This window comes from Strongylocentrotus purpuratus, unplaced genomic scaffold, assembly GCF_000002235.5.
Source record: "Strongylocentrotus purpuratus isolate Spur 01 unplaced genomic scaffold, Spur_5.0 spur5_scaffold_9, whole genome shotgun sequence".
NCBI lineage: Eukaryota > Metazoa > Echinodermata > Echinoidea > Camarodonta > Strongylocentrotidae > Strongylocentrotus > Strongylocentrotus purpuratus.
In genome coordinates, this window is record NW_022145615.1 from 27,780,852 (window position 1) to 27,852,940 (window position 72,089).

A 72,089-nucleotide genomic window follows, 5' to 3' on the forward strand; every position below is an offset into this window, starting at 1 on the left:
CCTCAAGGTCATGTGGTATGATTTAATTGTTCTAGATTTATTTTACTTTTGTAGGTATTACAATTTCATGGTAGTGCTCATAAGCACTCAATTTGATGCTGCCCTGGAATCGAATACAAAGTTTATTCGAAATAATTTAGCTAATGTTAATTTGGTATTGTTCTACATGATGAAAACGAATGTAAATTTCATAGTAAGTTCAGTTTGCCTCTGCTAAATACATGTTTTATCTTTACTCTGAACGCCAATTGCACATAAATGATGTTGTACTTTAAATAGTGACACGATACACATTACATATAGTGTTAATAATCTATTCTTTACGATTCAATGTAATGGAACATTGCCAAGTTGATTGTCTTGATTGGGTTAGTCATCGGTTGATATAGAAAAACAGAACATTGTGTCTTGATCGTTGTTTGGCAATTGAATTGAATTCAATTGAATTTATTTTGTTTCAATGTATTTATTGTCCAATGTACGTTCAACATAGATATTTGTTTCAATCACATGTTAAAACAAGGCTCAAAGAACCAAATAAAGAATATGATACAAAACATTGATCCATTTTTATGATGGCAAAATAATAATCATACATAATATTAATTTCCGTTTGGTTATTGGTTGCTTCGTTTCCTTATTTTACATAATTTAGTTGGCTGTATGTAAGTTCATAAATACAAATTATTTACCACGATACACACACTCAGAAAATTAAGCGTTTAAGCTTAATTGAAGTATATCGGAATAAATGTGATAACGAGAAAATAAAAATACTAAATTATATGGGTAAATGATGAACGTGTTTATGATTATGACAGACTACCAAATCATTTCCTTAAATTGTCCATTAAACTTGTTTCCAGAATTTTAAGAATGTATAAACGAGGTATAGATACTTATTCAAGTATAGTATAAACGTTGATTTCGAACAGGTCGGTTACCGTGAACAAAAAGAACTATCCTAGAAGGTCATTTCAATTAAACATGACATGCATACATCATTATTTAGGTCATGGTGTAGATAAATTTATTGCCACACCTTTATAACTACTTCCACTAAATGGTCATTTTACTCTTCCATTTAAAGGAAATTTTACAACAAAATTTGATATTAAAAAAAAGGCAGAAAGCTGCATAATGAAACGCGTTATATTTGGTTACATATGCCCCGATTGAATAAGGATTTCTCTGGTTTTTTGGACGAACCTCTTTTTTACATTCTTCCCCAAGATCCTGCTTTACGCCAGTGATTCTTCCTGCATGTGGAATATTTATTGTCCAGTTTTACTTGATCCCCTATTCTACAACCTGCAAACCAAACATTAGAAGCAAATAAGTAACAATGTGAACTATCGAAACCGGGATCGAAACATAAAACAAACTTAAAATCGTTCTATACACATGGAAGGATCTAATTTTTTGTAGGAAATACATTCTTTGCTGCGCTTTTCCCGTTGTTACCTTACATTCTTCTGTCCACGATAATTTGCCATCTATGACTGTACCTGGGTAGGTATATTGTTCCACAAGGTTAATATCTACACGATTTATTTGAATTAGTTCAATACAAGATGCCCTTGCCTTTCTAAAATCAATGTCATCTCTTTCGTTTTGGGGGCATTTGACTGTAGGAAGTTCTCAGTACACCATGTTGACAAAATGTGTCAACTCATTTCAATAATTCTCTTCTACTCGGTTTATTAGCCCAATCAATACTGTGTATTCTGCCTATTAGACGGCTACATCATCATTGACTGATTTCCAATCATGTGTATATAATAAGAAAAGGAATGTTGACAAAACACAACCTTGAGGAGAACCGGTATTCAGAATAATTTGATGGGAGAATTCATTTTGTACTTTCATTTTTTCATATTGGAAAGAAAGTCCCTGAACCATACAAACAATAGCGGCTTTGCATATTAAAAGGTTCTCTATATTTATTACGCAAACTATAATTTGCCAATTACGCTTAATACAGAAGGAAGAAAGGGATGCATGAATAATCTCAACTGAGGCCAGAGCGACCGGTCTATAGTCATTTGAATGAGTTGCTCTCGGAGTTTTGACAACTGGAATTACGATCGCTGACTTCCAGCAGTTTGGAACGTCTTTCTCATCTAGAGAATGTTGTAATATAATTCATAACGGGGACTGCCAGTTGCCAGGCACAGGTCTCAACTATGTGCCGCATACAAATATATAAACATTTAATATCAAACCAAAGCTTGATTTGTAAATGCGTATTGTTTAATTTGGGAAATTTAGAGAAATTGGACAATAATGATAATAGGCCTTTTTAAGGAGTTTAAGGTGGCACAAAGTTTCTTATGATATAAGATGTTTTCTTTATAGACACGTCTTAGTTTAGAATCTCCATTCCGCCTTCCAATTATCATATATCCACATGTTTATGTGTGATTAGCATTTACGATTTCATTATCAACATAATAAAGAATTACGAAAAGGCACACTCGAAAGAAGCAATCAGTTATGCTTTACGCGAAACAAAACACTCAAGGAATCGGTTTCATAACACACTTGATTATAAATATCTTTAAGATAACATACAATTTCTGTGTCATTGTTAAACAATTATGGCTAAGGAGTTTCCGTCATGAGTTTTAAAAAGTATTCCAAATCAAAATGAGAGGAGAGGTATAATGTGTATGAAAATAATAATTGCAATTAATATCAGGCTGTATTCTGCATGTGACGTAATTATTATTGTTTACGAGCGCTTTATAAAAGATATCTAAGAAATGGGCAAACAACTAATACACAAAGAAGGTCGGAGCAACCAATAATATAATTGAGAAAACAGTTGAAATGTATAATCACAGTACATATATTCAGGGTAACGTGTAAAGACAACATTTATGGGAATGTTAGGGTTGGAAACAAAAAGGATCATATTTTTAAGGCGATGCGTGCGCGCGTGTTGGTGTGTGTTCAGGGGGGAGGTGTGATAAGAGTAAGATAATGATAAGGGTGGTGATGATAAAGATAATAATACTAATGATAATAATAATGATAATAATGATAATAATACTAATAGTAATAAAAATAAGATTGATAATAATAATAATGATAATAACAACGAAGATGATGATAATGCCAATAAGAACGAAAACAATCATAACAACAATAATAATGATGATAATGATAATGATAACAATAATGATAAGAATAATAATTTCTACTGAGCTATTATCTAAACGATGCTATTTAAGGTGTTATCTGAACAAAACTAAAAAAGATGTCTATATACATATGATTGATTTACGTTCTCTGAGCTATGTTTCAAAAGAAATATACAAAAAGGAACAAATAATATCTTACAAACTTCAATATGTTATCGTTTATTTTGTGAAATATTGTTTGACCTCTAAAAAAAAATCATTTTCTTAGAGAAAATCATAGTTCTTCTTAAAGCTTACGTTTACAACTGTGGTCATTTTATTCCGGACACCCACACATATTTCCTAACATGCATTAACTTCTTCTAGAACGTCAATAATATTTCCACTGATTGTTTACTTTAGTTCAAACTTGCTCGATGGCGCGAATAAGTCTCCACTTCAACCATGTGGGTGATTATTGCATATTGTACTATTTCTTATATTATAGCGAATATAGATCTTATATAGAATAAAACGTCGCTTGAAATGGTTTGGCCATGTTTTACGCATGCCGCATCACCGCCTACCATACCAAGCATTCTAAAATGACTTTAATGGACGCAGACCACGGGGACGCCCTCCAAAGAGATGGAAGGACCAGGTTCAATGCGATGTGGGATTATCCACACAAGAGGCAGAGCAACGAGCCCAGGACAGATCAGACTGGAGCATGATTTCTCGCAGGGGAGCAAGGGGACACACCGTCCTATGCACCTGAGTCAAGTAAGTCAAGAATAAGAACAGACCTCATCAATACGTACAAATATTTTGAATGATTATTTTATAGCTCCAGCACAATATTAATTTACTGGCCCAAACAAGGAATTAAGAGGGCATTCCATTAGAAGTATATCAAAGACGTTCCAGAACACAGCTGGTTGGCCACTTTTATTCCAAGAGAGTGGTCCAACATTGGAGTTGTGTCTGCACCTACAGTGGCGACTTTAAGGAGCCACTTGAGAGCCTTTCCCTTTGGAATAGAGGGCTAAATCCACCAAGAATACCTAGCTAGTAAGTAAGCACGGTAGCAACGACTTTCAAAAAATCGACCTAGAGCAAGTTTGATAACCTAGTGCGTCACCTATCGAAATGTGTGAATATGACAAGGACATTTTACGAAAATAGTTCCAATTGTGTTTAATATTTTAGTTGTTGTATGTTGTTCGTACTATTTATCATATTATTCTTACTATTAGCTTACGTAACTGTATTTCTTTGCAGGTTCCTGGTTAGGAGTCAGCAGGAGCATGCGTTGCATTATGGTATTCGGCATTGCCATAAACAAAAGAAGGTTGGTGTGGAAGGAAATGATACCATCTCTGGGCTATTCTCCTGGGAATCTACCCTTTTGTCCACAGTCCACAGGTCTCCACGGACAACGCAACGTGGACCATTAAAACATAATCCGGAAAGCATTACGCATACATGTACCTACTTAAACATTTAAAAATCTTACTTCTAATACCTTCTGTAGGAAGAAATTTCTGTATGTATATACCCGCTACAAAAAGCTTTATTTCATTCAAACCTACAATCATGATAGAACTTGAATATCTTTGTTTACGGACTTGCCAGTAGCAAGTAAGGGATTTATACTGTATATAACAAAATGGTTTGACTCTTCTACTTGCTTTCTTGTGCGTTTTGTTGAAGAAAGAAATATTAAAGGAATTCTTTAAGTCTCGTTCATCTAAGTAGCAGGTGTGTAAAAATGTACATCGAACTTTGGTAAACTCAAGAGAAGGTTCATTTACAAGCCAAGTTTATGATAATCTCTTTGTTACGATGACTTGAATTCTCTCACACCCCTTGTGCGCACGCCTCGTCATTGAGTCATTAGAAATGGACAAAGTTTACTTGCGATACTATATTCTTTCATGGAAGTCTATTGTCAATGCCTTTGATATATAGTTATTGAGAATTTTTTCTTCTTCTTCTTCTTGCATTTAATAAATGTTTGAAGTTAGCAAACATCTGAGTTTTCAAGTAATTTTTAAGACAAATGCCTTATACACATCACGCACATTTTGCATGAGAAATGGTGCTTTGGACATGTGAACTAGAAGTTAGCAGGCTATTTAAATAATTGAGGCTATCAGTGGATTGTAACAAGGTCCTGTGAAAGCTTAGATACATGGGATCCTTTTAAACAATAACACAATGAAGCACGAAGCAAAATTTAAATTTTGAAAGAATATAAGATCAAAGTAGCACATACGTATGGCCTGAACCACATTCGGTGCAGTAGTCCAAACTTGGTACACGGATATTTTGACAACACTTTACAAAACAAATCTGGTGCTCAGTCTTCCGAGGCAGAAAGATTGTGAAGAGGGTATCCATAAGACAGAAAACAAGTTACTCTTTACCATGAAATACATTTCAAGGTCAGATCGATTATTTTTCAATCTTTAGCTACCAGAGTTGGGTATACTTTTTTGTGTTGATACGCACTGTATAATGGCCTAGGAATAATGCACTTCACATTTTTGTATCTTATAACTCACGGTGATCACAGATGCTATATTTCGTCCACGCCCGCCATTTATTTATTGAAAAGTGAACAAAGAAAATATTTTACCCACAAAATATGCCATGGTAAACTTTAGTGTTTACAGCGTCATATGACATTGTAAACGAGCTTTTAAGAACAATCAAAAAATTCATTCTCTTTGAATTTCTATAACCTTCCCTGCATGGTTATAAAAAATACATTTTAAGTGCCTCTTTTCAACTAAAAAAGAATTTGTAACCGAAAATTGACCTCGTTTAGCTTCATAAATCGTACAGTTCAATATTTTAACGTGGAGAAAAAGTATTGTGCGGGTTTTCTACTCATTAACTAATGTAACATGAAGCTCCCTTTACACAAGGTCATCCTATCCAACAAATAACGCTGAAGCAAAATAAAAACTGTTTAAAATGTAAACGAATGGCGGGAGGGGCAGAAACATAAGTGCACGCTACTTCATATATGTTAAAGAGGAGACCTTTATTGGTAATGTATGTGTCAGATTTTCGGTTGCAATTTATGTAAGATTCAGGCCTTATTTTTCATATAAGAGTCAAGAATACAGTAATCATTTGGAGGTCATGAAATAATAAGTTATACTGCTTCAATATGTTTATGTGCAGGGACTTTTTAAAGACTTGCCACTAATTGACTTTAAAATTTGTCATATTTCTGAGAAACGTTCCGAATCATTGAAAAATATAATCATTATTATTATACTTATTATTACTATCATTGCTTTTATTAGTGAGACTGCAAACATGAAAATAATAATAATAACCTAGGTTTCTATAGCGCATTTCATCTTCGAAGAAAATACCAATGCGCTTTACAATATTAATACAACAAAATTACACATAACTACTAATTCATGAACTAAAGAAATATCAAAATAAGGACAAGATTAATAATAATCAATCATTATAAACATCAATTACAGAGAAAAGGTAATCAAGGCAAATTATGTAAAAGTACAGTAATGTGATTAAATTGATGAATACAATAATACAGTTTAAATGACATTAGAAAGCGTTTTTAAACAAGTACGTTTTCAGTTGAGATTGAAAGAAAGTTAAGTCTGTGATGGTTCGGAAGGTAGTGGGGAGAGAGTTCCAGAGATGCAAAGCTGCAGATGAGAATATTCTGGATCCGTATGACTTGGTCCTGTCTTTCGTGGATTCAATGAGGTGTTGAGATGCAGATGCACTTCCCTGCCATTGTTGTAAATTATGATGAGTATCCCAACTAAAGTCGTCTTGGACAGCATATATAAACTAGCACCTCCCGGACAACTGCCCCCTACAAATACCGCTAGGACAATTCCCTCACAGCTACTACTACGACAATCCCGACAGTGAACTCCTGGAAAATACACCTCAGGTTATTAGACTTGTTTACTAATGTTTTTAAATCAATGCATGTTTCTCCCAAAACTCATGTTCAATAAATTATTCACCTACTATACATAATGGCATCTCTGTAGTATATAGTTGGAATCCACTTTGCATATATTAACTATTGCTATGTCCAGCAAGGCTCTGTCAAGCTTTTGACTTTATATAAGAGGAATCTTTTCTTCAAAAAGTATGTCTAATTTACTTAACAGGTGTATCAACACCTACTTAGCTTTCCGAGATTAAATATGGTTAAGGGGACAGACAATTTATTTAGAAGTTATTGCGTTGGGGGAGGGGGGGGGGGGGTTGAGGAAGAGGGGGTTTGTCCTCGTGGTAGTTGTCCGGTAGATATTTGTCAGCGTAATTGTCACTGCAAACAATTAAAAAACATTGACAATCAAAGAATTTTTATACAACAAACTGGATTCACAACAGTGGAAACGAAGATAGACAAACGCAAGGAAAGAGGACCTGTGTTGGCAGGGAGATAGTGATAGTGACAGACAGGAGAGAGAGAGAGAGAGAGAGAGAGAGAGAGAGAACAAAACAAACAAAAACAAATAATATCCCTATTATATTGAATTCTAGCCGTACTAACCTAATTCAAGAGAAAGACCTCTGAACTAATGGAATTGTATGTAATGACTATACTTTTTGCAGAACCAATATCATTGTGGTTTGTATCCGTTAATTTTAAAAGCAAAACACAATACACAAACACACTTTTAAAATATTTTTCACTACCCTAAGATTGAAATCAACCGCAAAACAAGGCATTATTCGCTACCCTCTCTCTCCTCTCTATTGTTCTCCTCTCCCTCTTTATTCTCTCTATCTGTTGAGTTTTTCTTTCCATCGTTCGCTCCACTTGTGTCTTCAAGCGCGAGCATCCACAATTCGAGGCGCGCTATTGGGCGATCAGACAATGACGTAGTCCGGCTCTCCGAACGCTGTCCTGCACTCATTCAACCAATCAGCGCTGGCGATAATTCGCGCGGCGCCACGCGAACCACCTGTATAACAGGACGCCACCACGCCGGGATCTCGTTAGTCGACCGAACAAAACTCCACCGGGGTTTCGCAAGTCCTCCTCTCTCCCCCATCTTCTCCGTCAATTCCAAACCAACGTCTGATTCATTCCGACATCCAGAAACTAGTCAGGTTGTTCATATGACAGAGAAATATTGACAGACGACGGCCAGACGGCTACGGTTTTCGGGTACGACACATTTTTCTTCATCGTGTTATGGTCGAGTTGTTTCACTCGTATGAATATTTGTTGTACGGCCGTAAAGGGAAAGATAATTGTTAACGGTGGCGTTTGTGGCGAGGTACCATCACGCTCCATCGGGCCACTATCCCCAGGAGTTGTCTCCAGGTATATTTGACAGGATGGAGCGAACTCTAGCCCATGTTCCTTCCATGGAGCTATCCACAGAAGCTCTGCTTGTCACCGGTGGATTGGATAATACGAACAAGATGATCACATCATCAGCAGTCAGGAGTGAGTATTGGATAAGGAAAATAGACTTTCATTAATCAAGTAATGCTCGTATTGAGAGCCTCTAAAGGTAATCATCTATTCACATAGAAAGCATATATTTGAGAGCTTGAAAACAGAGTTAATTTTCTATATCTGTGAATTATTTCTGAGACTCGTCAAATCTGCATGGTATGAAAGTCTATTGTTGTATCACTACGGTTTCAAAATAGGCCTAAAGCAAGCATGTTGAAGTGATTTTTACTATACAAATGTGAACTGGTATTCAAATAACTATTGGTATTCGAGATGTATTCATGATTTCATACCCAATGAAATTAAATGTTAATGATAGACATGACCTTGACACATTTTTGCTATCTTGGTCTCTGCACCGTTTCAATGTTGTTATAAATATGCATTTACATTGCTCATTATTCTCCTTTTCTGTGTCAGTTGACGAGGGTCACGGAGCGATTAAAACAACAGATTTACTGTAATCGATCGTCTGATGTTGTGCTGATAGTTAATAATGCATCATGGTGTATTTTGTAGGGGAGTAAAATGACTTAAATAGTACGATCATTTAACCGCCCCACATAACAGTGGTACTTTTTTCGACATGTTTTCAAAGAAGCAATCCTATATGCACATTACAATTTGCCATTATATATTTTTGAATAGCACCGAGTTCTTAGCTTGTTAAGACAGCAGTGTAAAGCTATCTTCTGAATGCTATCCTTTTTTAACAATTATGAAAATGTGCCATTTTCGCAGTGTTATGCATACGTTTTGTGAAGTGTCTCGGTTCGAATTCTTAAATTCAACCTCTTACGAATAGCTCTATGTCAATAGTCAGAATGCGAATTACATTCATTATTTGATGCTAGGTGGGGCAAACAAGGCTCGCACTAGTTAACGCCAGTTAGAGCTTTGTACAATCTAAGTTACGTAAGCTTGTATTGATTATTTACTGAAATAGCATTTTATTGAAAAGTTGTATGCCCCCTTCTTGAGTCTCGAAAGAAATGCTCCCTCTGAGTATAGAATCATTGAATCCTTATCATTTCTCGTGTGATGAAAAAGAGAAAAGACATTTCTAGATATGACCTAAAGATTTAGCATCACAGACTGCTTTATATCTACCTCATAACCTTAACACAATAGTATAAGTTGTCATATTTTTTAACAAGTGTAATATCACACCGAAGTCATAGTTTGTTTTAATCATGTTAATTAGATCAAAAGGGCATAAGGGCATCTCAAGTGAATAAAGCATAAAAAGAATTGAGTTTGAAATATCCAGCCAAACTTTAGAAGGACGGAATATTGTGAGAAAGAAAGAGCATTGTGTAACAAAGAGTCATTATAGGCCGTCTCGGAGTCTTGAAACCTTCTTTGAATATAAAGAAGGCTTAATAAAGACTTCCCAGACTGATTTGTACTTAGCATAATTATTAGTGCTAATCCATGGCTATTTGCGTTGGCAATTATCTATAATAATTTATGTTTATCTTAAGATTAAATGACGGAGTTAAATAGCAAATAACATTGGGGCATCCAAGTACTTTTACCCTTAAAATTGTTACTGTTCTATTATTACTTTTAGAGAATTATTGACGAAAATTGGTTGGTAGTATTTGTTATAACTTTTTTTTTAAATTGGCAATAGTTGTAAATGAAGTATTTAGCCGTTATGAGATCAGCATGTATCAACCCTGTCCTTTTTACAAATAGGTTTCTTCGGGAAAGTTCTTATCGATTCTATAAAATCACACATGCATAAACCCGTTATGGTTTTATGTAAATACATACATAATAGGTATATGTCTCTAATATATAGATAGCCCTCTCTAGGCCGAATTATGTTTAATCGTATACACGACACCTAAACAAATTGGCTATCAATTACTGCCCCTTTCAAGCAGGTAAAATACCTTAATGACAGAGCCTCGATTGTTTTCTTTCGGAATATCAATGCATTCGTTGCTTTCGTATTATTACAAAGCAAACACTTAACAATGATTGCGTCCTTTACATGTTACGTGAACGTCCACTAATGGTCGATTAGAAGATTTACCTTAATTGCACTCGTAATTAATTAATAATGCCGCCACATAACTTTATTATTGTATTGTCTACATTACGTGATTTAAGATATTGATGTCAAGAGGATATTTCTTGCATATCAAACTATCTCCTTCTTTCCTGATTTGCTTTTGTTCTGGACCGCTTCTCATCATGCTCATCTCTCAAACGGTCTCACCAGGTCAATTAAAGAAACATTATTGTCTTCTCTCACAGAACCTCGCTTTTAAGAAAAGACTTTAGAATACACACTTTTTATGACGTAATAAAGGGCAAAAATTGTCCTTTTTCAAATCAAATCCCATTGGACCGGTTATAGTATATCCGAACGTTCACTCTACATGCATACCAGTTGTGACCGAAAAGAAAGAAAGATGGCTAATGTGATTTGGATCCGACATGAATAATTTATTCGGATTGATCGGATTTACGGTCTGTTGATTTAAACTTGATATGAAATGATTGGTGTATCCTTCGCTACTACACGTGCATATTTAGGGAGGGGGGGGGGGGGCTTTGTAAATGCCTCGTACCATGTGACTTATCGTGGTCCAGAATATTTTTTGTAAAGCTATGGATGCAATGGAAACCAAGACAGACTAGAAGAATAAGAAAGTAAAAATAAGTTGTATTCTTATTTTAAGGTGCGTGCCTGTGTATCATATTAAAAGTATTGTGACGGTCAATATACAGTGTAGTTTAGAAGTTTCTACTTGAGTTTCATCTTTAAATAATCGTCTATATATTCGAATATCACAGCTTCCTCCTTTTCCCTCTATATCATTACTATAAACAAATAATAAAATACTCAGTTATAGGATAAGGGCACTTCCCTTTGTCCTGTTTCCCTTCTCCTGTTTTATCCTTTGATCCCTTCTCTGTTTTCCACCCTCTCTCTCTTTTCTGTCTCTCTTGTTCTCTTTGTAACTGTACTTTCTAATTTCCCTTCTCAAGCACCAATATCTCCCATTACTATTCACTCTTTTTACAATTAATCGTCTTTTTAGTTTAACAGAAAGAATTATATAAACTTACATCTTTCCCTTTTCTTTAAATCTTTATTTTCTTTATTTCATTATAGTTATGTGTCTATTGTTGTCCTTCTCTCTTTCTCTCTCTCTCTAACTCTTTATCAATGTATCACGCTGTCCCCTTTTCTCTATATCTATGTCTCTCTCTGTCTTGGTGTCTCTATCTGCCTGTATGTCTCTCTCTTTCTCTCTATCTTTGTCTCTATCTGTCTGCCTGTCTCTGTCTTCTCCTTTCTTTGTCTACACACTACAGCGTTTAAACTTAGCTTTATCTCTTCTATTCTATTTCCCCTTTTATTACCCCGAATATAATTTCGTCTAGAATCAAATATCCAGGATACTGACTGATTTGAGTTAGCCACCAAATCCAACGGTTTGCATGGAGACGGCGATTTCTAATATCCGACCTGTCAAATAATGATTGAGGACCAACCGATTCACTAAACTTCATAAACGAGAAAAGTATATCAAAACAAATATTGGGGTACAGGGGGGGGGGGGGAGGGCACATGTTCTGAAGCATACCAATCTTCGACCATCTCACATGCTCATCCAAAGTTTTGTGTTCATTGGTATTATTTTTTTATTCTTATGTGTGTAACTTTATCTCTACAAATACGATTAACGATTTAATAATTTGTATCATTGTAATCCTTTGCTACCCTGCTGTGAAATCACTTTAAGTGAAGCTATTCATTTGGCGTTTCTGGTGTCATAGGAGCGGTGTATTCTCTTTTAGATTTCTCTCGGTGAATATGTGTGTCTTCTTTACATATAATTTATATTATAGAAGACTTTCAGAGATTAATGAAGATTCTAGTGTCATCTGGGCCCAACGGTCGCAGATTCAATGATGTTAGATTTTTGTAATCTTGTCTTGCTTTTTATAATTTCCGATTTAAACAATGACTGCTTTAGTATACCAATTCCATACGAGCAGAGAAGGGCTGCTTTGTGACAATAACACAATGGCGTAGTTTCCATTGTATCACTGTGTAGTCTGTGAAGTGTAACATGATAACCAATCACAATACGATGTGCTTTTATCAATAGTTTTGTTTTCCCATAATATATCATTCTCCTACGTTTTTCTTTGCAGATGATGACGGTACAATGATCAGTCAACACAGTGAGAAGGTTTCCTACGGAACCAGCGGGGCACCGGATGGTTCCACGCCGCCAGTGTCGGCAGGCGGCGACGGCAGGGAAGGCAACGGCATCGGCATCGGCGGCGGTGGTGGTGGCGGTGGAGGTGGCATGGTCGGAGACGGGACCGGCCATTCCGTTGGGTCTTCGGGCAGCGGAAACGATGACGATAAACCGGCCAAGCAGAAACGCCACCGTACTCGATTCACACCGGCCCAACTGAACGAACTGGAGAGAAACTTTGCCAAGACACACTATCCTGATATCTTCATGCGGGAGGAGATTGCGATGCGGGTCGGACTTACTGAATCTCGAGTTCAGGTAAATAGTATTCAGGTAAATAGTATTCCTGAAATTAAATTACGCCGACTATAATACCATTATGTCATCTTATTACTTCTCTTGTTCCTTTATGGTCGTTTGTGCCAGATTTTAATGTATCAATGCTCAAACTGTCTCTTGCTCTTCCTCTTTACTTCTCTATTTGAAATATAACTGGTCATTTATTTTTTAGTATCTTCATGAAGCAATTTCTCCTTTTCTTATTTTTATTTTAGTTTGAACGTTTCTTCAAATCTCCTCTATGTTATTTGTAGCGCCAAGTTAAAAACATACCTCCGTTGAGTAGTTGAGGGTTGACGATTTGTGAACAAAGACTCATTCACAATTAACCAAAATAATGATTTTTAAATTCAAATTACATCTCGGTTAATAGGTTTATTGAATCTACTCCAAGTTAGGGAGATTATTTAATCTGTATAAAACGCTTTCCCCGAATTCATAGATTTATAAGGAATTAGTCTTGTTAAGAAGTTACGGTCAAGATAAACACACACAATTAAAAAAAAAAAATAGGAGAAAAGATACGTGAAAAGCAACATGTGAAAAACCAGGGTCGTAAATCTGGATGATTACATTCGTGTGATATCTATATTAATAACCTGTCCTGTGGAGCTATCATATAGCTCCTACGGCAGCTGCGTAAGCAACAGAGCAAGAAATAGAGCTCAACTTATACGCTCAATTTCCTCCCGCCTCAGCAGCAGGCCGCACGAGGTGCGCCAGTCATCATCAGCAACCACTGCCCCCAATCCCCCCGAGAGCAATGGAGGGGATCCGCTTGCAATGGTCTGTTGAACAGGCTTACAGCTATTATAGTGTTTAGTTTCCCCCTCCTCCTCCCTAAGATGGGAAATCAAGATTGTCAAAAATCGTGTGGAATGAATACATCATTAGCTTCTTGAGATGCGATCTCGAGATTAGAATGATAGCCGAAACATATTTGTACTCTAAATTTGATCTGTTTGTTTTCCCTCGACAATATTTTTTTTTCATCGCGGGGACTGAAAATGATGCAGGCTTCGTCTGTAGCAGGTACATAATAGAGTATTGTATGCTAATCTGCGATATGTGCCGTAGACGGGATTATATATTTCATTACATTTCATTAACTCACTAATGTTTTTTCCGTGCTAAAATTTCAAAACTATTTATTACAAAAAAATTATAAAAAAGATCGAATATCAACATCTTTGCTCGAAACGTCTTCAAAGATTTCTATAGTGGAGAAAATCACTCCCATACTAACACTTTACTAACACTTTACTTTAGTATCATGACTAAAATGAAATTATCCCTAAATATAATCCATCAAAAAGACTTGATATCAATGAAATATATCATAATATAACACAAAAGAGTAGATATAAGATACGGGTATTATATACACATTACACATTTTTAATGAATAGTATCAAAGTAAAATTGTTTGGTTGGAACATCTTTATAGATAATAACTAGATTCGTATCATATTTGAAATTACGATTTTATGTCATCTAGTGATCATTCTTCTTTAACAAATGATGTGTTTGAACCTTGGTATACGGTCTTGCAATAGCTATTTCTATACCTCTCATGTTTTACTTCTATTAGAACTCTTTGTGATCTCCATTTCAATTTTGCAAATGTCTGAGACATTATTGATGGAGAAAGGACCATAGAAATATATATGAATGGATACAAAAATCATCATATTTCTACAATAAAAATTCTAACGAAATTGATCGACCTCTATTTTTTTCCAGGTCGGAATCTATATTTGGTCAAAAACTGATTTTGTAAGACGCCAGAATAATTTTTCATGGATATTTTATTTGTGAAATGAAATCTTGCTCACGGCTCTTCCAAAGTAAAGAATGAAGGAAGAGGAAGAAAATGGTGAAATTGATTGGACGGTCTTTGATGGGATGGTCTTTCGCCAGGGCATTCCCCTTTAATAAAAAAATAAGAACAATTTCCAGTCGAAGGCAGCTGGTCTTTTTATGAATGAATTCCGATATGGGGAAGATCATATTCAAAATTAGTACGGCCGAGCGACTTTATTCCGCCAAGGAACTATTGAATTATTACTAACGAGTAAATTACTGAGTAAATCTGCGTAATGAATTGATTAAATTTGTAGTAGTAAATCCAGTATGGAAATGCTCGTACAATAGTTTTAAATGACATTGATGAGTCATCTTAGAAAGCCAGCGTGGGTGATTATCTGATATATATCTATTATAGGCTTTATTGTTCCAAGACATTTACTGTTTGTAGGCCATATATCATACATGCTTGGACGGAATGGGAAAAACGCAACGTTGAAAAGTTCATAATTATAAATATAAACATGTCTTTCATAACCATGATCTAACAATGTAAAGCAAACTAGATTGCATCTTAAACATCATATTCTAAATATGTATCAACTAAAATAAAGATTAATTTCCTTCTAAGATAATTTTTTTTAAGGTTATAGCTGTCCGCGGAAACGATCTTCTTTTAACATATATATATATATATATATATATATATATATATATATATATATATATATATATATATATATTTCAGTATAAGAATTATATATAATAAAGTAGGCCTATACCATATCACTTTTGTATATGGGAGTATGTAAAAATCTATGTATTATGAAAGACATTATCACATGCATGATGTAGAGGAATCTGATTTATGAGCAGGAAGGTAGCCTACGGGTTTTCATCAATCGTTATGGTCGAGTTTACGTAAAAACTGAAGAAATTTAACACATTTAAAAGTATTCATACACAGAAAGCTCGGACATCGTTATCGCGTACTTAATTTCTTTATAGCCACGAATGTTAGTATTTCAAGACTATCACGCACCAACAGCTCCAAATTTAAGAGAGAGAGAGAGGGTGAGAGGGGCGCGCCTTTAACCTATGAGCTAACAAAGAATCTGCCATTATATTGTTCATCTTCCTTTTGTTTTCAGCCTTACCGTGTCTGATTAGACGGTACCCTGGTGTCCTGGGATAGAAACAAAAACAAGAGAGAGAGAGATAGAGAGAGAGAGATTCACTCTTCATGCTCTTTATCTCCTCGCTCCCCCAAAAGACCGGAAATTAATTTGCGTTTAATTAAAAGCGAATCGTGGTATTGAAACACGTACTTTAAATTAAACCTACCTGACTTCAATGGTTGCCATTTTGTTTCTCTACTTGCCCTGTCCCGTGATTTATAATTAGACGCTTTTATATTCTATAAGCGTGCATCGAGAGACTTAAGTCGGCTTTCAAGGGTGATCTCGGTTATACGCCATTGAGACTAAATACGTCACGCAAAGATTAGAGCGGGATTTTCTTAACCCATTGTGGGTAAAATCGTGTGTTTTAGGGCGATGAATTATACGGAACTCCATTAAAATGTCAAAGCAGCTCGAATATACTATCTACGCGGGCTGGCCTCGTGAATGTATACAGTTCAGCAAAAAATTAAACTATCCTAACGTAATAATTGACATTGGCAGCTAGATGATGGTATATAAAGTATATTGGCTAAAAATTGTTAAAGCTGAAAGTTTGTCTCCTCCAAAGTTGTCCCCAATGCTGAGATTGTAAGACAGTTGAAAACGGATCCCTTCTCTGTTTCAATGTCTTAAACTTGAAGTCCTATTAACAACAGACCCACATACGACTATTCTAGTATATCTTATATCATTTATAATATTAATGCTGCAGTTAAAATTATGAGAACGGCAGCTAAAAGGAGACCAATTTTTATATTTTAGCACCACCACATAATGTACACAAAACTCAATGGATCACTTTCTAGTATAGATTTTAAATTATTTAGTTTGACCAAAACTTAATAACTTGTTTGGTCAGTAAAGGTAGCTCGCTACGTTCTCCCTGATCAGAATACTCTCAAGCGTTTTTGTTTAAATAATCTCTACGTAATCGCCCGCTACTCTCGCTTGCATCTCTGTAGACTTCTTCGTAATGACTTTATCTGGTCCCGCCTCCTGAGGAAAACAATTGGTTTATTCAAATGTGATTATAACAAATTTCCAAAGTTATTAGAGAGCTTTATATTCCTCTATCAGAAGTGAATGTATGTGTCTTTTATCAAAAAGATAACCAAGTTGCAATCTGTTTCAAGGTGATTGAGTGAAAGAGTTGAATTAAAGAAACACAGATAGGATGTTGGGTTTGTCTGAATAATTCAACTTAAAAACAACTCTAGCATCCTCGGAAAATAATCTGGAAAAAAAGAAAAAATTACTTAATTTATTTAGAAAGTGTGTAGCAGCTACAATAGGCCTACTCCCCATTCTCATTTTCTAGACTCCTTACAATATTCTCTCCCCTTTTCATACTTTATCTTTCATCTTGAAATATGTAAATGGCTATAGGGCTAATGTTTATTTCATCCAATGTTGTAGTCGTAATAATAAATGGGGAAAATATTTCTTTCAATTAGAATATCTGAATGATTTAGGGGTATCGACTCTTAGACATAAAGAAGGAAAAAATATTTCAAGATCCTTTATCCGAATGATGTTGACAGAAAGTGTTGGCGCAAACTTCAGGAGAAGATATTTCGAGATTAATGTAACAACACTTTCAGGTATCGAGAAAAAAGGTCTTCAAGTAAAACAGAAAATAAGAAAGCAAACTAGATGCACGCGAAATATAAAGATTGTATAAATTATTTTGCAGAGTTTTTTCACCTTCTTTGTAAATTAGTAAATAACATGTTAAGGTTTGTTTAAGGTTCTTGACATAATTTGGACCATGACATTAGTCTATTAAAATCAAAAGAGAATCGTTGACAAAAAATAGGCATGCAATATGTTTCCCCAAACTTCATCATTTTACGTCATATGTCTATGTCCATAACCTCATAATATCATGTTTAATCATTCCAATATTTATTTCATTAATATGTCATAAACATATTAAAGAAAAACACCCCGAGGGGGCTTATAGATTATTGAAAAATTGTAACAACGAATACCAAATTTTAAAATGGATAGTTTCGTTTTAACTTTATGCTTGTCGGCGTTTGTTTGATACAATTTGCGTTTTCTATTATTCCCGGAGGTAAAGGTTTTAAAGCTTAGATAATAAAAGCTTGGAATCCAGTTCAAAATAACGAGCATCAGACGCTAAGGCAGAAAAATACTATAATAGTTTCAACCTCGATTAAAAGACAGCGGCCTGCAGGCGCTGCTTTATACGATGCGGTACAGAAGAAGAAAAAAAAGTACCGAGAACCGACTCGGCCGGGAAAGTGGCGGCGGAGAGGAGGAAAATAAAAAGAGGAAGAGGAGACTGAAAGAGAGATACAAACGCAGGATGGCCGGAGAAGGTTGATAGAAGACATAAAGCACTGTGCTACACGGAGTCCATTTTGATTACTGAATTTAATGTGATTTTAATGAAATTTCGGATGCACAATTAGGCGCTCTTTTATCATGCTAAAATTGACGGTGATATTTGGTTTTCGCGTGTGTATGTGCGTGTCTGCCGAGATGTGTGTGTACTATGACGAAGTCATGCGCGTAGTTCATCACGAGAGGGGTTCTAACTGAAAGGATTGAAAGAGAGAGAGGGGAGAGGAAAAAAAGAAGATAATTCGATGGTGGCATGTCACAAATTAAAGCCAGGTTTGGGCAATCAGTATGATACGGATGGACACCGAAGCACGCATTGGAGCATTATCTCTCCCCGCCTCCTCCTCTCCTTCCACTATGGTGAGGAACTCCCTCTCGTCTTGCTCTCCTCCACCACCTCCACTCTTACTTTTCTCTCTCGTTTTCATGGTCCATTGTCATGACGAATGAAATAAGATGGATGGCCAGAAATATTGACATTATCTGCCACGCGAGTCTGCGCTTCTTCGGAACTTGAATTAAAAGATCCTTCCGCTGTATGGTCATAAGCGAGCTCCTATACCACAGACTACTTTCCCCGTCCAAACATTGTATCGAAAGAGCGCTCAGACAGAAGTCATATTTACATTTGTGTAATAGCATATCATGAGAGTGCTATTTAAATCCAATATTACACGTGCATAGAGTAAACGTGACTCTCTATAATTTTTTGTATTTTGTATATAATAAGTGTATTTATATTATTAATTAAATATTGACAACTTGCGAATTTCAATTTCTTTTTTGGGGAGTCATATTTTGTAAGTAAGAAAATTCACCGTTTTAGATTGTATAAACTGTTTATATTTTCATTTAAAAAAGACAAAGTTATACAATTTTGTACTTGAATATATTTACTTATATAGAGAAAATAAAAGAAATCTATACAACTTTTAAATTTTTCAAGCAATATTATTCTATTTTCTATGTTTTAGCAATGAAATGAGTTGTTTTCAATTAAAAGTTCTAGTATTAAAGTAATCTGTTAATATAATGTTTTTGTTATCTTATATAATTTCACCCCATGCAGCGAAATGGATTGCTAGTTTGGGAAATGCCAACTGTTATGTGTGTCACACAACCAACAACAGCAACAACACGGGTCGTTAAAACCATATTGATAATATTATAATGGGACCCCGACACGTTTGTCCACGCATTAAAATGCAGTATATATAGGTGTATTTCCTTTCTATGCCCGGGCATGCAGCACATGAATAGTGATATTATTCCAGGGCATGCTTTGGAGAAGGTAGAGTCTTTCCCCCTCTTTTTTTTTTATCTGACATAGACTCCGGTGAAACACGCACGCATTCTATGAGTACGGCCATCTCTTACCTTGTCGGATTTGATCAAGTTGGATGGATCGGGGGATGGTTAAGAGTTTACGTTTTTGAATGAATTCGTAGAAGCCGTCTAAAAACAAGCATTATTCATGCCAGGCTCCCTAACGCAAGGGCGGAATGGTAATAAGGTTGATGCGAGCTCTTCGAGTTGCATGACTTTAAATACGTTGCTAATCAAACAGCAGAATCAGATCATGCTATATAAATATAAATTCATAATCCTATATATCCATAAATTCTTATCATGATTATAATACAAAGCAGGAATCCCTACTTTCTCTAGTGTCACTCTTATCAAGAGAATTTAAAACTACATTTAATTATATTTCCGTTACTGCTCCCTTGACCACACTACAAAGACCAATTATGACTTTTGGATCCTTTCAGCAACTGGCAGACAGGACTTTGTCCAGGTGCCAATTAAAAGCAACAGCAATATGAGTATCGGCTCATTGATATAAAGAGAATGTCCTGGATCGGAATGCGACGTCCAAAATAATGGTCAACCTACCAATTCATTATACAGTTCGAAGTGAATACAACATAGTAATTACGTAAACTAATCTGTTAACAGCAGACTTCTAGTCTTTGGTGCATCATTCTTATACGTAAAATATAGGTTTTTTTTTAATGTTTGTTTGATGTTTGTTTTGACGCAATGTATTATACAAATCATTTGCATTTAAAATGTTTTTTTCTTCCTTTGGGATGATTTATCTTTATTTGCCTGGAATAATTTTTAGATTTACAGCTTTTTTAAAGTTCAGCTTCCAACTATCTACTATAAGATCTAACTATCTACTATGAAGGTAAATCACTATAGTAGCAATGATATTTAATTCGTATTATAGTAATCCGTTCACCGGAGTTAAATGCTATTCCGCATACCGTGCAAACTCCCCTCTACAGGAGATATTTTCAACAGAGGAACCCGAATAACTACCAAATAATTATCACTTAGGAACATGATAGACGACAAAACGAACCTTTCCTTACAGCCACTGTTTCTAATTTCCCGTCTTGTTTCTTCTTTTGATACTGTCCTAAATTATACAGATATTCGGACGAATTCAACTAAATCATTTACATGATCGGGCTGTCACTCTTTGTAGGTACACCAAATATTAGAAATAACGAAATGAGAAAAGTAGAGACTTTCAGTAATACTGAGTGCTGCCTAGAGATGCATTCATAAAGAGATAGAACACAAATCATATTTTATTTGAAAATCCTCCATTTCTGATTCCCCGGCTGAAGAAAAAAATACCGTCGCGGCGATGAAAAACAACGAGCAAAATGAATAATGATAAAGAAGAAAACCAAGTTGATTCCGTCGTAGACAGGATAAGTCCTGAAATCAAATTAACTTGTCATGTGTGTTTCCATCACTCTAGAATCCTAGAGACTAATAATTCTTCTCTTCTATACCATACACCACACACATACAGAGAGAATACAGAGCGTTTGTGACACGCATTTCATAAATCAACGTTGCAGAGCAAATACGTAGGGACGATATAGCAGAAGATAGATCTCCTTCTCGAGTTCTATATCGATATTGATGGGATAAGGGGTGGGTGGTTTAGAACAAGAAAAATGTAAGAGGGAGGGAACACATGTTTCCATAGAGTCACGCTTGCAATATGGACATAAAGGCATTCAAAATAGATGCCTGAAATAATTATATGGCAGATTTTACGCATCCAGTCAGTATAGAGTAATTCTTTATTTTCGATTTTTGTATCCTTCAAATCATTATTGTCTCTGTAAATTCACTGATTATTTTGAAATATTTCATTGATATTTTATTTGAAAATTGAATTAAAAGGTAAAGTAGATATCAGTGAATTAAGTTAGAAGTTGCATTTTGTTTGAATGAATAAGGTGTGAGGAAAGAGGATGCACTGTTGAACTTCATCAGGTTCATGTTGAGATGTGAACATGCCATCTCGTTGAGATTTCGTTCACCTATAACATATTGATACGACCTCCTGCTTTTATAAATGATAATCATCATTCATCAAATGTAAAAATAAAAGAAATAAACGTTGTCTGTTTTAAGAAAACGTTTGATATAAGAACCTTTTATCCCTCATCAGTTAGTTTCTACAAAACGTTGTCAAATCAACTTTGTCATTTCCAGTAAGGTTAAAATTGATAAGAGTGTTATTTCAATTCCATGAATAGAGTAAAAGCAGAAATGAAAAATATTTATTGCATTGTTATTCGCAGCAGGAATGACCGTTACTTTCTCGATTTCAGAAGGTTGTAAATATATCAATGAACACCGGTAGACATCAAAACCCTACAAACACACAAATCATGATCCGTGAAAAGAGATATCTAACATATAATATTATAGCGGATCTCTGAATTGCTGTCGAAAAATGTTTCCGATAAATCAAAATGACCATGAGGCACGTCGATGAAGAGGAAACAATGTCCCTGTCGGCCCAGAAGGCAATAATATGATATCTCTCTCCATGGCCTTGCCATTAAATCTCGTTAGCACTTTATTCTTGACCTTTCTCCGTCCTGCTTCGGATATTTGTTAAATATAACTCTGTCTAACCAATCGTTTTGGTCTGGCTGAAATCCGTTCTATCATGTTCATATCACAAACTAAACTTGACAGTCCTGAAATAAAAGAGTTAGTGGACGTGGATCCATAGATCTGAATAACTGAATTAACTCAAGAGCATTTTTATCAAACGATTATCATAGAGTTTGTTCATTCCTAGACACTCCTTGTTTGAGGAGAATGAGTTTGCTTAATTCGTATGCGTGTTGCGTTGTTCAACTCTTTACAGGTGCTGTGTTCTTAATAGGCTCGACTAAAAACAACGTCCATATAGTTTTAGTTTTTTTTTTCAAATGAAATTCCTTCTTAGGGTTTCAGAATTATTTAGCCCTTCATCTTAATATTAACGTCTTTACAAAAAAGTTCGATAATTCAATAAATATATACGCTATAGCTGTCCCCCTTAAAATCATCCAAAAGCCTGATCTTTACCTTTATTTGAGATACCTTTTTGATGTAATACATGTAGTTGTTTGCACTTAATCCATCTAGCCTTCTATGTACTAGCTTTGTACTAGTGCTCCCTATCTTTAGACATCTTGGTCTTCCAATTTGCTTTCCTCGTCATTTTCTTTTTTCTCTTCTTTTCAACCTGTTTACAAGAGCAATGGCGCCCCTCGAAGAATTCCAACGTCGAACAAAAGTTGCGAGTGACTCTATACTTGCGAAAATCAATATCGTCAGCATTGTGTGTCTCGCAAAACAAAACAAAACCTATTTCTCAGGTGTTTATTTTCACACATGACATATTTGAACGAGAGAAAGGATAAAGACGCCATGTGAGTCTTGGTAGAAAGCGTTCTTTTTTAATAGGAAGTAGTGTGTTTGTATTGGCGTTGTATCGACGTCCTTGTCAATAGCGGCATCGAGGTCGCTAGATCGGGAACAAAAAGCTGGAGGATAATTTCGGCTTCTTTATTACAAGCTACTTTATCACAATAAGAGAGATTATTTTCGTCTGAATTTAAAACTCAGTCATCCCTTATCCCCCTTAGAAATAATATTAGAAATACCAAACACCTCATTCATGCTTAGCACACTATGCAGAAAACAGAGGCCTATTATACACATGAAGTAATAAAAAAAAAATGCGAAGACTTTTGTCGTCGATAACAAATGAGTCTCGGTTCAAGAAACATTTAATTCAATGTGTAATGTTGCCTCCGGCTACTGTCGGTGATTTTAAAAACAGAAATCCTGTGGAAGAACAGTTGAAATACAGCTGAAATGAGCTACACGCCTTATCTGTATTTTTTAATCATACATGTATCATGCTTATTTTGATTTTTTTTTTATTATCATTTGATATAATACGAAACAAATATCATTCAGAGTACAACCCCCCCCCCAGAAAACTGATTCGTAAATGCATTACTTATGCACAATACGAATAATGTAGATTTGTTATTGAGTTCATAAGAACATAAGCACATCCATTTAAATGGTGATAACTCGATGCCACGATATTTTGTTACATAATCTAAAGGACAACCTTTTTTTAAGGTGAGTCCATTTTTATATAATAAGAGGCCTTAAAAATACCACCGTTCTGTGACACTGTTATTGCGGAGCTCTGAAAGGAACAGAAAACTGTGTCAGAAAATTGAGTATGGATAATAGACGTATTCAAGTGTGAACACGTGGTCTTAAATTAGATTTTAATGAGCGTGTAATCAGCACAAACAGGTCTGTATTGTTATCATAAAACCTCCCTTTGTCAGATCAATATCCTGATCAAAAGACAAACGGATGCCTTATGGAAGGCGAGGGATGATGTATTCACTAGCTTCAAAAATCAATTCAGTTATGATTGGAAATATGGGAGCCATTCTCGGGCGGGAGTGTGCCGCAGCGATCGGAGGCTATAGGAGAGAGAAACGGGAAGAGCGCGCTGCAAAAAAAGGACACAGAGCCGTAAATAAATACCAGAATAAAAGCAATACGAATCAGTTGTGGCCGCATTAATATATCTCAAGAGTCGTGGGATGGTTGGTAATATAAGTGGAGATAGATGTTTTGCCTAACTATAAACACAATATGCTGAATAGTTGTTTTATTGTGAAAGCGCGCAGTGATGAAAAGAAATGATTTGTATTTCTCCATCTTTTTGGTAGGGTGTCGGCAATAGCACTTCTCATAAGAGAACAATGAAACATTCAAATGTAACAGTCCTTAAAATGCTTGACGTATCCGATTTATTATTATTCGCGCATCCATCACTCTACCACCTTACTTTGAATACTCATTTTCTTTTCTTTACCTTTGATATTTACGTGTTGATCTGATTACTTGAGTGAGCATGGTCCTATTTACTCATATTTAATGTGTGGGGCATGAATACAGCCTCGATATTCATAATATTTGTCCCCCTCCATCCCTATACCATTTTCATTGTCGTTTTGTTTATCTTTATCATTCTATAGTCACCCAGAAAACATCATACACCTAATGCACAATTAATATAAGTGAACAGAACGTTTCACTCAACATGAAACGGACAGTACTTCACAATCTACCTTATATATTAATAATAAAGTGAGCAAGATAATAACCGTTTTGAGATGAATGTGTTCAAAATGTTTATATACCTAGACATATTTCACAGTGCTCACATTATTATACTGATCGAAATATCCTCTGGCAGCAATCCGCGCTACTAATAATAAATTGTAGATTTCGTTTTTCCAAAAGGGTTTCACTTCCTACCGATGTGAAAGGGCGATATGAACCTAAATATCGCTATGATTATATATATATATATATATATATATATATATAACTTTATTAGATACGGTTGACTTTTGCTTCCTTGTTAATTACAATATCACATGGATGGGCAAATTTCAAAAATTTCAATGATTTCCAAATAATTGTATAATACTTCTCCATCTACTGAAGATCGAGTATCTTCTGATTATATATTTGGTTGGGGCGGGGGTTACATAATGAAGAGGACTATTAATGCCAATTAAAGCGGAGAGAAAAAAAGAAACAATGTCAATACTATAAAATAACTGCAACGTCAAATTAACTCCTTACCGGTTCTTATTCTCGAAGTACATCTCAATCTACTGTAGATAACATATCTTTAAAAGGACTCTTGTATGTACCAAAAAACTGATATAGAAGTAATAACGCCAACCCCATCAACAAAATAATAGTCTTTTAGAGATTACATCTTTGAAATCGAAGTTCCTGTACTTCCCTGTTTAGCTTTCCCGAGTTTTTTTTATATAATGCTTCACAATCTACCGTAGATTGCCTATCTAGGATTGAGTTTGTTCTATATTGATATAGCAATTATATATATATTTTTTTTTTATCGAATTACACTTCACTCTTCATGTACAGTTAATTTTGAATACTATTTTTACTTCACAAATAATTCAGAAAAAATAGTAAAATGAAAATCTCGAAATTGATTTAAAAATCGGCCATGGCAGTTCCTTATTTTTGTTTACACCATCTTTAAGAAAAATAAGCATCCGTGTTTTCATTGCGCTCAATGACTCCCTTTCCCACAACATTTTCCCCTTGGTGTTCAAGCACTTAAGTATGGCAATATTTTCCGTGATATTTCGAGGACGTATTTCCCCTGTCACTTGGGTATCAAGTGCAGGCCCAAATGTCAAGCTCTTAAGAACGAAGTGAGACCCAACACAAACAGTTTACATGCTTTCTAGCTTACGGTCTTCCGTTTGATGTAACCCAACCCCTTATCCCAGCAAGTTGTTCCCTCAGTAATTCCCATCCTGAAATCCTCATCTTAAATCATTATCCTGTTTGAGAAATTATCACCCGAATCCCCTGTGGGACATTCACTTTCTCAAGTTCTTCTCTCTCGGCAGTGGAGTCGTTTTGGGAACGTTTAAACGGCGTGAAGTACCCCTTAGGCCCCGCTTCCTAACGGCTACACCTGATACGGTATTTCGTCAATATACGCAAGGAAAATGTGGCTCGCTTTTCCGTCGCGAGTCGCCCGAGACATGCAATGTTTTTCCGATGCTGATAGTTACTCCATTAACACTCACTTAGCACGCGCCAGCCGAGAATTCTACGTCCATAGCAGACGAGATTTATAACCCTTCTTAACGACCGTTCACACTGCCTCATTTTCATCTTGCATTTCTTCATGCGCTCTGCGTCTGCTTAACAATAACCAAAATCGAATTGCAATATGACGGACGAATTGTGCATGCGAATAAAGGGGGGCCCGTGCTATGAGAGAGAAATGGTAAGCAATGGAAATGACACCTTTCTCTAGAGAGGTAGGCATCAGAAACAAAAACACGAGATTAATAGTGTTTAGCCCGGGTCGGAGTGCTTTCTCACTCTCCCTTCGGTCTACCAGAGGGTCTAAGATGTCTCGTCTATTTCCCCATGGGGGAAATAAGATTGACACAAGACTCGAGAAAAAAATATGGGCGTTTATCTTACATGATAGAGACGGGAGAGGGATAAATACTGGAGGAGATTATGGGAGAGGAAGAGAGAGCGAATTTACGAGGAATATTTATGACGAAAAAAGCAGAAAGCGCTTTTGGGAAAGAAGAGCTCTGTTTTTATAATTTTATAAGGGTATTGTTTTACGAAGAGAAAAACTGATAATGTTAAAGAGAAGTGTCTATCCAAGAGGGATTTGAGCTTCCAGATTTACAATGATGGGTTAAAAAGCTCGGATCACATTAATGACTGGAATAAATAATTAAGATGAGAACAAAATTTGAAGAAGAAAAAAAAGGAGAAAATATTAAATACTAAAAAATGCAAAAACTAACATCAGAAATTAAATTTACACATTATTTTATGAAAAAGATCAGGTCTTTTATTCATGGGTCCAGCAAAAGAAGAGAATAATTTTGTTTTTACTTATACGTGTAAATTACAAAGATGAATTATATTTGAATGAAGACGAATAATGATGAGTGAAAACCAAAGTAAAACTCTGTAGCATCTTACAACCGAGATCAAAATAGTGTAAACATGATAAAAATGCATTGGTGTGGGATAAGCTATTGAAATATTATCCCTTTTGCTGAAAGGGTAATGACAAATATATAAGAAAGAATGTGTAAGAGAGAGAGGGGGGAGAAGAGAGAGATAGAAAGACAGAGACAGAGACAGAGAGAGGGGGAAGAGAAGGGACATCTTGAATTATGAAAACGTGTTGGACAGAGATTTTCTTTTTATCATGCGTTGCAAGGAAGTCTCGTTTTCTATGACGGAAATAGGTTGCGGATGAATGGCATTCAAGAAATAATAGCTCCTCGACAACCCCCAAAGAGAGTCTTATTTTATCATAAAAAATGTTTTAAAAGAGAAAACAAGGATAAGTCCATCTCCGCTAGCCAAAAACTCCCGAGTGGGGAGAAGGAGCTAGCGAGTTTAACCCAGAGTGACGGGCCGGGACGCTCCGGGGCACTCTCACACGGCTAATGTTACCACTTTTTCCTCCAACTCTTCTCTTCTTCCCCCTATTATTTTCCTCCGGACATGGTGACACGTGAGGCAAGTCGCGTCAGGGGCTTGCCGCCTTCTCGCTCGTGCCGCTTCGCCGTGATGGACGGCATCCATTAGTGGTCGAGATGGGTAGGGCTATAAAAGCCAGACATAGTCATCATAGCTTCACTGTTTAATGCGTGTTTATTTCTCTAAGCGATATTTGGAAGCAGGAAGGAAAGAGAGGGGGAAAAAAAGGTCTTTGATATAAAATTAGATCTAACAGGGAAATGTTACTGTAGAGTTTTATTACCGATAGAATTATTGCCTCTCATAGATTCGTGTGAATGTGAACACGCACACCATCACTAGATTTTTACGAGTCTAATATTTTATCTGATATCCTATTTCTTGTTGTCGTTGTTCTTTATTGATTATTCCTTGTTTTTTAAATATAAATACCATTGCAACGGGATAACTGGTGATTTAAAATCAAATTGTCGAAAATATTTATTTTTCACCGATCACTTCATTTCCAAAATAACATTGTTTATATTTTATGACTAAGAGGTAACTTTATATTTTCTTTTTCAAATGTTACAATCACCATGATAACCAAAGTAATACGAATCGCAATGGCGAGGATCTTCAAGACGATGCAATAATCAAATTAGAAAGAAGAGTCAGTCTATTTCAAATCATCTATGATATATGCCCAGGGTAATGGCATTTTAATTTGCTCACAAACCGGATACTTCCTAAATTTAATTTCATTCCATTCTTTTGAGGACATGCAGAATTGCTTTACCACTTTCGCTTTTTTCATTAAATCCGTTTTAAAAGCCACTTTTAATATTTTGATTTCGTGATGATCAACCCTAATTTTGTACGAGCAACATTTTCTCCGGGCTTCGATCTGTCGAAAATATAGCATCAGGATTGAAGTCGCTACTTTATGTTTAGGTTAGTTTTAGGGTTAGGTAGGCCTATAGTTATGGCTTACCCAGAGTCATAGAAGTGCAACTATAGTTTAGGAAACTGGCCAGCGCGAAGTGAGTGTTGCTGGAACATGCATACGATTATCAGGAAAATAATGACACGAAAAAGAGGGAACGTACGTCAACTGATAAATAAATTGACTAGTCTAAAATAATGTTGGTGAGCAAATAATATAAAGAGATTTGGTGTAAGATTGGACGTCATCGTCGTTCTATATCTAATATAAAATCATAACTCCCATGTTCAGGTCAGGAAATGAATATCTCCCCATTATATCAATTCTGACCGGAACAGTATGGCAAGCACACGACCGCCCGAAATGGATACCCCTATAGCACACGCGATAGTTTATATCGCACACGTCTTGGAGACACAAATACAAGTAGCATTAAGATGTAAACAATGCATTAGCGCGCTTCTCCCCTGGCCCAATTTATTTCGTAAATGTGCTTGTCAGCTTCTTATTTGCATCCGACAAAGTGCGATCATTTAACCGTGCAGGGAAGTGTTGAGAGAACGAGGGTCTATAAATCTCAGCTTAAGCCTTCCAGGTAGGAGTAGGGAAAAGCGCGATTATGCACGGATTCTAGTAAATTTAGAGCGAATGTAGAAATCCAAACTGAACATGAGTAAGGACACCATTTGCACCTTATGCTATGGAGAAGGGAATTGTGTTTCTTATATTGCCATCTGACTATAGAAGTAGAGTTCATCATGTTAGTATGTGACCAAGGTCGGAAATCACACTCATTAAAGGCATTGTTTAACAATGTTAAATCTGAGATGCATGGCCCTGTGACGTGTGATCAGTGTCTGTGATATGGTGTAATAATTGCGCTTCAAAATGATCATTAAGTGCCTCCCAAAAGTAAAAAATCTTTGAGTGACCAGTTTTACCATACTCATTTTCCCCAATAGACTGTAGTGTTATAAACACCGTTAGGAAAACGAAAAACAAAATTTTGATTTCTAATGATAACTATCTTGATAATCAGACAGGCGACCGGCTTGTAAAAGTCATGGGATTCGTGACTTACCCATGACTGACCTAAAGGTTTATAACTATGATTGCAGCATGAGCTGAATCCAAAATTTTGTTATAGAATCTGAGGCAATGTTACCGAGTCACTTTAAAATGAAAATCTTCCCATACATTTTACATTCTGCTATGTACTGGCCTATACGCGCAAAGTACATAGCAGAAGATGTCAGGGTTGTTGTGAAGTTTGTCCAGTGCTTTATTGAGTATTCTTTAATACCCCGATTCTTACCCAAATGTTCTTATTAACAAGTTTATTTAACCTGTGTATTACAATCTTATTCTTTTAGAGCACTTGCTCATATACAACAGAAACAATCTCCCGGTTGCTTCAATGACTGAAATATTAGAAATTTAAAAGCATCTTCATCAAATTAAAATGTAGCAAATTATCTCAGTAAATCCGTGTTCGGCTTTCTCGAAGTTCGAGTCTTCCATGAACATGATGACGTTATGTTGACATTTTGTGCATCCCCCATCTCTATGTGTATGTTGTGGTTATATCAGTCTAATTGAACCATAACAAAATCATTGAAGATTTTAAAAATTGCTCGTCAGGCATTCACCGATTCAAATGATTTGTTTTCTTTATAATTTCATTAAATTCCCCTTAATTTCACTTTTTTTTCGTTATCAGATGAGATTTTATTAATTCATTTGACCTGGCATTAGGAATGTTATGAAAATCCACGAAACATACATACATGATACATATATCTCGAGATAATTTGTTATTAAGACTAATAATTAAAAGAAACGTTGGTGTTATTATATAGTAATTTCTTATGATGGCGAACGTTGTCAAACATTCTATAATCCACTGTTTGCTTGCGTGTATAATAATTAAAGGACTTTAAAATCGTTGTTCGAGCTAGTGATCAATCTAACATATCCCTCTCTCTCTCTTTCTTTTTCTCTCCTTTCTCTCCACCCTACAGGTCTGGTTTCAGAACCGCAGAGCCAAGTGGAAGAAGCGCAAGAAGACCACGAACGTGTTCCGTACCCCAGGGGCTCTCCTACCATCTCATCACGGACTCGCCCAGTTTCCCTCACCGATGAACGACTCCTTTTGCAATTTCCACGGCCAGGACACACGGGGCTGGCCGGCGATGTCGGGTATGACCACGCACATGGCACCGCATATGACCACGCATATGCCCTCGCATCAAATGTCCCAGATGGGTGGAGGACCAGGGACGTCGCTGGCTCTGCCCCCGTCCTTACCGCGCCAAGGTTTAGGACAGAGCATGCAGCAGCAGAGCGTCAACTGTTCCATGGGTCAGACCACTGGTCTCAACACGCTCTCGATGGGGGCCAACGGGTCCATGGGGTCGATGACGTCGATGTATCAACCTTCGCTGCAAGGAATGACCACGGGAAGCATGTCCAGCGGCTTGTCCAGTCCGTCCCCGCCCAATCTCCCCGTGACCGACGGCTCGACCGATCTCTCATGCAGTGTTTCTGACGCTGGTGATATGTGGAGGGGTACAAGCATAGCATCGTTACGTAGGAAAGCTCTCGAGCACGCCGCCTCCCTCAACGGAATCTTCAGATGATTTTCTTACCGCGAAAAAAATACAAATTTAATTTCATCCGTCACATGCGTTTCAACGTATGCTTTGGCAAAAAGAGGCTGTACAAATTTCTTATCGTTATTTATTACATTCTGCAGTGACTATGTATGATATCAGATTAGAAAGAAATAGAATGTCGTCCAATTCACCCTTCAGCTGAGAAAGGACTCAAAAGAAATGCATTTCTGCTGAATTGGTGCGACATTGATTGTGTGAATTATGTTACATGGCTCATTTCTGCTTAGCATTGACAGGTAAAAATGAATTAGAATAATCTAACATTCTCATAAACATCTTCGGTTTAGGTTTAAAACAGATTCGTCTCTAGAATACAACTCTTTGAACACACTTTTTAAAAATATAACGTTTTATTTGAAACATTTTCCCTCTTCTTAGAGTACATTTGGACAGGGTATGAGCGTATTCAGAAAGGAAGGGTAATTTCGAAATATAAGTATCCTTCCTGACTGTATAAATATTTATACCACTCTTCACAAGAAAATGATATTATTGCTTATCATACCCATTACACATGAGTATCACATGATGGGACAGAGTCCATATTCACTTTATGTTTCTCCTCCCGTTGCCACTCAGGCAATTTACTCCTCTTAGGTGAGGGGATAAATCAAGCTAAAATATTGTTATTGTCAGATTGCTTAATATGGCGGGAATCGCATGAAACATGGAGCATTCAAGGAGCCCAAGGGGACGATTTTATTCACAGGCGCATTCACAAAATGTGCTGAAAGAACTTCCCTCACACAAAAAAGGCGGTAAAAATGGGGCATAAATTCTCGCCGCAAAAACCTCGTAAATTATGTTGCCGCTTAATGGGTGAGCTTGTTTTCATGTCATGGCCATATTTCATCACTCGGTAGAATCACAGAGATATGGATGCCAGCTCGTAACACTGGTATACTCATCCAGATCGGTGTGTGATATACATTATGTGGGTGTGTCATGTTTGTGTTACGAACAAAAATAGAGACGCGGTGAAAAAACACGGTCTGACACTGCTCAATACCTACTCCTTCTACACAATCATTGCTCAAAGTTTTGATGTCGGTTCCAAACTGTTATGACAATATCTAAATTTGGCAGCATATGGATTATCTTACTTAATACAAAGAGAAAACAAAATATAAACAACTGGAATTCAGAACAAAATACTACATTCGATGCGCCCTTTGTCATTCATTACTGCAAATTTGTCTATTTAATCACTATGTAAAATATATAGAATTGTTCCTAAAAGGGATATGGTGGTCAGGTTTATTTTACCAGCCGCTACGCTGAATCATATCCTTCGCTTGGGATGGTTTCCGTCTCCCGTAGTAAAGGGGTATAATACTGAGAGTAAACAATCATCACATTCACAATGCGTCCATGTAAATTATTAAGTAGAATACAATTATGTCTGAGGCTCAATAATCGTCACAAACTTCAAAAAGTGTGGTTGTTATTTAAAAGAAATGATGCGATAAAATAATGATCTTCGTATCAGTATGAGAGAAGAATAACTACAGTCAAGAGATCAAAATAAATATATAATGATGCTATTCAATGTTTCCTCCAAATCTAATTCTCAAAGACCAACCTTGAGAAGTAACTGCTTATGGTTTCTGAATTTTTCATTTGCTTTTAACTTCAAAACACTGCCCGTAGTTTTCAAGTTCTCTGAGCTATGTCGTAATGTATATGTATAGTCCACATACTCGAGATTTACCTTTTGAAGAAGAAAAAAAAAGGGAGAAAGAGTATGCTTGTTGTTTTTCCCTGTACGGGTGTTATTGATGGATTAGATCAATTCATCATTACTGACTTCATGTATGTATATAAATGGATTTACAGTTGAAATGTTTATTGAGAAAAACAGTGCCCATACCAATGGCCGGTTTTGAAATGTGCACATAACTTTTATGAAGATGAATGTACAGATAAGATGAAAATAAATCGGTGGAAATGGATACTGGTTGTGTTTTTTTTTTTTTTTTTTTTTATAAATGAAGCTTGTGGAAGATTTAATTTATCATCAAAGTTTAAGTTGCTCCGAGGTTTCGTATTCTACGCCCAACTACGATTATTTTATTTAAAATAGAAATACACGTTTAAGCCAGAGGTTTGAGGTATAGTTTCCTTGTGAAGTACACGTATTATCACGATTTGGTTGATGCATAATGGCCATTTCTGTCATTACGTTCACGCTTGCTGGATAATGACATCTTAACACGTTAGCTTGCCGGGACGGTCTACTTTCCTTTTCGTTTAATTATATAAATGTTGGATGAATGTTGGCATATGTTCAGATAACGTGAGGAAGGAAAAGCAAATTGACACTGATGGTTCGTGAATGTGAAATCAAAATACAAGCTTTAAATGTGGGTTCATCTCAATATAATTTCTAGATTACTTACATAGTAATCCATAACACGATACTTCATACGTTACATCTTTATATCTTAATGCCATTTACCTCCGTTTTTGTTTTGTATTGCTTGTTTCTTATATATTTTTAAAATCATTGGATTTTCCCAACAATTTACAAACTTTCATTTTACATGTTGGTTCATGCGTCGACATGTGTTCATTACGATGCTACGTTAAACGATTCTGATCGACGTTGTCTCTGATTATCTGTGTATCATTTTTTATGATTTTAAACGCAACAAATTCCTACACATGATAAATCCAGTATCTTCTTTCTTCTAAGATACTTGACCTAGATCTTACACTGTGTTATTGTATTATTGTATCATTCTTTTACACTTTAATCACTCTGGAGCGTAACAAAAAATGTTCGTCTTATTGTGATTTGGTACTTTCTTTCATTCACATATTTCATAGGCATCGTTCTCCCGCATTCTATTCGCATCCTGATGCGCAAAATAGTTTTTGTTTAAACATTTGAATAATATATGTTTGGTGAATTAACGTCTACCCCCACCGTATATTGGTTTGACCATCTGTACATAACTAATGAAGTTTTGACTTGCCAGTCCAGAAGCGAGGCTCCCGATGATGTGCAATTTATATATATTGTATTATGTATTAAGTGATTAATGATGGTTTATTATTTATTAAAAGAGTGAGGAAAATCTAAATAGGAAACGTGTATATGTCCTGTATTTTAATTAGTATGAGTACGCTATTAATAATGTAAATGTTGATTGTGAGGTAATGCTCGATGGTTGATGATGGTTCAATGAAGCGTGAATAGCTGTTGTTTAATTGATTGAATGATTGATTGAATAATTGATTAATTGATTGAATGAATTATTAATTGGGTGAATGGTTGATTGTGTTATGTTGGATCTCGCGTACACCTTATCTTATTAAAAGATAAGGAAAAGATGAAAAATAAGGAAACACTGAGTCAGAGAAATATTTTCCAGAAAATATCAGGCATATTAAACACAGACTCTTTGAATCGTTTTCATTTTTTTTCATACGACATTAGTCCTAACAGGTGGAAGGGAAAGTGGAACAAAGTTGATTTTTTTTCCCGATACGTATTTCTATACAATTCTTTCCCCCTCTCTATTTTTGTTTATACTTAACCCGTATTTTCTCTCTTCCCCCTCTCTTTCTCTCTCTCTCTCTCTCCTCCCCCCCCCCCCCCCTCTCTCTCTCTCTCTCTCTCTCTCTCTCTATAATTATATATATATATATCTTTCTCCCCCCCTCTCTCTCTCTTTCTCCTCGCTCTTTCTCTCCTCTCTCTCCTCTCTCCCAATCTCACTCTCTCTCCCCCTCATCATATCCGCCTGTTTATAAATTTCTCTCCTTTATCTCTCATTCTTCTATTCCCTGCTCTAAAATATTACGAAACTGCAAAATCTCCAAAAAATAAAATGTAAGCTCATTTTAGAATGACGTATTGTTTGTGATATGTGCCATGTTTGTCAGTGAACTTTAAAGTTTAGTAGCAAGAAAAGTAGGTCATTCGAATACAAACTTTCTGATGATGGTTGAACTGTGAGAAAAAGTGCGAGGTTTACCTGAACCCTAATGCAATATTCCATTAATGCTGGGGTATTATTAACAAGTTTGATAATAACCGCCATTATTGAAAATTGGCGGAGCTAATGAAAGCCGGCCTAAAGCTCGAAAACGCCTTACTAAGCCCTTAATTGAAGCCCATGTTATAAAAGCGCTTCTGAAGTCTGCCCATGCCTTTTCCTCTTTGCTGTCATATTTCCCTTTCTCTTTTTCTCTTTTCTCTCTCTCTGCTTTCTCCTATACACTCTCAACTTTTCTCCCCTTGTTTATTCTCTCCGTTTCTCCCTCTCCCTCTCTTTCTCTCTCTCTCTCTATTTCCCCCTCTGCCTTTATCACTGTCACTCTCGTATACACCGAGTAAGCTTCCTAACAAAAATTGCAATTTGCACTCACATTTGATATCAGTTTAGACAACGCACTTTTTTCAGTTGGCCAAAAGATCATCTAGCTCATCCCCTCATCTTGAGTAGCAAGCATACAGTTAGGAAGGAAGAAAAGCACCGGAATGAGAGATACAGAGAGAATCAAAGGGAGGAAGCGATAGACAGATAAACGAGAGGAGATATAATTGTTTTTGAATTTTAAGCCCTTGCGCGCATCTCAATTCTGATGCAATTATTGAAGCTCCCCCATACACGGTCGACCAGAAAAAACAAAGTGAAGTGATGGGCGTTAGAAATGCAGAAATGTTTCGAGTTGTAAGCTTTCAATTTTCAGACGCCCCAGGCATAGGTTTTGCCATTTCCACAAATCTATTTTCAAGGAAGGATAGGAAAGGGAGCAGGAACGGAGATGGGGGGAATAGAAAGAGGGAGAAGGGGAAAGAATAAAGCTTCACCGCTTTGATTTTTTCTTCCTTTTTTTTGGCGGGAGATCCTAGTGGTGAAGCGCAGACGAGAAAAAGCCCGCGCAATTAGATCTAATCTCTCCTATATTGGCGGAGTTAAATAAAGCTGGCTGCCTTCGCTTTCAAGCACTCCCCAAACTGAACGAGAGTGAGTGAGTGAGAGAGAAATGAGGGAAAAAAGCAGGCAGTTCCTAATTGAGACCCGGCAATGTCGCCAGATATGTAAAAACTAACTGTAATGACGAAAATATATAGTGCGCCGAAATTTTCCGCTGTTTCGCTCTCTTTATGTTTCCCCTTCTCCTTTCTCTCTCCATCTCTCTCGAACTTCATCCGCTCTCTTCATCTACACTCCTCTCATACCTAGCCGAATTCTCAATGTCTCAATGGCTGCGGGAGATGGGTGATGTAGATCAAAATAGATCAAGGCAAATTACAGTTCCGTACTTTTTTCATGGTTTCATTTTTGTTTCTTTTTTTTTCACCCACTACCCTGGTGTCCGCTCCTCCCCGGATCTGAACTGGAATTAAGAGTATACATAGTGACAGAGCTAGAGTGCAGATAGAGTGTACTACCCGCTAATAATAAAAATGTTATATGTATATACCGCTCTGTTTCCTTTTGTTATTTCGCCGAGATGAAAAGTTGCGAGAAAGTTTGCAAGCGGTAACATCACATAAGTTGAACATCTACACGCATCGTGGCAGTCTTTGTGTATTACTCTCTCTTCATATTAACCCTCATCTAACTTATTTCATCCGTCACTTCCCTGGCTTTATCATAGAGTTGCAATCTTGCATGAGCTGAATGATTTATTTTTAAGTCTAAAATTGATCACATATTGTTCTTCAAATTAGCGACAATGATATCTCTTTAATGGATACAATGTTGAAATAAAATGTAATGTCTCTGAAAACATTACACATGGGTTAGAATGTTAGCGAAAAGTTGAAGGGGGAAAATGGCAAATTTTGATCGGAAATAATGATTTTGAATCACTCAATATGTTGCCAATTTAAAGATTGTAAGTGTGTATGCATGCACTTGCCCTTTCTACTCATGCATCTGGTATATTCTGAAGTCTCTATATCGGACTTTATTAAGCAAAACCACAAAATGAGGAATTATTGAGAAAAGAAACTAAGGTAAATTCTGTTCACGCTTAATACAAAGTCATTAGAATAGAATTAGAATAGAATTTATTGACTCATTCGACCCCCTTCTGGGGTATGAGAGTACAACACATGTACATGTCATGATAATGATACATAATAAAGAATACAAACATAGCTTAGTAATACAAAGAATACAGAATACAACAAAACAACAATATTAAAGTATAACGATAAATAGGAATGATCTAAACCTAGCCTATGCTAAACATCAACACAATATTATACAATATGGCAAGCATACATGAAAAGTGGAGAATACCTCATGAACAATCTAAATACAAACATGAAGAAAAAAGAAAGATAAAAACAAAAAACAATTTTTTTTTTTAAAGTCATGCATGTGAAATAATGTGAAACCATTGAAATGGTTTGAGGACATAACATTATCACTGGATGTGCTTAAAATTGGAGTTGGTGAACTTACTAATGATAAGGGAAATAAGATAAGGCCTTAACAAAAAGATGTTGTATTGCCCTTTATATAGGTGCCAGAACCTGGGTCGTTCGGACGGATTTGCTTTCTTTCTTTTTCCCCCTCAAAACAGCTATACCGTCGCCCAAAACACTCAAAACCTGGAACGTCGCCCAAATCTCGCTGTTTTTTTAGCTGGTGCAGTGCATGGTCTACTTGTTTACGCTAGCAGAATTTCGAAACTAGGGCAGAATACGAGTGAAAATTGGGGATATTTTGATGATTTTATGCATTTATATCCCATTTAAACAAACTAAATACATATTTTTTTTCAAAAAACGGAGAAAAAAATTATTATTAAAAAGCCGATCGTAGATTTCAAGATTTGGGGTCGGTCTCAAAGGGTAATACAACATATTTTTTTTGTTTACGCCTAATGCGTGTATCAGTTAAAATCTGATATGATTATTGTTTCTTCTTCTTCCTTTTCATTTCCAACCTCTCTGCTACCGATACTGTTATTAAATATATATTACCAAGGGACCCCTCTGTAAACCAGCATTGTTATGCTAACAACGCTGAGTAGGGCCATCCCTCCGTCTTTCTTTTTTATATGTGTGTCTTTATGATTGTAAATATATATATATATATATATATATATATATATATATATATATATATATATATATATATATATATATATGTTGATGTATTTTTTAAATAACGGAAAATAAATACAATACAATACAACCAACATTAGAATTGATAGCTGTATTTAAGTGCTACTATATGACCAACGGGCTTCACGTGAGCACAATTATCCTTCTCATTACCCCCGACTATCTGATTAAAACACTTGCTAGCCTGGTCTGTAACATGTTTATACACCATCTTAGTCCTGAGAGAAACTTGCATCTGCTTGTCTTATGTCCCGTACAAATGCATGCACGCTAGCTTGGCTGAGTATCGATAAATTCATTCTTAGTGGCTTGCACATTCCTATTCAGTTATTTTACCTCTTATTTTTCCCGGTTCTTTTATGTTATTTCATTTCCTCTTTCTTTTGGCTTGTTCAAACCGAATTACTCTATCACGTGTATTAGCATCGTTATTTAAATAAAATTGATAACACCAAACTTCCGACCATAGTACTCTGAATATGAATTCATATTTCAACAAATATTGTGCATTTTTTTTGTTTTTTTTTGTTCGGGGGGGGGGGGGGAGGTTCATGAAATTTACCAAAAACAATTCATATTTTCTGAATGTAAAGCATTTGTGACTAAATGGAGAATTGCATCATGGGATTCACTAGCACATGTGCTATTATCTGGCCCCTTTTACCAACCATTAGTTTATCTTCTTGTTTATGTAAAATTATTGTACGAAAAGTATTGGTAAATAAATCGAATCAAATAAAGCGCCTTTTCTAGAGAAAACAAGCCGCTGTTCTGTAGTTTAGATTTCATAAAAAGATGAACTCTACATACTGCAGGCACTTCAGCAATTACGATGATCATGTTTTCATGCAAAATCAGTCCTGCGTTATGCATAAGTAAAACAAAAACCGGCTGAAATATTCAAGAAAATTCAATTTTTTATTCTTAATCAAGCGGAAATTCTACATGCCTCCGCTAATTTCATATTAAAAGTTATTAAACTAAAGTTAAACAAACTAACTTGAATTCATGTCATAACGCTTTACATTTTATTCTGATAAAAGGGCGTACGTGTAACTGAATAATCTTTGAATGTATTTAAGATACAAATAAATAAAAAAATAAATAGTAAATACCAAAATGAATGAGTTGATACAATGTAAATCAATAAAAAGCACTTTCATTTGGAAAAAAAACGATTTCATGGAAAGACGTTTATCATTTTATCTTTATTGTTTTAGAATAATCAAATTTAGAATTATTATATATAGGCCTATATTTATTTATTGTGGGGGCACTATCACTACATCCCGAGACCACCGTTGACTACTGAATTATCTAATTCCCATAGACTTAACACAGAGACCACCAGGTTCCAGTAAGCAATGGGTTAATTGGATGATAAAGAAAAGGGCTCTAAGCCTATGCATATTATGTACAAAAGCACGTATTAACACAAAGAAGCCATTTCGGCAGACTCCTCGAACAGTAATTATTACATAATTCGCCAAATATAGGTTCGTTTATCGTTACATCACCTAATATTTTGACCGTGATTTAAAAATACATAATTAAAAATTCATAATTGTCCCGAGGTGACATGTCTGAGGAAACATGTCTATAATATTTTGATCTATCATTCATAAGTGTTCAAATTTATTACAGAACATCCACAAAAGAACAAAAACTGTCCCTTTAGTTTTTTTTTAAACTCATTTTTACCATAGTGACAAAATATATCAAAGCATCATATAATTAATATGTTCTTCTTTTGTCGTGTTATATTATATGCATAATTCCCTGCAGACTTATACTTCATTAACAAAAGACTAATGACCCAAACTATGTCAGCCTGGTTGGAGTGTAAGAAAATCCCTACTCTCTACCCGTCATTATAATTTCCAGCACGATTACTCATAGTGGGTGTCAAATAGCTAACTGTATTGACCCTATTCGTATATCCCTGATTTAGACCTAATTTCTAACGTAAACCATTGCTAAATGCAATTCATAAGACGTAATCAGACTTGCTCTATTATCGGGCCGCTCAAAATGATCGTGTTTTGGCGGGAAACTAATTGCTTGCACAATCGAAATGTAGATTCTGGCTGAATACTCATCACAGTTATAATGTAATATGCAATCACCTCAATTACTTGTATTAAGAATATGCTGGGAATAGGAGGAGTCGCTTAGCTTCTCTATACACATGCCGGAGAAGGATGGCAGATTTTTTTGCTTTGCCATTAGCTTAACATCTAATATTCTACAGTAAGAGTATTGTTGTATTTTTGTTTTTACTTTTAATCTCCTACGTCACTTCGATAAACATTTAGCATTATAGTAGACTAATTCGTGTTTTAATTCGTCATTTCCCACTATGATTAGCCTCATTTATTCCTTTTCAAATTTTAACTGGAATTCCAATTTTCCTTTTTGAATATGATTAAGTTTACCGCATCTCAAAAGAAATACCCCTTCACTAGTAAGATAAATTTATCGTTTATTTTTATTCAAATTTTAGAAGGGAAACAAATAGCTGATAATTATATATGTAAACAATTTCTTTATATTTTTGTCCATACGTTTCCCAGATTTGAAAAGCTGGAGGAAAGCCATTGTCATTTAATAAGTATGAATTCTTTCTTTCTATTCTTATAGTGAATTTTCACAAATAGACTAAACTTACCACCTTCTCCCCAGTCTTGCATTAATGAGGCAAACTCCATGACAATTATCATGCGATAAATCACTGCCATTACATCCTTTACAACTCCCGCCGTTTCATTATGACATCAACACTCTTTCTTCTCATAGATAGCTATTAATTAGTTTTTATTTGAGTTTATTTGTTCTCGCCAATATTTTCTTAACACGTAATATCTTAACAAAACTAGGGCGCTCAGAGAGCCAAAGCCTGGAGCGAAATCTCAGACAATAGAAAATGCTAAGGTTCATGGAAAGCTGTGATTATTAAACAAGTTGCGTTGACTGTATCTTTTCTTTTCACGGCTTGATATTTTCATATGGAAATATCTATCGATTTTCATAGCGGAAATTAACCGGAGTCAACTAGCTGTAAGCGGCAGTTGACTACACGGGCAAAAGCCCCGAAAGGAAATTGCTTGAATACACCAAGATCAACATAACCCACGTTGATTACAAAGGCCCAGCTTAAAGAGAGATACAGATTGAGAGAGAGAGAGAGAGAGAGAGAGAGAGAGAGAGGGGGGGGGGGAGAGAGAGAGAGAGAGAGAGAGAGAGAGAGAGAGAGAGAGAGAGAGAGAGAGAGGGAGAGAGAGAGAGGGATAAGGGAGGGAGAAAGAGGGAAAGAGAGGGATAAAACATGAAAAAGAGGACCGGGTACATGGAACGCGAGTTCTATTCTTGACGAATCTTAATTACATTTGTATTCAAGCGTAGAATCGGCCAGAATCGGCTTGCGTTAACGTCGCTATTGATACCTGTTGCTTGCATTCTATTGTCACCCCGTCTTCTCAGGAAATTGGCTTCATGCATAAATAACCGTGTCAGTCAATGTGTGTGAGTCTGGTCGGCCGGAGCAGCCCCAGGGCCATTGTCCGTCATTCCCCTTAGCTCCTTCGCCGGATGGAAGTGGAAAATATAAAAGAGGTATCAGCCTCTTTTGTGGCGATATTACGGTGTGCTGCGACAATAATTAAGACAACAACGACTCCTGTATGTCCATTCCCTTTTATAATGTAAACGCTCAACAAACATTTGTGTAGCTGGCAATAAGATTTGGCGTTATTAGAGCGTTAGGGTTTGCTTTATAGAGCACAAAGAGTTGTTTACAAAAGAGAGAAATGTAACAAAAAAGGTGACTGGGAGGCTTTGAAATGACGTCCAATCCTCCATTATTGGTCATTTCCACTGTGTCCTGAATATGTGTTACCATTCTGTCATGTCTATGATTTCACGGTGTCAACCCAAGATGACTTTTTACAAGCACCTGTTGCTATCTACGCTTGTAAGCGCATTGTCGTGTATGACCCCACCCCTCCGCTCACTCTCTCTGTCCCTCTCTATTTACACGTAATCTTTCTTATCTCTCTCTATCTCTCTTTATCTCTCTCTGTCTCTCTCTGTCTCTCTCTGTTTTGCTCTAGCTCTCCATTTTCAATTGTATTTCCTGTCTATTTATATCTATCATTTTCTCTTGCTCCTAATGTCGCTTTACCTTTCACGATAATTATATATCCTGTCATTAATTGGTAATATTTGTCTCACCCTCTTCCCTCTTTAAATTGTTTCAAGGAACATACACTTCAAGTGTTTATTTAGGATACGACTTTTTATATTATCCTTTTCTTTTTTTTTTTTCTTTTTTATCTGTTTTCCATTTTCTCCTCTACTAACGTAGCTACCTTGACTTCCAGAAGAAGCATGTGACCTTATCATACAATTCGTCCTTGTTTTCACGAAGTGACGGTAGTGAGGAAAATCGTAACGCAAAGTGAATGCAATTTTTTTTCACTACCGTCACTTCGTGAAAACAGCGACGAATTATCCTACCTCATGAGAAAAATAAAACTTCTGCTAATGTGTTTTTAAAAATGTCCTGAGATACAATAATTACTATTCGGGAATATACTGAATGTAATATATTTACTTCGTTACGTTTATTGCAATATATATATATCAATATTTGATCATGATATCACACAGAACAGCAAAGAACATTCTTCCGAAATGTCATAAATCATTAGACCGGCGCCAAAGTTATAAAAGCTACTTTTCGTATACGTTTGTTGATACTTCAAACCAATTCATCGTAATATCTTCAAACTAGTCTGATAGATAGGTAATGTACTTGATAAAGATGTTTAGCTGTTCTGTAGTACTTTACCCTCGATTAGGAAAACTGAAAGTTCGCTTTTTCAATCACTTGAATTTGGTCTGTGCAAGTATTTGATAGATTTTCGTATAAGAAGAGCAAATTTGGATGGAAAAGGCGAGAGAGATAAAAGAGGGACTAACAAAGTCTCAAATACATGCTTTGTAAAATGTACTAAATTTCGCAAAAACCTGCATGAAGGGAAACAAACAATTAGGAAGAAGTGAAACAAAAGCAAATATAACTCAAGAGGTCGGAAGAGGGTGAAAGATGAAAAGAATAAACAAAACAAACCCAAATACAAAAAGAAATATATAATTGGCAAGATTTAAAGATTGCAAGAAAATTAGAAGTTATGGAAGGCAAGAAAGTAGAATGAAATGGGGTTACGGTATCCACATTGGTATTATAGACAAACAGGAGAATATGAGACTGTGTACATCAGATAGAATAGAGAGAAGAGAAGAGAAGAATATAGACAAGGGAGAGAGGGGGACAAAAGAATGTGGAGAAAGTGAGAGAGAGAGAGGGGGAGAGAGAGAGAGAGAGAGAGAGGGGGGTGGAGAGAGAGAGAGAGCGCGCGCGCGAAGGAAGGGGGGGGGGGGGGGTTCTTTAACATACACAAAAGGTGATGAGGTTCCGTATTTGAGAATTAGACGCTGTTCCAGAAGGTATATGGGGGGGGGGGGGGGGGACTAGGGCTTCATTTGCGAGGGATCGGAGCGAATGGTAGGGAAGGGTGTGGGAGGGGCTGAGGTGGCGATGTCTTGTTATGACCGGTGGTGGATGCGACTTTCGAGCAAGTGTAGCGACCGAGAAGAAAAGATGGTTAATTCCACCTCCCGAAGAAAATGTTTTGGCTGAGAAACAAAGCTCGCATATTTAGGTATCCCTCTTTTCTCCCAGTGGAGTCAGGCATCTTTTTAAAAAAATTGCCTTTTTAATAGTGTTCATTAACATATCGGGGCAATGTGTGGACGTCTCCATTTTCCTGCCCCTTGACTCATCGACCATACACCTGTAGAGACCCAGTTCCAAGCGTGCATTCTATAGTTCTCGTAAACAAACAAATAAGTCTGAGAGAGAAATTTTTCTACTTTGGAAGAGTGAAAATTTTACACCGATGGGAACTTCGGTTCAGAGTCTACAAAAATCGATATATCCTTATAACTTGTTATACTTACGACCTTTTTTTTTGGGGGGGGGGGGCGGGCGGGCAACGCTGTGACTTATTTTGATGTTGGGGGGGGGGGGGTCCCTGTATCAATGCTCCTGGGATGGGAGGTGCTTGGTGCACTGTCGGGAGATTTTTCAATTTTAGCACGGCGCGATTTCATGTTCATACACGGTACAGTTTTTGTGCGAGATTGCCTCCCCCCCCCCCCCCTTTACACAGACAATGCAGAATCCGGAATATACAAACTACATGTAAATATAAATAAGTTCTAATCAATTTTTTGAAATAGAATCCACAACTTTGTTTTGTAATCAATTTGCAATTAATCACACAAATACAAGTTGGAAGATTATACATTATTGGGCAAAGGTACAAATAGCCTATTCAAATTTGAAAGAACATAGAATTAAACCGATTTTGAAACAAAGATGATTTTGTCATTTAAATTGTATGTTTTTCTCTTCAAATTTAACACTCAGTTTTTCATTATCTCACAAAAAAATTATTTGTGGAGCGCCCTCTGCAACAAAACTCAATTCCCCCTTTATAAATTGTGTGCTATACATTAATGACAGAAACACTATTTCTCTATTTTCAAAATCAAACAAATCTATCAGGAAGGGGTGGGGGCTTGAACATCTTTATTCGGGGATGCAAGGGGGAGCTTGGCCTTGAAGTCTTCCCTCGGAACCACGTGCTTGATGCGAATGTAACATTTGTAGCGGGAGAGTTGTGGACTTCGTTTTGCATTTGAGCGCGCATTTACGAGATCATAACCATTGTAATGAAAATGCAAACATTATACTTAATATATTAGTTACACAGTTTGTGTAAACAATTGTACAATGAGGTTGGTGGAAACATAACAGTGGTTGATGTTGTTTGTAGAGTCTTCTCCACTTTGCATAGAATGACCCTTGTGGCTTTCAGAAGTATCGAGAAATGTTCGAGAAATGATATCGAATCAATACCTGGCGATTTGTGAAGGAAAATTGGAGATCATTAACGATACGTAGATATTCTTAAAATAATTCTTTAAAGGTATTACAAAGTTTTGGTAAATTTTGAAAATTGGCTGGATATTGATTCTTTACAATTTTGATATTTTTGGATGCCCCTATGGATGTATTATAAGCTCTAAAAAAATTAGCCCCTAAAACACTTCTGCTTTCGAGAAAAATTGAAAATAAAAATTTACCGGTGCTCCCGGTAAATTTTGATAAATTTCAAATAGCGCCTACGGCATACGATGGTAGCTTGACCTTGAGAGGGCGCTATACAACATAAAGAGTTTATTATTTACAATTTCATCACTTTAGACTCGATTTCGACGGCGACAACGATCAGTGAATATTGTAGGATCACATATGCTTCCAATATGTTCATTTGAACCAAATTCATGACCCCATACCAAAACTTTGTATTACCTTTAACAAAGCATATTTTGTTGCTATTTTCAGTTTCCAATTCCTTTTTTTAATATATTTTTTTTTATAGAATACAATGGTTTAATATCATTGTTTGCAAAATATAGATATGAAAGCAAAGTTCTTATCAAGCCCGTTTGAGATTTGGTTCTCATTGCATTGACGCCCTCTTCATTGCCTTCTCATTTTCTCATTTATTTTCGTCGAGTTCTTATTAGACATGCATTTCTACCCGTCAACCCTGCCAACGCCTTTCACCGACGAGTGATATGGTGGCGCTCTTCATGAAATGCATGTCGGGCATTATCAAGTAACGCCTCTTCCGATCAATAATTCTTCATTGAAATAGTACTGCTACATATTTTTAAAAAAATGGTTTGGTTTGATTTGGTATGGTTGATTTGTTTAACCTTTCTGCTTTCTCTTCTGTCTTACTACATACATACAATGTAAACACATATTAATACCCCTTAGTCTTTTTTCCTTCTCGCTCTCTCTCTCTCTTTCCTATCTGTAATATAATATGCATATATAAATATGTATTTTTTCCATCTGTTATGAAACTTCTTTCTATCTTTCTGTCTCTCTAGCTGTACACATCTTACCAACTCTTCCCCTCTCTTTTCCTTCTTTCGGTCTCACTCTCATATCTAACTGATCAAATCTTCATCACACATCTTTTCTCAGTTACGCTATGATGTGCACGTATCCGACGCCAAGAAATTTACTTAATCATTTTGTTTGGATATATTCATTTTTTTATTTTTCTGAATAACAAAACGATAAATTTCGAAGACATTTCATATGATTATGATTATTTTACATTTTCATGCTCAGTAAAAAACTTTTAAAATATACAATAACAAATGCTTTTTGTGTAAAATTCAAGAACAAACACAAGCATAACATGTTAACCCAGTAGTACTGAATTTGTTGCATAGAATATTGTACTAATACAACAAATATATTGTACTTTAAAACAAATTAGTTATTTCAGTATGTTACAGGTAAGATGCAATACCACCAAAGATAGCTTAATATAAGATTCGAGTCCACTTACAGACAAGATTGTTCTCTTTATCTTTAAACAAAGTACTTTCTAACTGGAAATTAATAACACAGTCTGTGGGACCATTTTACACAAACGACTAACCGCGTGTTACGACAAATCGCATACTACCAATTGCAAATGACTGTGATCAATCGCATCTCTTTAGCTTAGACCAATCAGATTCAAAATATCACGTGACAGAAAATATGAATCCCTATTGGTTGTAACGCTTGACCGAGGATATTTATCTATAATCATTGTGCAACAGGGTCTTTCAACAGCGTATGATACGCCTTGTTTGTTATGCTGTGGTATTAGGCCTGCAGTGGAATTTCGTACAAACATTCTAGAATTATAACATAAATATTTTTTCCTCCTTACCATTTGACTATTTCGATAACACACACAAGAATAATATATAATTTAGATAAACACAATCGCATACAAACAAGGTATTAATGAAAAAAAGGGCCCTTTTTATAAAGAGATGGTATTTATCATGCATAAGTGCATGGTCAACTTAAAAACAATATTTCAGTGTAAAAATCATAGGTATTAGACACAAACACACCTCCATAATATTTGAAAAACTGCTTCTTAAGTGATTATTTTGGTTTCTGGTAGGGAGGTGGTGGCATTTATCCATTTATTGAAGGCTTTCTGTTTTTTGATTAAATTCGGTTATGGATTTGAGGGATATTTCATTTTGCGTGTACATAGATCGAAATAAAAAATGTGTAACCAAATCATATTCACGTCCAGCAAAATAGTCTAATGATACAAACATTCTACATATCACATTGTTCTGAGACTGTTAAGTCATTTTGTCCTTGTATTTTCAAATTTACGTGAATAACTTCAAAGACGAACAAACCTTTTACCGCCATATTACAGATGACGTTGTTGATTAATCAATTACACATGTTTAGACAATCGCGATGAATATTCAATGATTCTGAGAAGAATTGGAAGCATGTTCATGTCAATAATTCAAGGCATTAATCATTCAAGGCATTTTATTATACTATCTCAGTTATAATATGTTTACATTGGGCACACATTTCACAGTGTAATTGTCCGGCTATATATTGATATGCAAATAACATTTTAATAGCGCTTTGTATAGATTTTTATTAGTTGTTTAAGACGAAATATAATTGTTGTCATGAACTGATTTCTTTCTCATAATATTTCTAGCTTTATCTAGCTCTCCTTGTCATGACTACACTTCTACTGACGTCACAGTTGAGTCTAAATTGACTGTGTGTTTGGGGATCACGGGGATTGGACTACGGCAGCTGGATAGGGAGATGTCATCTCCTTCATCATCAGAACATAAGGAACCAGCTAATGAAGCATTGTCTATATCAGTCTGATGATTAACAGAGCAAGGTGTCTCCTGCAGGAGTTGAGTCGCGGTGAAATAGTCCGGTGGCGGTTGTTGACCGCAGCGCGATGGAGACCGTTCAGCCGCGGCGTTTTCGTACTGCAACCGCAGCTGCTCAGCATCAAGCTCTCGGAAGAAATCGATAGCGTCGGTTTCGGTGCACCGCGGTGGCTGCGCCTCGTAACGTTCTTCTCTACCTACCACCGGTATCTCAATCCGCGGTACTGGCAGCTGCGTGTACGGCGGGGGTGTGTCTTCTTCTTCAAGGCGCGAGTAAGGCGGTAAGTCTCCGTCGTTCCCCTGCTGTCCGTTGCTGATAGAGTTGACATTAGGTGCTGAACGTCCCTGGCTTCTTCCTCTCACTCTCCTCGTCCTCCTCATTCTCCTCTCCCTCTCACTTGGTTGATTCCCCTCCCGTCCACGGGATAATGTGATCCATCGCCGATGTCTGGAAGCTCTTTTCCTTATGCTGAAGAGGTAACCGAGGAGGACCATGATGACAAGGACGAGGAAGACCAAGGAACCCGAGATCGTGGACAGTGTAAAAGTAGACTCGTCTTCAAAGGCAAAGAAATACAAAAAATATTAATATATTATGCATACTTTATAGTTTGATTATAAATCAGGACTTTCTTGAAATAAGGAATATAAATGCAAGTGTTTGAAAGAGTGAAACATAAAGTGCTTAAAATAAGGCAACATAAATGCATCGTGGTGTTATAATTTAAATCAACGTTATGGGATAACATGGACAATTCTATTATCATGCCAAGTCACCTCCAGATTGTGTATGAAAAGCGACCAAGAAATTTAGGCTTAACATCTTACCCAAAGGCATTAGCGCACAGATTTCAAATCCAACCCAGAAACTTAATGAACATTGCCATGACCACTGGGCCATACTTCATCAAAATATCTATACCAATGATTACTATTCCCGCATGGTGGAGATATATCAAATACTCAAGCGACCCATTACCCTGTTTTGCATATTGGAATAAAACCCATTTTGAAATTCAATTTGCACATGAGCCGATAGAGGTAATATTACCAAATTGCACAACACACTAAGGTGACTTTATATTCTTACCATTGCTAATTATTATTTTAAAGCTAGAAACAAGATCACTATGTGAGTGTAGATAGCATGCATGCACATGATGAAGTGGGACCTCTTCATATTTAAAAGATCTGTGAATATTTGGGTGTCATATAAATTATTTTCTAACAAGGACCTGGTCTACTTTTGCCTATAACTAAAGCTTGATCCAGCCCCCCCCCCCCCACAGAATGATCTAGTGATGCCTTAGACTCACTCTGGGGAGTGGTAGCTGTCTCCTCCGTGCTGCAAGTTAGAAACCAGATATGCGAGGGACAGTCTCTTAGATTGTTACGGTGACTGGGGCATTGTTCCAACTCCTCTTCATCGCCAATGCATCTGTAGTCCCGCTGGTAGAATTGTAGGTTTGTTTCGTGATTATTTATCCTAACGGCACTACCTGTCGAGTAACCAAGTTGTCTGCATGCCACCTGCAATGATTGAAAGGTCCATAATGAGTTTATTTTGACTACGTTTTACCATTTTGTACATAAAATCTTTGATATATTTTGAGTTCATACGTGATGCCATGATATTCTCAATATTTGCTTATTATCTTCTTTTTCTTCGAATAAAAAGACTGAGAAATTGTCAAGCCTGTTTTTTTTTGGTTATTTTTTGGTTATTTTTTTTTGGGGGGGTTCATATTTGTATTCTGGAATCTATGAAAGATATGGCAGATTTACTTTAATATTCGGATGGAGGGCAGTAACCAGCCCCTCGATCCGCTGACCTCACCCCCACCCCTCCGCTGCCCCCCTCAATGTGGTCGTTCTCTTTGGTAAACCATCGTTGACATAAAGCACCTTTGGACTTCGATCTCGTGTTTTGAAGTTTAGTGAATGAAACCCTAATATCTTACATAATGAACACATCATGCACGAATTGTATACATATATATAAAGGGACTACCATGTTTCCAATATTTAAGGTCAAGTTCAACGGTTTCATCAGAATGAATATCTCTTCAAAAGAATAATCATACCAAGATTGACAAATTCGGTAGGGTTTTCGGTTTAAGAAGCATTTTTGTCACGCAAGGTAGGAGTTCAAATTCGTTCAGTATCAATGACACTGCATTGGTAAACAATTTGTATGATCTCATGTTTGTTTTAACAGAAGATCCAAAACGCCTTTGAAAAAAAAAGTGTACTTGAATGTTATGTTTCGGTTCAATCTGAGGTTCATTACTGATTGCCTAAAGTCCAGTCATAACAGCATTTCTGGAACTCCACAACGATATCTTATTTTATCCAAGGTGCACTGTCAGTTGATTTTGGCAAATTTGGTATCATTTGTATTTTGAAATGAATAATCATATTCTAGTACTGGTGAATTATCTCCGCATTATTGGACGTATGGTATCCAGTTTTTAGGGCTACCCTGTATATGTATACACAAGGTGGCCCTATGTTGAGCCGAGATCGTCTTTCTACTCTGTTTACGAGCCTAACTCATAAACTGTATAAGGCTGTTTTCTATAATTAAAAACGTATACAATTTATTTCACCTGATTTAAAAAATAGCTTACTGTCTGTAAATGTAATATGATAAACATACATTACTTTGTGACAGTATATTGTTGAAAAAGGCGATATTTAAAACAAGGATACCAAATAATTTTTATAAATGCATATACTTATTTCTTCTGTATTTTGATTTGGTACTGTTATGAGTTTAAATTAATTATTTTTATGGCAAGTTGTTGTTACCACACAGTGCCTCGTGGAAGACCACCAATATTGGTGACAATGTGCTACCTTGTATATATCAGAAGGAAAAAAGGTAACATATAATATATATAACCTACAAACCTCTGATTCGGCCTCTGTCCATATGGTTGTGCACAAATCGAGCCACTTCTCATTATATAGTTGAATAATTCCTCTCATTGAACGTCCACTACTCTTGCTTCCATGCAGGCGAATTGGCGCTTCTGAATGAATACAATAATTATATATTTAATTAGAAAACAGAGCCATAATCCGCTCTGGCATTCAGTGATAGATCATTTAATATTACAATTGTGTATGTTGCTTAAAATGATACAACTTCCAGTGGATCTTGCTAGCCTGTCGTATTCATTATGCGGTATCATATGAATGTACATGTATGACTTTGATTACCATATCACCTTGAGTTAGATCACCAAAGTTTGGTATTTACTGATATCCTTGCATGAACTTTTAAATAACCATGAATTAACCTTTTCTTTTGAAAATTAATGACATATTATAAAAGCACGTACTAAATAGAATCAAGGGAAAAACGATAGTTCCACTATTATAAATCCTTTAATTTTCTCATTCTAAAATCTCTATTCTCTGGGGGGGGGGGGGATACGTTGTTCAGCAAGTTGAAACCACTGGAGATCAGAATTTGGATTCATATTAAAATGCTCTACTGTGTATGTGTTAGGCGACATGGATTTCAATTATTTTATGATCATGAGATGATATTATTGTGATGTGATGTTGGGTTTTTTTCGTATACCCACGAGAAAGGAAGGAATTGAAATCTTCGATTATGAAACCATTATTTAATTCATTTTTAATGTAAACGGTAAAGGCTTGCAGCGATCAATCTGGGGGGGGGGGGGTGTTTCACAAACATCCTAAGTCGAGTTTAACTCTAAGTTGGACTTTAAAACTAAGGAGAGCCATATGAAGCCTTAAAATAAATATATTCAAATACGAAAAAACAAGTATTTTAGACTTTTTATAAATTCCACATCAAGAACATGAAATCTCCTTGATAATAGAAAATATGAATGATTTGGATCAACATCTTATGCCTTTTAAAATAACTTTTACAAAATATCTTTTTAGATGCTAACGGCTTTCTATACTTGTTAAGTCCAACTTAGAGATAAGTTCAACTTAGGATCTTTGTGAAACACCCCCAGGTCTGTATACTCACTGCATGTAACCGCTGCGTCGAACCCATGATTGTTTTCCGTGTTCTCTCGGACATAAGTACAATTGTCCAAGACGCTGGCTCCTTCAGGGCATTTCACACTTAAAAAGTAGACCGGCCCGCTCCCCTGACCGTAGTAACCTCCTCCTAGAGATGCGACATTATCATCAGGGAAACCAAGCTGATTGCAGACTGCTCGAGCTTCATTGTGGCCCCACGTGTCAAAATCCGTGATGGTACCAAATCGTCCATCTATTAACACCTCTACTCGCCCCTCAGTGGATAGCAGTGAGCCTGCCAGTCGAATTTTCCAATTTGATACACCCGAACCTAATCATTGAGACAGTGACATAATTCAAGTATGAACATTCTGTTGTTGCTGTTTACAATGATAATCTGAACAAATCTGTGATTATCACAGTTAAAGAAGATTAAGTGAAAACAAAACAAACAAAATGTACAATAGATAAACAAAAACAAATGCCAGCAATAACAATGACAAAAATATTTGCGTATTTAATTACCTTCGTGCCTATTAAAGCAAAGAAGAAAAAAAAAAGTAAATTTGGACGTCATGTTTTTTTTAATCGATTAAAATATTCTACTAATTGACTTGAGGAAGTCGTTTCAAAACATATTAATTGGGCGCTATTCCTACCACCATAAATATATACAAATTCATCTATTTGTTATTTCGTTTATTTTCTAAAAGTGCAGCATATTATTGTCTTTCTAATATTATTCTAATCACTACAATAACCACAACGCTTATTACATCTATTATTACCATCACCACCACCAGCACCACCACCACTATCACTATCACTATTTCTACTACTACTACGACTACTACTAAAACTACTACTACTACTACTACTACTAATATTATTACTACTACTACTGCTACTATTACTACTACTACTACTACTACTACTACTACTACTACTACTGCTACTACTAATACTATTACTACTTCTATTACTACTACGTCTACTACTAGTACTACTTATTCTGCTTCTACTACTGATGTTGCTACTACTACTACTACTACTCCTACTACTACTACTACTATTTATACTACTACTTCTACTACTACTAATACTACTACCACTACTACTACTACTACTACTACTACTACTTTCTTCTGGTGCTGCTGCTGCTTCTACTACCACTATACTACTACTACTACTACTACTACTACTACTACTACTACTACTATTACTACTACTACTATCTTCTGGTGCTGGTGCCGCTGCTTCTACTACCACTATACTACTACTACTACTACAACTACTACTACTACTACTACTACTACTACTACTACTACTACTATTACTACTACTACTATCTTCTGGTGCTGGTGCCGCTGCTTCTACTACCACTATACTACTACTACTACTACAACTACTACTACTACTACTACTACTACTACTACTACTACTACTACTACTACCACTACAGCTATACTGCAACTATACCAGTTCTACTACTACCACTACGTCTACTACTACTACTACTACTACTACTACTACTACTACTACTACTACCACTACTAATTCTACCACTACTTGTACTACTAGTTCTCCTTATTCTGCTTCTACTATTGATGTTGCTAATACTACTACTACTACTACTACTACTACTACTACTACTACTAATAATAATAATAATAATTTACTACTACTACAAGTACTAGTACCATACTACTATAATACTAATGCGACTGCTGCTACTACTACTACTACTACTACTACTACTTTCTACTACCATTACTGCAATTACGCGTTCTTTACTTGCTTTAATTTGTTTTGATATTTCTAATGGGCCATAAAAGGAGGAGGGGGGATTACATTTTAAAGTATTTTCTAGACATTAGGTCCTGTAACGATTTCTTGACATAATTTTAGGGCCGATGTCCCATTAAGTTTTAAAAAGTTAAGTCATAATAGGTGTATAGCGATGGAGTTTCTACATTCTGAAAACTATTCTCCTTTGTTTCATAGCTTATCTACACACTTATCAAACATAGAACAAATTTAAAAGTTAAGACCCATGCAAATCAAATCAATATTCTAAGTATGCATAAACATACACATTTCGATAAATAAAATATTTGATACTGGGAATTCAAATCGCAAGTACATTTAGGTACATGGTAGTGATCATAATAAGCGAGATGATCATCATTATCTTTTATCACCACCGTCACTACCTTCATGTCATCAGCGCCGTCATCATCACCACCACCAACATCATCCTCATCATCATCATTGCAATCATCAACATCATCACCACCATCGCCACCAACACCATCACCACCACCGTCATTATTATTTACAATGCAGTACTATTGGACATCTACTGTATATGACTACTATCAATTATCAATTATATTAATTTTGCATTATCAATTCTCACACCGACATTCGTATCACACAATTACATGGTATCAATGTAAATTCATCCTGTTACGATAGGTATTTCTAACACGTCGTGAGGGTTGCTGTTAATGGCTAAATATGTGTTTTAAAATTGACACTTCCTCATACACGATTTGTTCATAGGTACGTGATATTGGCCGGCCAATTCACAAACTTTAAGTATTTTTCATTTCAAAATGATGTGGAGCATTATTAACACATACCTGTTGCCATCATATTAAGTAGTAGAACCCAGGAAAACAGATGAAACCATGAGGTTCTTGTTATACATCCCAACGCCATGTTTGTTCCTTTGCGTACATAGTCCACCATTCTGCCCGCGTTATGGAAATAGGAACGATGGTGAATTTGCACATCTCTTTGTATTATTTGCCAAGTGCAATCATGCATCCCCCAAAAAGCGTTCATATTTCGATGTTATTGTTATTGCTCTATAAATGACGTAGCTTGTGTTTGCCCTATACATATGTACAAGGTGGTCCAAAATATCGCACAGATCATCAAATTGTTATTGTCTAAGAACAAGGAAAACTCGCTGCCTTGTTTCATCCCTGGTTTTAACTTTCATCCATTTTACAATGTCAGTTGAATACTGTCGCAAAGACTTTCGATAAATCAACCTACGGTAGTTCTAATAGCTCTGTTCAACAGCCATTGCAAATATGGGAAAAATTACAATGACGTATAACGTTGATTTTTTTGAAAATCTTTGAGATTGCGTCGTTTTAAGAAGAATTCGTGTAAAAATGAATCAACAAGTTTATTGTTCTCTTTAATGATTACACACTATATCTATACCTGTTCATTTCATTGTGCATAAAGGCATAGGTACACCATCAATAATAATATGCGAATTCGAATGAGATTTCCTCGTTTTGTGCTTGTTCTTCTTGTTTGTCCCCTTCTTCTTAAACTCATATAAATTGAATCATCATCATCATCATCACTACAATTTATGATATATTATTCTTGTATCATTATTTTTATTATTATCATTATTATTATTATTATTGTCAACTTTATTGTTATTAACATCAATACTGTTGTTGCCGTTCTCTTTATTGATGTTGCTGTTATCATTATCGTCATCCACATGACTATTATCCACTAAATAGTCCCACGTTAGTATAACTAACGTTCAAGTTGACATGTTACATGTTTATTGGATTATTCAGGATACAGATTTGTCTGTACACGCAGTTTGGATCATTTTGTTTAAACAGTCTGAACCGAAAGCTTTATAGAAGTGAATGGAATTATGACGATTCGTACAGTCCCAGCTTGGTACCATAAATTATTAGACAAAACTCCGTGCATGGTCTAGTACACCGAGGTGTGTATTGGGGATCAAAGTCGAGATCTCTGGCATATGTATTACGTCTCCTAAAGTAAATTTTAGGTCTAGACTATTCTAACAACTAATGCGTGGGTGTTCAAAAGAGCTAACAGCTTGAAGAGGGAAAAAAATGGTTATGCCTTTTTTATATAATCTAAAAAAGTTTATTTTGAAAAAACACCAATCGTGTCTTTAAACTTGAAATGCAAAATCTTCAAAATATAATGCCTTTTGAGGATCCGATCTTCTAATGCGAAGTGTGTAAATTTACACTTTAAAATATGTGTAGTAATTTGGATACCATGATTTAAATGATTGGCATGAATACATCAAACTATTACAGTCAGTCGAATGATGAAACCTAGATATCCTCTATGCTTTGTGGTTTTGTAGAGTTTTATACACCGACCCATTAAAGGTAAAGACCAGTATTAGAAACGCCCCAATTTCAAAAAATGAAATGGAAGCTCTCATTACAAATCATGTGAAAGAATATGTTTTGACTAATACATGATGATAACAAAATTTGCTGGGAAACCGCCTACTAATTCATATATTTGGTAAATTTGTTTCTCTCATGGACTGTGAGAGATATAGGGTAGTCCCATATACATCTTTCTGTGTATAGTGCTTGTTACTTTATGAAGAATGGGCCAAATTTCTTATCATTTTGATGATTCCAGAACCTTGCAGATGCTAGATGCTAGATGATCAACCTTTTCTGATTGATTCCACAACGTTTCTTTCACAATGCAATCGCATGACCATAACTGGTCTTTACCTTTAATGGGTAAATTTAGTTCACTATCTATGGAATAACAAGTACCGATCTGCTCATATTACGACTTCAGATTACAAACCGACTTCAGACCGACTCCAAACCGACTCCAAACAGACTCCGGACTGACTCCGGGCCGACTCCAGGCCGACTCCAGTCTGACTCCAGGCCGACTTCAGGCCGACTCCAGACCGACTCCGGGCTGACTCCAGACCGTACCCTCACCGACTCCAGACCTACTCCAGACCGACTACAGATCGACTCCAGGCCGAATCCGGGCTGACTCCGGACCGTCCCCACACTGACTCCCGACCGAATCCGGGCTGACTCCGGACCGTCCCCATACTGACTCCCGACCGACTCCAGGCCGACTCCAGATCGACTACAGACCGACCTTCTCTTGCCCATGCGGTGTAATTTAATTTTTGTTCGGTCTGTAGTCGCTCTTGTGTCGGTCTCGTCGGTGGGACTGACAAATGAAGATTAAAATGAGCACATAATTAATGCAGGTTTAATATCCAGGTAATCTTTGGGAGAAGACAAGGATCTAGCCTCCCTTTTTTTAACAAACCATCACAATTTCACTGAGTAATTTTATTGAGAAATGTCTAATTACCAGGTACTAAGTACTCTGATTATCAGAGTAAAACAGAGTTACACTGTGTAAATAGGATCTGCAAAGAATCCGACAATCATGCGTTATCAGAGTTCAATTCAATGGTCTTCTTCTTACGTAATTGTTGAAAAAAAAATTCAGTTAAGACATAGAGGAAGATCTAACCCTAATATACAACTTCAATCAAAAGGAAAGTAGAACAATCTGAGAACCAGACTCTTAAAAATGTAAATAAAATCAGGACAGAATGTTGTCTGTTTCGAGCCAGAAGGGCATTAAGTTATATACTTTTACACATAGTTAATGCGCTTTGGTTCCAAACAGACGAAATAACAAGAACATTATGAATTTTGTAAGTTGTAATCACTTTACGCTTTGACATTTTTAATAATGATAATAATAATTATCCTTGCTTATAATTATAGCGCCTAGCACTTACTTTATCAGAAGTCTCTCAGCGCTCTACAATAATGCAGCGTAATTACCCTGGCTTTAGCAGTGCTGTGACGTTTATGGTGCCTCACAATTTCCTCATTTGTTCAACACACAAAATGACTAAAGCAAATTGTTGATTTAATATGAGGTAATTAAACGACATCTCACTCTTTTAATATGTGTACTAGTCAATGTAGGAAATCGCTGGCTCACTGAATATCATTAGTGTTAATTTAACATTCATGTTAGTCATTTTATTACTAAAAAGTCTAAGGAAGTAATTTCTTCTAAAGTTAATGTACAGATAAAATACACTAAATTTGTTGAAAAGTAGATTTGAAACTGTTTATGATATATGGATATAATGCTGGTATTCAATTTTACTCATAATTTGGATTACCTAACATATTATAAAATATTTTCATACAATCACTATGTCGGAAACTAAGAGCGAGAGAGATGTTATATATTGACGATGTCTTACAAAAATTCACAATTGAATTAAAGCTGCGCATGCGCTATGCAAAATAAACTTGATTTGGAATCTTATACCAAGAGTATCAATGTGTGCTAATTATCAGTCTCGAGTATTCATCTGTGTACCTTTTAATTAAGAGTACATAACAGTCAACATTTCAAAATGTATGACTCACGAGAGTCTTTGCATTTTATAGGACCTATAATAATAATATGCTATCAGTATTCCAACGTAGAGGGCACTTATTAGGAGAAACACAGAAAATGATGATATATTTAAACACGACAACCGTCAGAGTTGTCCATGGCTAATTTGAGATTCGCATAGATTTAGTTATCTCATAATCTAAACATTCATAACTCTCTAATTATTTGTCCGATTTGTGTAAAAATTGCGCCATTCTGTTTCTATTTTGTTTCTTCTTCGATTCAAATGAACTTAATTATTACAAAATAATAATAATAAAAATAATAATAATAATAAGATATTTCTATACCTCAAATTGCAATAATGCCTACATGCAAATTGCTCTTACAATTTTCAGAAAAAAATATCGAGAGGGATAGGAAAATTATTTTCCATATGAAGAACTTTTGAACAAAAGACGTTCTTGGGACGCAAAAAGGCGTTCTACAAACGTTTGAAAGCAGTTGGACGTTTTGAAAAAGTCATAAGAACATTAACCGTTTGTTGGGGGTATTTGTTGCATTGTTACCTCTGTGTATTTTACAGCCTTTGTACCTCTAACAAACGTTGAACAATGGGTTATGGGATGATATATTATATCGGGGGTCTTTGAAGGTATTGTTTAACAAATGAATGCCGAATCTGAGATGCATGGCCCTACGTGTTATCAGCGTCTTTGATTTGGTGTATTTAATATTGAAGCCCTGAAAAAATTGCGCTTCAAAATGATCAAAAAAGTAAACAACCTTTGACTGACCGGTTTTACCATACTCATTTTCCCAATAGACTGTTAGTAGTGTTATACAAAACTTTGGGAAAAAAGGCTTTTGAAATTTCGAACTCCAATCATAAATATCTTGATAATCAGACGGGCGATCGGCTTGTAAACATCATGGGATTCCTGACTGACCTGTATGATTATAATTATGATTGCAGAATGAGCTAAATCCAGGATTTTGTTTAGAATCTGAGACAAAAATACCCACTCCCTTTAACGGGGACTCAGCAGGGGGTAAAATCGACCGTTATGAATAGTTTGACAGTCATTCGTGGATACATTATGGGACCAATGATGGGAAAACCCGGGGGCGGGTTGTGAGACTTGTAGAATATGAATTCACCAGCAATGGAGCGCAAGATTTGATTAATGAAATGTAAGCACGACCGTGAAGTGTTTTTATTAAAATCAGTGGCTCCAATGATATTCCAGCTTACATGAACAGATAGAAGGGTTCTATACTATTGTATTCAAGACGTGCCTGGATTTTTACAAAGTGTCCTTTCATTAAACGATTCACACATAAGCCCCCAAAATACCTAGGTACAAAATAGACATACATCGGAGTTCGATTTGTCCTATTTATTTCATGATTGAAACGCATTCCCATCACCATAAAAATTCATCAAAGTTAATCCCCAACCTTTTATGATGAAAGTACACTTTATTCATTAAGCAAACCGAACCATTAATAATTCAATTAGATAATTCAAGCGTATACTCATAGGCTGCCATGCAGTCTCGATACCCAACTAACAGTCCACATCTAGACTGTTAGGATTCTTCATTAATTATACATCTATGCAATAATATTATGTAGGCTTCCATTCAGAACCAAGAAAAGGAAGAAGAAAAACCGCAGATGATACAAAAACTACTCTCATCAAGCTCTATGTACATGCACAATGGAAACTCTAAGTTACCAGAATGACAATTTGTGAGTGATTAAAGTACAGGATACGCCAAGCAGATATGCATTTATATATTTTACTTGTAGTTGTAGTTCTTCATTAATGTTAAGTTCTAAAGAATCGAAAAACACGATTGGATTTTGCATGCCTATTACTCATTGGTATCATGGGTTTTCGTCAATCACTTGTCATTTCATTTCAATCTTTGTTTCAAGTTTTGACATCTAGATTGTCATTGGCTATCTTTGTTGAACTCTTGACAAAAATGTATAAACATAGATTCATGTAAGGTGTCCACAGTCCATGTAAACTTTAATGAGCTTGTTCAGTCTTATTTTGCGATTAACTAACAAACTGTGACAAAGATATTGAATAACATTCCTGGGGTCAAAGGACACACATTTCATAAAGAAAATGTACTATTCAAAATAAATAAATTAAATCTAGGCCAAAGTTAATTGTCGAGTAACTTCATTTAAAGGTACTATGTCCCTTTTGCAGGCCAAAAAAATGAAAAGGTTAAATTCCAATGGCATTTGAAAGATAATACTAATTTAGAACACCCCTTAAAAAAATGGGGCTTGAAAATGTTTTTAAGTGGGAAAATAACAACTATTAGTTGTCACATCGACTTAGGAGCTATAGAGCCAATAAGTAATAGTCTTGATTTTCAGACCATTGTACCGCATGGTCGTACGTTTTATGCTGCGCAAAGATTCAATCAGTTTAATTTTGGCCATTACAAGAAGTGGTTTATTGATGTAGACAAATCCTTTACAGCTCATTTTATTTATGTTATTACCAAAGAAGAAGAAAAAGCCAGTCAGTCAACCAATACTGACAATAGTGTTTGGCAGTGAAGTCTAGCAAGTAAACGAATTTCCTTGCATAATTTGAATATAAGGACACTGCTAACATTTGAAGCTCACATATAGGACATACATGACATGTTCATAATTCCTGCAAAGTTCTACAGCATTTAAGGTTGGCTGCAAAAGGGACATAGTATCTTTAACATCTCCTAAGGTAGAGGAAATTACATATTAAAGTTCATATATACTTATATTTACCACAGAATTGACAGCTTTGCCATCTGAAAGTATTATTTTCATGTACAGCATACTCAAGACTACAATTACAATCTAATAACAAAAAAATGAATAGAGGCATATACTCCTCACCTTAAATATTCAATTTAAATCTTTAAAATAGTCGAAAGAAAAACAATAATGAAGATTTATCAGAAACAGGTAGAGATAACAATGCATACTAAATTAATTAATAAAACTACTGAACGATACTGAAAGTACATCGCAATAGTGGGAAAACCCTCGGGCGGGTTCTGAGACTTTTAGATTATGAATTCACCAGCAATGGAGCACACGATTTGATTAATGAAATGTTAGCACAACCGTGAAGTATTTTAATTCAAACCAATGGCTCCAATTATATTCAAGCTTAAATGAACTGATAAAAGGGTTTGATACTATTGTCATAAATCAAGACGTGCCTGGATTTTTACAAAGTGTCCTTTCATTAAACGATTCACACACAAGTCCCCCCAAATACCCAGGTACAAAATAGACATACAGTGGAGTTCGATTTGTTTTCCCTATTTATTTCAAGATTGAAAGACATTCCCATCACCATAAACATTCATCAAAGTTAATCCCCAACCTTTTATGATGAAAGTACACTTTATTCATTAAGCAAACCGAACCATTAAAAATTCCATTAGATAATTCAAGTGTATACTCATAGGCTGCCATGCAGTCTCGATACCCAACTAACAGTCCACATCGACTGTTAAGGATTCTTCATTAAGTATACATCTTTACAATATTATGTGAGCTGAACCAAGAAAAAGAAGAAGAAAAAAAAAACCGCCGATAATACAAAAACTACTCTCATATGTACATGCACAATGGATCCTCTAAGTTATCAGAATGACAATTTGTGAGTGATTAAAGTACAGGATCCGCCAAGCAGATATGCATTTATATATTTTACTTTTAGTTGTAATTCTTCATCAATGTTAAGTTGTAGAATCGAGAAAAAAACACGATTGGATTTTGCATGCCTATTACTCATTGGTATCATGGGTTTTTATCAATTACTTGTCATTTCATTTCAATCTTTGTTTCAAGTTTTGAAATCTAAATTGTCATTGGCTATCTTTGTTGAACTCTGGACAAAAATGTATAAACATAGATTCATGTAAGGTGTCCACAGTCCATGTAAACTTTAATGAGCTTGTTCAGTCTTATTTTGCGATTAACTAACAAACTGTGTCAAAGGACACACATTTCACAAAGAAAATGTACTATTCAAAATGAATAAATTAAATCTTTGCAAAAGTGAACTGTCGAGTAACTTCATTTAACATCTTCTAAGGTAGAGGGAATTACATGTTAAAGTTCATATATACTTATATTTACCACAGAATTGACAGCTTTGCCATCTGAAAGTATTTTTTTCATGTACAGCATACTCAAGACTACAATTACAATCTAATAAAAGAAAAACGAATACAGGCATCCCACTCTTCACCTTGAATATTGAATTTCAATCTTTAAAATAGTCGAAAGAAAAACAATAATGAAGATTCATCAGAAACAGGTAGAGATAACAATGCATACTAAATTAATTAATAAAACTACTGAACGATACTTAAAGTACATCGCTAATTGAAAGTTAAGCCTGTGACTACTGACGTATACAAAATTGATATAGGCCTACTTAAAATCATCTTTATACCGTAAGTTTGGGAATGTTTAAAGATAGAACATCAAAATAGAGATAGACATGGATAGGAAATAATCTAAATGGCCGGAGTTTGATCGAGTCACAACTCCAACCTATGCGTGCAAGTATATTCCTTGTCAAAAAATCAATAACATGGAGATACATTTGGTATGTATACAGACAGAAAACATTTACACACAATAAAAGGAAGTATACAATTCCATATAAGTACAATTTTGATATTCTAAGATCATCATTAAAAATCAGTATCATACACACATTTGGGTAAAAATATAACAGCCGAAAAACACATAGAAACATAATATGATTTGTATGCAAAGGCAAGCACAACAATTTTAATGACATAAATCAAATCATACCCTACTATGACATCACATGCGTCTATCTACTCTAATCTCTTCGGCAAATGTTAGAGTTGTCACAATCCACGTCACAATCCACTGACCGAATTGCCAATTTGAGATTCGCATAGATTTACTTATCTCATTGTACAAACATTTATAACTCTTAAATTATTAGTCCGATTTATGTCAAAATTTGCTATTCTGTTTCTATTATTTTTCTACTTCGGTACAAATAAACTTATTACAAAAGCAAGATTGCCCTTGCGATTTTAAGAAAAAAATATCAAAGGTATATGAAAATTCTTTCCATATGAAGAACTATTGAACGTAAGACTCTCGGAACGCAAAAAGGCGTTCTACAAAAGTTTGAACGCTCTTGGACGTTTTTCGAACGTTATATGAACGTTAACCGTTAGCTGGGGGGACTTACTGCATTTGTTATTTTTGTGTATTTTACAGCCATAGTACTTAACAAAAATCGACCTTAACAAAAATTCAGGCTTCTTTAATGGAGACGCAGCAGGGGTAAACTCGACTGAATAGGTTGACAGTCATGCATGTGTAGATTATGGGTCCTATGGTGGGAAAACCATGGGGCGGGTTCTGAGACTGAAGTATTGTGAATGATGCGTGACACAGGCACGTATTTCAAATATGAATTCACCAGCAGTGGAGCACAAGATTATTTTTATTAATGAAATGTTATCACGATCGTGAGGTGTTTTTAAACAACTCAATGGCTCCGATGATATTCAAGCTTGCATGAACTGATAAAAGCTTTCGATACTATTGTCAAACATCCAGACACGCCTGGATTTGACAAAATGTTATTTAATTAAACGATTTACACACAAGTTCCTCCCAAAATACCCAGGTACAAAGAAGTGATACACAGGAGTTCGATTTTCCCCATTTTCAAAAAGATTGAAACACATTTCCATCACCATGAACATTCATCAAAATTCTCCCCCAACCTTTTACGATGAAAATATACTTTAATCATTAAACACACCATCAAACCCAACCGAACCATTAATTATTCAATTGGATCATTCAAGCGTATAAGTAGAGGCTGCCAGCCTCGATACCCAACAAACGTAGTCCACATCTTAAAACCAACTGTTAAGGATTCTTCTACAAATTATAATATTATTAAGGCTTCCATTTACTACCAAGAAAGAGAAGACGAAAAAGAAAAACACACATAATAAAATAAACACTCTTATCAAGCTCCATGTATATGTACAGTGGATCCTCTAAGTTATCAGAATGACAATATGTGACGATATTAAAAACTGGTAATGCAATTGCATTTTAAAAGAAACTAACCATATTTTTGAATGGTTGATTACGATGTTTAAGTAGAAACAGTCGTGTATTATAGTGTTTCGAAATTATCAAATTTACAGCATGTTGAGTCAATCTTGCAGGAAACCACAAAGAGTACTGGACAATGTTATGGATATATGGGATTATACAGATACCCTCCTTCAGATTCTGGTTAAACCCGTACATTATCGTCATCTGTATCTATACTGGTTCACGTCAAGACTAATCCTTTCCATGGGACATTGCAATATATTCCTCTCAACTGGAAGAAAAAACAGGGGAAAGTTCACAAATCATTTCCCTATTCGGGCTTACATAATTTAACCTTCTCCTTCATCTAATGATACCTCATGATGATATTCTGACGGACGCATTGTTGCTGGCGGAGAGGAAGGTGCATGTGGTGAGGGTACAGACACAGAGCTCGACAGGGGCGGATCCACGTAGCGATTATTCTGGCCCGCCCCCCCCCCCAGCCCCCCAAAACGATAAAAAAATAGGATAATAACGTAAAGTTAATCTTTATAAAACAAAAAACAAAAGCGCCCCCACCCGCTTATTCGCCGGCCGGCTGAGTTGGCACTAAATTTTGTATTAAGATTTGGCTAACCCCTCCCCCCCCCCCCTTGACGCCGTCTGGATCCTCTGCAGGCGAGGATGCACAGGGGGGGGGGGGGCTGACGGGTCAACAACAAAAAAGAATTAAAAAAAAAAAATTAGGTGAAAAAAAAAAAATAGTGGTCTCACCCCTCCCCCCCCCCCCCCCCCCCGCTTATTCACCGGCTGACTGAGTCGGCGCAAAATATTTCCTGAAAAATTGGACCAAAAAAAGTGCCTCCTACCGCCCCCCCCCCCCCCCCCGCTTATTCACCGGTGGCTGAGTCACAACTAATATTTTCTCAAGGATTGGGCCCCCCCTCTTTCCGCCGGCTGGATCCGCCACTGGACCTCGATCCTCTGTCGGGTGCGTGGTCAGACGAAACCCCCGTTAGTGACTGGGAATCATCCGGTTGGGTATCAGGGGCTGCTACAACCTCGGGTGGCACTTGGACTCCTACAGAAACAGAGCTCGATCCTCTGTCGGGTGCTTGGTCAGACGAAACCCTCGTTGTTGACTGGGAATTACCCCATTGGGTATCAGGGCCAGCTACAACCAAGGGTGGCACTTGGACTCCTACAGAAACAGAGCTCGATCCTCTGTCTTGGTCAGCCTTGGGTGGCTCTTTGCTAGCACAGCAGGGACACCAAGCAAAACATGGCCATGCTGTAGACTCGGGTGATGGAAAAACACCTGTGTACATGAACAAATAAAATGATGTAAACCTTCAAATACTGTGAACATCTTAAGATTCATCAATGAATGAAAGAGCTATACATTATTGCTAAAACCACCACCACCACCACCACCACAACAGCAATAACAACCACTTCTACTGCTGCTGCTTATGCTGCTACGACTGCTATTTCAAACTAGTACTACTACTACTACTACTACTACTACTACTACTACTACTACTACTACGACCACTGCTAGTGTTACCCGTACTACCACTACTACTATGACCACTACTACTACTACTACTACTACTACTACTTCTACTACTATTACTACTACCACTACTTCTAATGATACTGCTCTTACTACTACTACTTCTGCTGTTGCTGCGTCTACTAGTAGTACTATCATTACAAATAATGAAAGGAGCAGCCGCTTTACTTGTAACAACTATTCCAATTTATAATAACAATAACAATAGTAATAAGAGCAGACATAATGAGCTATTGCTGTTATAGCGATAGTTTGTACAGGATTACCAGAAATCATTCAGATTGCATTTTGGTGTAATGTCTGGTTCAGAAGTATTATTGATTTGATTTGTTCATGGTTACCCAAATATATCCTGATGAACTATACTGAAGTTTGCTTTCACTCTAAAGTAACAGGCGTAAGAAAAATTTAAATGTATTTGTCTATTAATCAGTCCACAACAGGGGCGTACGCAGGGGGGGGGTTTGGGGGTTCAAACCCCCCCCCCCCCTTTGGTATTTTTTTTATTTTTTATTATTAAAAAAAAAAAAAAAAAAAAAAAATTATACCCACGGCAAACCTAAATAAGGTGACCTTACCCCCCCCCCCAACGAAGAAAAATGTCAAATTTTAAAATTTCGAGACACCAAAAAAAAATAAAAAAATGTCCGCTTATCCCCCCCCCCCCCCGCCCCCCCCCCCCCCCCCCCCCCCCCCCCACTGAGCGACTTTTCGGCTGACTGAGTCGTTGCGATTTTTTTTTGACCTCCAAAAAAAAAAAAAAGTGTCCGCTTACCCCCCCCCCCCCCCCCGCCCCCCCCCCCCCCCCCCCCCCACTGAGCGACTTTTCGGCCGGCGCGATTTTCAAATTTTCGGGAGCAAAATATTTTAAACCCCCCCCCCCTTGAAAAAATCCTGCGTACGCCCCTGGTCCACAATATGTTATCTTCCAGTATTAATGAAAATTTTCAACCCCCTTCTCGTATTTATTCCCTCCGCAATTCCGGTAACTTTGTTCTCCCTAAACCTAGAACTGAATATTGTCGCAGAACTACCCAATATAGAAGCTCAATTCAATATAATACTCTTCTTCCTAACACTAAATTACTTCAAACTGTTCAGACATTCAAAAAGTATTTAAACAATATTATTCCAGACTTCCTGTGGCTGTTTAGGTATATATATATATATATATATTAAATAATTTGTTTAATAGATTTACTTGTCCAGCTTTCTCTCTTGTATATATCGTAAATATTTCTCTTCTGTTTCTTGTTTTACTCCAATTTGGTCCTATCATTATTGTAAGTTCTTTTTTGGCTGTAAGTTTTTCTTACTTATCTATTTTCATGTTTTCTATGTCTATAGGGACCCCTCTGTAAAACAGCATTGTTATGCTAACAACGCTGAGTAGGGCCATCCATCCGTCTTCCTTTTTTGTAATAAGTGTGTCTTTATGATTGTAAATATATATTTGTTGATGTTTTTTAAATGACGGAAAGTAAATACAATACAATACAACAATTACCGTCAATTGCAAACTTCCTGAAATCCTCTTCGAGTTGCAACAGCTTATCCTGCGTACGGTTCTTCGCCTTCCCGCCAGCCGTGAGGGGTATACCTTTGAATTTCACTGCTGCTGCGATGACCAATGGGAAGGCGGTGATCAAGTATTCTACGAGGGAAGAGACATTCGCTATTCGATCGATGAATATAATGACAAGGGCCAAACCGATGAGCAACCCAGTCCCGACGATTATATAAACAAAGGTCTTTAAAATGTGATTCCAAAAAGGGAGCCATTTTCTGATGACTTTTCGGAGGATTTTAGAATCAATCCTAGCATCGCGCTGTTCGAAGATTTTATGTACCCTTGTTTCATCCCGGTCCACCTTTGCTCCAACAGAATAAATCATGTTAAACAAGTGTTGATAGCTGTCAAAGAACATTATTACGTTTGCAATACAGACTAACACACCAACTATCCAATTGATCCAAATAGGGCTTCCATATTTGATATTAATAGCTAAACCAATCACAGCCAGAATTAAGATTTCAACAAGAAGCATAACCGCAGCAGAGAGCCGGAAGAAACAAAGCAAAAACGCTCCACTGCAATAAGCAATCTTCAACTTATTTGAATAAAAATTGTTGGGTGTCTCAGTACATAGTTTTTGATTGTTAAGGCGATACTTATAAATAAAATCCAAGGCAATACAGGCTCCAATTATGTAAAGGATATTTGCCAGTCCGAAATCAAGACCCCATACGAATACACTTTTGTAAACATTTCCACGTTTGTCACTCCGATACGCGTATTCATCTCCGGTGACATACCACAGAAAAGCACCTAGATAAAAGACGAACGGGATACTGTAAAGAAAGATCCAGTATCCCATGTACAGATATTTGTAACGATCTTTATCATCACTAGAGCATTTCGAGCATTCCGGAACAAACATAAAATATGCCGGTGGAATCAAGTTGATTTGTAAGATGTTGACTCTTTTCCCTATAACTCCGTCCTGGAATTTATAAGCTTTCGAGAAGATGTGGTACAGCCCACCGATGAGGACTAAGAGCAGCAATACGTATGTACTGCCGAATGCTGCTCTTAAGAAAGTACAATCAATCCGAAACGAAGGGTTTATATTACAATTTCCTTGGACACACGTCATATTGACATTCCAACATTCATGGTATGTGCTTGCTTGTAATTCAAATATACTATAGCCAGGGATTTTTGTGGCTGCAAAACATGAATCCGAAAACCATTCTTTGCAGATGATGTCGTCTTCGACATTATCTGAGAAGCCACCGGAATTGATGACCCTCAGTCTCACTTGCTGCACCAGTTTCGACAAGGAGTATGCTAAGCAAATATCCGAGACCGATTCATTTTGTAACTGACCACCATTCAAAGAAATCGAGACTGAATGCAACCCGTAGCTCAAGGTCGTCAGGGACAAAGAGTGATTGTCGTATGGAAAATACATCATGGTTCTACCTCTAGCCCCAAGTCCCCAGTGCCAAGTTACACGGTCATTCTGTTCGGGTGTTTTTCCGTTGTTGATGTTGAGCCGGACAAGACTGATGTAGTCGTCTGTTACATCACTGAGCTTATCAACTATGGCCTCGACTGTTTCATTCATTGGAAACAGTTGCTGAGTGCAGTTTAAGGTGGAAAACATGGCGTTTTCCGCCGAAGAACGACGTTGTCGGGCTGGTTCAGCAAGGTCATGAGACAAGCGTCGGTATCGGCACCCTAGCAGCAACACGCATACAAAAAGAATGAAACAGATGCCTGCCACTAGCTTCCGTCCGACATTTACAAATCTCTCCGAATCCATATTGAATGTGGTTAATCTGGAATGTAACAATGAAAAAAATGAACTTCTACATTGAGATCAGTAATGAAATTTGTTCCTTAAGCAATATAATTTCATCTGACTATATAGTTCCCGTTCATAAACGTAGGTATTTTCCAAATCAAAGGAGGAGATAACCCACCGATTTAATGCATTTAAAGATACGAGTAATTTCTTTTGTATGAAGTTGAAAACCTATCATCGCCACAGCTACCCACAATTTGAATAGATCTCTCTCGTAAGATCTGTTGAGAAATAAGATATGTAATTTTAAAAAAATCGGCTACTTTATGATACAAAATACCTGTAACTTTTTGTAGCTTTTGAAACTAAACAACGACTCTGAAATTCAATTACAGTATTGCAATGACAAGGTTGTGAAAAATAGCTTTTCCTTATTCTAAATGCAACTCAGAAATATGAAGAGGAGTAATAACATCAATGATTTAAAAAATCAAGGCAAAATAGTCCTCCAAACAAACTCATATAATGCAAACCAATTAAGCTAGAGACATTTTTTTCTTCTATGAATAACAATTAAAATAAAAAAACAGTTTATCTACGTTTCTCTACCAAATAAGAAACTTTTCCTTTGGACATTTAAAACAAACTTGGGTCTTGATTCCCTTGTCAGTGCGTATTTGTCCTAGAACAGACCTCGATATATCTCATTTATTTCAATGCATCTTGAAACTGTGTGATATTCCCCTGTTGATTTTCAAATTTCAAAAGTGAAAAACGCTAAACGACTTTGGTTTATTTGTTACAAGTTATGTCATCAATTTGTTTGGTTTCAAGTCAAGTTAAATTATAATTGTCAAAATGTCTACAATATGGATACACCACCGGTTCTCTATATCATATTCAAAAGCTACATGATGCAATCTACAACACGTACCACAAAGAGTCCTGATGGAATGAAGCAAACCGAGAGCACGATTATTGGCGCATGAATGTTCGTCGACAATCACTAAAAGGTTTGATGGGTGACAAAGTGTTCCGAGATTTATATTCAAAATATGATATTTCATGCAACAATAACCCCCCTCATTCGAAAATGTGCGTACCTGGGGAGAGTCGTGTGTGAATAACTTATAACAAAAGGCGTCAACCTTCTCGTTTTTAGAAAATCGCTTCAGATGGGTATATTCTGGAATAGACAGGGTTTCGCGTTTCCCTATCTCCGTGAATATTTGGCAAGAATGTGCACGTCGACTATGAGAGATAACCGAATTTAATGCCAAACTAACTTAATACGTAGAGAGTAAAATGTTTACGTAACATCACTGAAGAAATAAAACGACAAGGGTAAATCAAATTCGAGTGTTCCATAGTTTGTCTTTTTATTTAGCCTATACGAAAGCAATGCCACTAAACAAACTACATGCGCTTCTTTCAATAAAGAGTAAGTTCTGGAAAAATGTAGAAAATATTTGGTGAGCTTTCTCATTCTAAGTATGTCAGTTTCATTTTATTCTTTTAATATTGTGTTTATTTATTCCATACACATCAACGTAAAGTATTTGCATTTACAATCTTATAATTTTAATGACATGATATATATATATATATATATATATATATATAAAAGGGTTTGTCTTAAGCTTAAGCTTGAAGTGGCGTTTGGAAAAAATGTTGCCTTCAGAAGATTGCTCTTAAAATGACCAGATCATTCGAAATATGATTAGACATAACTGAAAATTTTGGACCAAATATCTTTCTGCAGTCCAAGTCTCCAATTTCCGTTTGCAGTGCATATGATCTTTACAAGACTGGGTCCGTTTCTATTCATTGTAATCATTCAAAAGCTTCATATTAAACATCAATCCTCAATTCCTCATGCACTACATAATCAACCTTTCACACAATGATTACCAGTACTCGACTTAGTCCATGTATACAAAAATAAGTTATTGTAGACATGGTAAAGAGGATTGGGCATGTGGAGCCGGATTACCCCATTGAGAGCTAGGGGTACTATACATGCTGCCCCTTACTACCTGGGTCCTATACACCATAGGATCACAAGGAGGTAAGTACCGTGATTATCGCTTACATTCTCGTTAAAAAACTTGCACGTGATGTCTTGTTAGGATAGCAAAGAAAAATAAAGATACTTTTAGGACCTTCTCAATTGTTTTACTAATATAAAAAGGTCAACTTTTCTTTAAGTTTCCCTATTTTACAACTATTGCTTTGCGTCTATTTCATGGAGCTGTATTTCCT

General features: G+C 36.2%; 2 protein-coding genes across 3 annotated transcripts; one reads left to right on the forward strand and one right to left on the reverse strand.

Moving 5' to 3' along the window:
• The first annotated feature begins 8,124 nt into the window (after positions 1-8,124).
• LOC579386 (homeobox protein orthopedia) lies at positions 8,125-33,121 on the forward strand. Of its 2 annotated transcripts, none has more exons than XM_011673708.2 (3): positions 8,125-8,598; positions 12,793-13,175; positions 30,923-33,121. In XM_011673708.2, the coding sequence occupies exons 1-3, from the start codon at positions 8,487-8,489 to the stop codon at positions 31,538-31,540; spliced, it is 1,113 nt and encodes a 370-aa protein (XP_011672010.1). In that variant the 5' UTR covers positions 8,125-8,486; the 3' UTR covers positions 31,541-33,121. The 2 variants fall into 2 exon arrangements, with proteins under 2 accessions (XP_011672010.1, XP_784599.1); XM_779506.5 differs by having other exon boundaries at positions 8,127-8,598; positions 12,793-13,160.
• Positions 33,122-47,837: 14,716 nt separating this feature from the next.
• LOC100891977 lies at positions 47,838-55,345 on the reverse strand. Its single transcript, XM_003725402.3, has 5 exons — positions 55,214-55,345; positions 52,573-52,899; positions 51,468-51,589; positions 49,871-50,084; positions 47,838-49,111 (listed from the first exon to the last, which is right to left on the reverse strand). The coding sequence occupies exons 1-5, from the start codon at positions 55,320-55,322 to the stop codon at positions 48,390-48,392; spliced, it is 1,494 nt and encodes a 497-aa protein (XP_003725450.2). The 5' UTR covers positions 55,323-55,345; the 3' UTR covers positions 47,838-48,389.
• Between the last annotated feature and the right edge of the window lie 16,744 nt (positions 55,346-72,089).

What these genes read in the sequence shown, in the direction of transcription:
- LOC579386 (XM_011673708.2), top strand. Translation starts at nt 8,487, where the DNA reads ATGGAGCGAACTCTAGCCCATGTTCCTTCCATGGAGCTATCCACAGAA. An exon ending in CACATCATCAGCAGTCAGGA is followed by an intron (nt 8,599 to 12,792) that starts GTGAGTATTGGA and finishes TTTTCTTTGCAG; the next exon opens with ATGATGACGGTACAATGATC. An exon ending in TTCAGGTAAATAGTATTCAG is followed by an intron (nt 13,176 to 30,922) that starts GTAAATAGTATT and finishes TCCACCCTACAG; the next exon opens with GTCTGGTTTCAGAACCGCAG.
- LOC100891977 (XM_003725402.3), bottom strand. Translation starts at nt 55,322, where the DNA reads ATGGTGGACTATGTACGCAAAGGAACAAACATGGCGTTGGGATGTATA. An exon ending in ACTTAATATGATGGCAACAG is followed by an intron (nt 52,900 to 55,213) that starts GTATGTGTTAAT and finishes CTCAATGATTAG; the next exon opens with GTTCGGGTGTATCAAATTGG. An exon ending in GGACAGAGGCCGAATCAGAG is followed by an intron (nt 50,085 to 51,467) that starts GTTTGTAGGTTA and finishes CAATCATTGCAG; the next exon opens with GTGGCATGCAGACAACTTGG.